Here is a 57303-nt window from a genome sequence, read left to right as displayed (position 1 = left end):
GGAAAAATGTAGAGGAGTTGTATGTTGATTGGTGTAGTTGGGCAGCACGCATTTGTGGGCTGGAAGAGTTTGTTACTGTGCTGTACATTTAATTTCAGACCCTCTTGGGATGGTTGTTGGAAATAGATGAGTTTCAAGGAGACCCAACGTGAACCTCCACTCCTCCTATCCTACATACAGAGAAAGGCTTCCTTCAATTGATCTGGCCGTTCATGCCCAGTCCATGTCATTAGGAGTTTAAACATTTTTAATATTAATCTTCTGATTATGGTTTAAGGATTTTAATTGCATTTTGAGCTTTGAGATGACACAGGCACAAAATTTGCCTTAATAAAGTCACTAGTCACTTACATATAGTCCTTGGGAGGAAATTAACCCTGAACACTCTGTAACGTTATTCTGTTGTAGATTTTAAACATTTTTATTAATTGTCAATTAAATTGATGATATTTAATGAACTGTAACTTTCAATCTGATTTAACAGGCCCAGTTATCAAATGTTTATTTGACACTTGAGTGTCCCACAATGGAATCTTTCAAGTTGCTTTGATACTTTTCAATTCTAATAACACTGTTACATTTCAGATCCTCAAATCTCATATAATTCATCACTATTATTAGAGCTTTAAAAAACTTAATTATTTCCTCAATCTACATTTTTGCACATTTAAATCTAATTTAGTTCCATTTAAATTCCAGTCATTTAAACTGGATTTTACAGTGATTGGATGTAGCTGTGGGGCCAAGATTGGAACATGGTGTGAAAGAAACAATTATGCTGATATTACAAAGGGTCAGACAGTTAATGTGGTTTGTAGACAGCTTGGCAATGTGTGACTGATTAATTGCCAATGAGAGACTATTAAGAAATAATTTATAACATGTAATGAACTGTGGATAGTTAGCTAAAATATACATTTAGGAACTTGTAGTCAAGGTTTTCACCAAAAGTTCTGGAAGATTAGAGAGTGAAAAAAATTTGGAGTTTTTGGAGAAATATCATTGTTTTAACCGAGAAGCACCTAATGAAATAACTATAAATTAGTTGCAGAGTTCATAATGTTTTTCGAGGGAACGTCTAATTTATGCTGGACTAACTAATGTTCGCACAGTGAGGATGAGATAGTGTTTCTCCAGGACCACAGAGCATATTTACATAAATATGTTAGAACAGTCCATGGTATCCTATCCAATGTTTGGGAATTCAGGTATCTGATTGGGGGAAAAAAAACTGTTGCCCAATCTGGATATAAGGGCCTAAATGCTGCAGTACCTCCTCCCAGATGGCAGAAGGGAGAACAGTTTACATGAGGGGTGTATGGAGTCCTTCACAATGTTTATTGCCTTTCATCTGCAACGAGTGTTGTAGAAATCCTTCATGGTAGGAAGGGAGCCCCCGATGATCTTTTCCACTGACCTCACTATCCTCTGCAGGATCTTGCAGTCTAAGGAGGTACATCTACCAAACCAGGTGGTGATACAGTTGCACAGGATGCTCTTGATACATCCTCTGTAGAATGTAGTGAGAATGGAGGGTGGGAGATGGACATTCCTCAGCCTTCGCAGGTAGTCGAGGCGCTGCTGGGCTTTCTTGACTATGAAGCTGGAGTTGAGGGACCAGGCGAGATTCTCCGACAGGAGCACTCCAAGGAACTTGATTCTCTTGACGACCTCAACAGTGAATCTGTCAATGGTCAGGGGAGCAAGGTCTCCCTGGGCCCTCCTGAAGTTGACATCCACCTCTTTTGTTTTTTTTAACATTCAGATACAGGTTGTTGACTCTGCGCTGTCCGTTAGCAACTGCACCTCATCTCTTTACGCTGACATTCTTACTGATCAGGCCCATCACAGTCGTGTCATCGGCATACTTGACGATGTGGTTCGAGCTGTGTTTAGCTGCACAGTTGTGTACAGAGTGAAGAGCAGTGGACTCGGCACATGGCCCATGCTCAGTGTGACGCTCTTGGAGGTGCTGTTAGCGATCTGGACTGCCTTAGTTCTCCCCAACAAGAAGTCGAAAATCTAATTGCAGAGGGAGGCTCAACTTCCTTATCAGGTCCTGTGGTACGATTGTGTTGAATGCTGAACTGAAGTCAATAAACAGCTTCAACTACGAGTCCTTGTTTTCCAGGTGGGTGAGGGCTGTATTTTTTACTCTCAACCCTCTTTCTCCTGCCTTCTCTGCCGAACCTTTGATGCCCTTACTAATAAAGAACTTTGCAGCCCTCTGCTTTAAATATACCCAATGACATGGGGTTCACAGCCATCTGTGGTAACACATTCCACAGATTCACATCCTCTGACTAGAGAAATTACTCATCTCTGTTCTAAAGCACAGTCTTTTTATTCTGAAGCTGCCCCTCTGATCCTAGAATCTCTCACCACTGGAAACCTCTTTTCCATATCCAATCTTCCTTTATGTTAACCTTCTTATCCTTCGGACCATTTTTCTTCTGTACCCTTTCCAGTGCCTTCCTTAGATATGGAGCTCAAAACTCCTCACAACACTTCAAATGCAGACTGGCAACACCTACTGGCCACCATTACGTCAACCACCTATAGGAGCTCTATCAAAAGCATCCTGGCCAGCTGCATCACGTCGACATGTTCTACCAGGTTCATTGTCTGAAAATGACGTGCAAAATCATTGAGGACCCCTTCCACTCTGCCCACAGCATCTTTCAGCTGCTTCCATCGGGGAAGAGATATTGGAGTATCAGAGCCAGCTCCTCCAGGCTGAGGAACAGCTTCATCGGGTTGTACTTGTACAATCAGATGAGAATAAGCTTGTCTCGATTCTCTCAACCTATCCAAGTTCCTCTGCAGACTCCCTACTTCCTGTCCCTCCACCTACCTGCACGTCATCTACAACCTTGACACAAAGCGATCCATTCCATCATCCAAATCATTTATATACAGGGTGAAAAGTAGTGGGCCCAACACTGGCCCCTGCGTAACATCACTCGTCATCAGCAGGCAGCCAGTATCTTCCCCATAACATGAACTGCTTTCAAAAGCCAAATTAGCCACATCCACTGACTTTCTTTTGTCTGTTCTGCTCATTACTTCCTCAAAGAGGACCCTCTCCTCAACCATAATACTAACTGTTCCCAAGACACTACCACTGACTGTTCAAGTTCCCTGGTCCTCATGTCTTTCTCCATAGTAAAAACAGGAGATATACTTGTTGAAGACCTTGCTCATCTCCTCTGGCTGCGTGGATAGTTGACTGCATTGATACCTGAGTGCTCCCATTTTTTTCTTTCCTGTTTTTAAACAAAGAACAAGAGAAAAATTGTCATTCTTCTGTGGGAGAAATGATTATTCTTGGTATGGAAACCAAGCCAGATATCCACACAGAAAATGGATTTCACAATTTTTGGTGTTCTAAAGTAGTGATTGTATAATTTCTTCAAGAATCTTGCTGATTATCAGTTATGTTAGCAGAATTTAAACTGTTTATATTCTCAGAGCAATTAAATTATTTGCATGAGAAGTGTTTTATGTTGTAAAGTGTATTTTCTTTATAAGGCCCTGGAGAGGCTTCACGTGGAGGATTGTGAGTAGTTTTGGGCTCCTCATTTAAGAAAGGATGTGCTGAAGTTAGAGAGGGTTCACAAGGATGATTCCAGGACTGAAAGTGTTATCGTATGAAAAACGTTTGACCGGTACTCATTGAAATTTAGGAAAATGAGGGGCGATCTCATTGAAACGTTTTGAATATTGAAAGCCACAAACAGAGTACGTAGAATGTGGTCACAAGAGGTTGAAGAACTGTTTCAGCTCATTCTCAAGTCAGCAGACTGGGTAATATTCAAGGACTCAGCTGAGGATATGAATGATTACTTTGGAGTGTCACAGACTTTATCAAAACAGCTGTGGATGAATATGTCCCCACCAAATCATTTCAGGGATTTTCCCAATCAGAAGCCCTGGATCAAGAATGAAATCCTGAGAGCTAGATCACAGGCATTTAAGTCTGGAGGTCCAGAAAGGAGCAGGCATGACCTTCCAAAAGCCTCCGGATTTGGTATTATATGCAGCTATAAGTTTTGTTTTTAAAACATTTTTATGGACAATCTGAAAGGACAGGGATTCATTGTAATTATTCCTATTGATTCTATTAACCACTTAACACAAATTTGTCTTGCGCAGGTAAAAATTGGGATGAATTAAACGCGTTTGCCTGTATACCAACTGACTGACACAAAATGGGGAGCTAAGCCAATAAAAGATTAGAGAATATTCAGGTAACATGTTGCTGATGGTTTCTAAATTTCAAATCTAAAACAGAAAGGATTGTCAACCACATCCTGTTGTGTTTTAAGAATTACAACTTTTCCATTTTTCTCTATTTTGCAGTTGGAACAAGTGCATGTAAAACATGTACATCATTCGGTAAGCATGTTCTATCATGACATGAAGTCTGGAAAACTCAGTAATTGCAAAGGAGATTGCAAGGCTACAAATAAGTGAAAGTAAGTTTTTTTTTAACTTCATTTTTAGATGTGGATATTAACACTAAGGTTAGCATTTATCTCCCATCCATAATGCCTTTGAGATGTGTTGGTAAGTGAGCTGCTTTGCTTTGATTTATAAAGGCCAGCATACCAAAAGCTTTCTTTACCACCCTATGTACATGAGAATCCATTTTCAAAGAATGATGAACCAAGATCTCTCTGTTCCTCTGCATTCCTCAATGCCCCCCTCCCCTTCACTGCATATGCCCTGTTTTGATTATTCTTCCCAAAATGAAGCACTTCACAATTATCAACATTAAACTCCATCTGCCTCCTTTCAGCCCACTCTTCTAAGCCATCCAAATCCTTCTGCAGTCCCCGAAAACCATCCGCACTATTCACAACTCCCCCTATTTTTGTATTGTCTACATATTAACTAACCCAATTTACCACTCTTATCATACAAATCATTAATGTTAATGATGAACGAGGGACCCAACACCGATCCCCAAGGTACACCGCTCGTCGCTGGCCTCCATCCTGACAACCACGGCTCTCTGGCACCTATCTTCTAGCCACCGTTGAACACATCTGACTATCTCAACATTAATCCCTAGCCAACCTTCCATGTGGAACCTTATCAAAGCCTTACTGAAATCCAAATAGACCACATCAACCTTTCTAGTCACTTCCTCAAAAAATTCTACAAGATTTGTCAAACATGATCTTCGTCTCACAAACCCATGTTGGGTGCCCCTTGAGATACTTATACATATTATCTCTAAGAATACTTTCCATTAATTTACCCACCACTGACATCAAACTTACTACAAATGCCATGTTAAATTCTTTGTTTAATTATGATCCCTATAGTTCTCCATAATGGCCTTTTATTCTGGTGACATCTCTTCAATCACATTCAATGATCAATCTTTTTATTTTATCGTATAATTTTCACTCTATTTCTTATTTCTATAGATTAATGATATGTCCATCTCTCCAATTATGTTTTGAATGCCCTGTGTATTCCTATACATACCACTCAATCCAGATTTCAATGTCTTTTTGGCTTTGATGCAGAATCTCCACTCAAAATGTCAATTGCCTCTTTTCCTTCACAGATTCTGCTAACTCCCACCAGTTGCATGTTTTTTGCTCAAGATTCCAGTTTTGCAGCCTCTTGTGTCTCCTGGTGAGTCTTGCTGCATTTCAAGTGTTTTGCATTCCACTACCTCAAGCTGTTGATATCCATTATACATTCTGCTTTTACCACTGTGGTCCAATATGATACTGTATATTAAGTCTTGGTGAGGGCAGCACAGTTAGTTAGCACAACACTGTTACAGCACCAGTGTCCAGACTTTGAACCTGGTGCTGCTATAAGGAGTTTGTACGTTCTCTCTCTGAATCAGTTTGCTTCTTCTGAGGGCTCCGGTTTCCTCCCACCCTTCAAAACCTATTGGGTTGTCGGTCAATTGGGTGTAACAGGCTTCATCCCTCTTACAATTATGTTTATTTCTTTGTCCAAGCTACATCTTGTTTGATTAGTTTATTATTTGATTTTTAGCCTCATTTAAATTCTTAGCTTCAATGGGGCACTATTTCATTTGTTGTTTTAGTTAAATTAATGGAGGCCAATGGTTTGAGAATTGATTACAGTCAATAAGGTCATTAATTTCAAGAACTGCAGAAAGGACAATTAAGTCAGCGGCAATGGAAGTGTGTAACAAGATTGAAGATGGAAATGAGGGCTCCAAATCTACATGTATTGTCAATGTGTTGAGGTTAGGAGCAGTGTAGGAAAAATATTATTGGACAAAATCTGCCAGAAGTTCCTATTTTTGACATACAACTCGGGGGTCTGGGCCTGCTCTCTGTGGAAATTTAAGATGAGAGTGCTGCTTCCATGTTATGGAAGGTATCCTGTTAGTGAAAATAAACAATTGAAGCATCACATGGAACCCAAATCAATTTTATGTACTAAAGATTTATCATACATTTTATGTTCAGCAGTAATAGAGCTTCCCAACTCCTGTATTCAATGACCTGAAAGATGACAGCAAACGTTCTTAATGCCCTTTTCGCCACCCTATCTGTAATGTCACTTTGAGGGAACTATGTACATCAGTGGTTCACAACCTTTTTCATTCCACTCATATTTTCTTTCTTTGGCTTGGCTTCGCAGACGAAGATTTATGGAGGGGGTAAAAGTCCACGTCAGCTGCAGGCTCGTTTGTGGCTGACAAGTCCGATGCGGGACAGGCAGACACGGTTGCAGCGGGTGCAGGGGAAAATTGGTTGGTTGGGGTTGGGTGTTGGGTTTTTCCTCCTTTGCCTTTTGTCAGTGAGGTGGGCTCTGCGGTCTTCATCAAAGGAGGTTGCTGCCCGCCAAACTGTGAGACGCCAAGATGCACGGTTTGAGGCGATATCAGCCCACTGGCGGTGGTCAATGTGGCAGGCACCAAGAGATTTCTTTAGGCAGTCCTTGTACCTTTTCTTTGGTGCACCTCTGTCACGGTGGCCAGTGGAGAGCTCGCCATATAACACGATCTTGGGAAGGCGATGGTCCTCCATTCTGGAGACGTGACCCATCCAGCGCAGCTGGATCTTCAGCAGCGTGGACTCGATGCTGTTGACCTCTGCCATCTCGAGTACTTCGACGTTAGGGATGAAAGCGCTCCAATAGATGTTGAGGATGGAGCGGAGACAACGCTGGTGGAAGCGTTCTAGGAGCCATAATAATCCCTATGCCGTTGGTGCTCTGTGATTAATAAGGGATTGCTTAACATGGAATGTGAGTAGGAAAGGAAGGTTGAGAACCACTGCTCTAGCCCCAATTGTTACTGAAATATTTTGCTTGAGAAAAATTGTCATTGGCCCATTTCCTATGAAACTGTCCACATAACGAGTCAATGAGGGATGATTAAAACAGTGGTTTTCAACCTTTTGCTTTCCACCCACATACCACCTTAAGAATCCCTTACTAATCACAGAGTACTTGTGGCATATGGAATACTTAAAAGTGGTATGTGAGTGGAAAGAAAAAGGTTGAGAACCACTGATGTACAGTACCTGTACCACCTATGTCTCTCCATGCATCAGTTATTCAGGACAAATTTGTGTATCTGTAATGGACTACATATTTGGGAGATAATTGGTAAAATTAGAGTAGGTTACATATATACACACATTTTAAAACAGATCTTAATTGAAATGCTGAAGAATTCATATTCAGTGAACTTTACAGAAACTATGAAAAATGCTAGACACATTCCACAAGTAAGTGGTAATTGAAATGATGTCATCAAATGAATCAACTGGAGACAGGTTGTCTGTGTTGAACAATTTACAAAGCTTCTGACCTTTCTGCAAAGGACTCACTCAAAAGTCAATGAGAAGTTTTACCTAAGACAACAGATGGGAGCAAAAGACTAACTCCTATTGATGGAGAAGGTGGGGGTTTGTGGCAAGTGAGAGAGTCACATGGGCTTTCTAGCAGTTGGAGGATGGAGAGAGAGAGAGAGAGAGAGACTGAACAGTCACAGCTGAAGCAAGCAGGAAAAGCTTGTTGGAACTGAAACAGAAAGCTCCCAAGCGGCGGATGGCTGGAAGTGGTATCTGTCTGATCTTTCTCTTGGAATAAGTAGAACAGAAAGGAACTCTGTACTAACCTGAAAGAAAGAGGTGATCATCTGGAGAACCGTGATGGGGCAAGTTTCATCAGCAAGATATTGAGGTGACTGAGGGAAGTACCTCAGTTGTGGAAATCCTGGAACAACAAATATCTCTCTGCAAACCTCCAAAGAACCTTCCTGAGCGGTAAACATTTACCTTTTGAGTACCAGAGCCTGGTGAACTTTATACATGTTTAATTCTGTGCACAGTCTAAGAATTGCCTACAACCAGTGAACTTGGAAGAATGAGAAGTGAGATTGAACAGTGAACCAAATAACTTTTCTTAAATTTACACACATCTTACATGAGCGCTTAGAATTTGAAGGGGATTAAGGTTAGTTAAGTTAATAGAGATAAATTAAAGTTTAATTCTGTTTTCATGTTTAAGGATAATTAAAAACAATTTTTGTTTAAGTAACTACTTGGTGAATGTCTATTGATGCTGGGTTTTGGGGTACTTTTGGCTCGTAACAGAATCATTTAAATTTGAGCATATTAATTCTAAACTGGTTTCTCGAGGAAGGGTTAATGTGAGGATATAACAATTCTTCTAATGCTCTTAATAACTGTTCATGATGTATTACCTCCCAGTTCCTTTGTTCATCCTTCTATGGTGGCAGTTCTAGTCATTACGTTTTTGGAAGAATGTCATTAACGTGAAGAGTGCAAAAAAGAGATTCATGAGCATGTTATAGGGACTGGGGAAGGGTAGAGAGACTGAGTTAGAAGAAGGGGGTTGATGAGCTAGATTTTTCTTTCTCCCTTGAGGATAGGAAGCTGAGGGGAGACTTAAGAGGTATAAAAATCATAAGACAAATGGATGAGGTGAACATTCAGGCTTTTCCCAGGGATGAAGAGTCTTAAACTGGAGTAGAAAGGTTTAAGGCAAGGTAAGATTTAAAAAGGTGCAGAGAGGCAACTTTTTCACATATGTGGAATAAGCTGCCAAGGGAAGTTATAGACAATTAGAACATTTCAAAGATATTTGGACAGGTACATGGATAGGAAAGCTTGGAGGTATATGGGCCAATTTTAGGCATTTGCACTGTTGGGCACCTTGGTTGGCAAGAACGAGATGATTCCAAGGGCCTGTTTCCATGTTGTATAACTTTGGGAACACAACTACACTACTGAGAATACAAAGAATTTTTTTTTTTCAAATTGTGTTTATAAAATTATTAAAAGAAACAGTAAATTTGAACTAATAAATGTTTTTGTATTCATATCAAAATAGCAACAATTAAATATTGAGCAAGTGGAATTAACTTGGAAACTAACATGTTGAATCAGCCACCTATTTTACAATGTTTCTTTCCCAGTTGCTACAACATGATAGATCAAAGAGTTCCCAGTTAAGATATACCAAATACATCACTCTTGATCCTACAATAACTATGTGCAATAAAAGAGGTTAATTAGTTGGATTACACTTGTGCATGGTCTTGCAGAATCAAGCCCATCCTTTTTATTCATGCTAAAACCTGCTTGGTCTTCATCATACTGGGTGATCATTCCCTGGGTGTGGTACAGATGAGTATACTTCAGTAGCAGACAACATAGTTTATTAAATTATTTGTGTCAACTTTATAAGGTTGTCTCACACATTCTGGAATAATTTCAAAAGATGAGAGCAGACCTCCACAATCTCACTAAGATAGAAAGACTCAGGCATCAGGAACATCACCCACCTTCATTGTATTTGCACTTCCCGTCAGGACATGGAGATTTACTCTACAATCATATTTAAAAACAAACTAGGGCCTTTCTGGTTTTAATATCACACACAATCCCATGTATTAACTGCAGCATTGCAATATATTCTAATAACTTTAAATTTCTTAACTCCATATATCATTTCAGATTGGATATTTAAAAAAACTTATAAAAGATGAAATTACATTTTAATGTTGCAATTTAATTAAGTTGCGTCTAAGTGTTCATAAGTTCAGAAATTGACATTTTCACGCACATAACATTGTTTTTAATGTAAAACTACATTTTATTACACCTATAAATGTTACATTATCTTTAGATTTTGTTTAATTATTTTCTTCTCTGATTTTGACCTCACTAAATTAGTGGGAATTCCAGGTAACCTAATGGTACTTAGCTCCAACTGATGCAAATAACAGTTATAAAAGAACCTCCAGTTAAAAGTCAAATTAATAGAGAATTGAGATAATGGAACTAAATTGAAAACTTTAATTGCAGTTTAACAGGTTCCTTTAAGCTAGTTATCCTGCTGTTTCACTGTGACAAAGTCATGTATGTTCATTGTAATTTCTACCAAATTGATTTTCCTGAGGTGCATAATGCTTTCCAGGGTTAGATCTTTATTACTCCATTGTCAGCTCTTCAAACATTTTAACTTTAGTCAACTTAAAATTTCAAATTAATATTAACACCCATATATTCTCTATTAGCCATAATGTATTAGGATATTACAGCTTCTATTCTCCATCAAGATTTCTTGGCTTTGTTTGTGAAAGAGGGGAAGTACTGACATTCTTGCTGGGTTTCAGCTTTCATCTTTGTTGGATCATTGCAGCTTTTGCGATTTCACATTTGCTCGGGGGGGGGGGCGAGTTAAACTAGATGGGCAGGGGGATGGGGCTAGAGTAGATAGTGAGGCACATGAGGACTGCATGTATAGACAGAAATCAAAGATTTGTACGTGATAGAAATGTTCTCAGCTGTATTTATTTCAAAGCAAGGAGTACGGTCAAAAAGGCAGATGATCTTAGGGCATGAATTAGCATGTGGGATTATGACATTATTGCTGTTGGTGAGACTTAGTTGGAGGGGCAGGACTGGTAGCTCAATGTTCTGGGGTTTTGTGTGATAGAGGGGGCGGTGTGGGATTGCTAGTCAGGGAAAATATAACAGCTGTGCTTGGACAGGTCAGCCCAGAGGGCTCGATGACAGAGGCTATATGGATGGAGCTGAGGAACGCGAAAGGTGTGACCACACTGATAGGGTTGTATAATAGACCACCCAATATTCAGAGAGAATTGGAGGAGCAAATCTGTCGAGAGATAGCAGACCGATGTAAGAAACAGAACGTTGTGATAGTAGATTTTAACTTTCCACATATTGACTGAGACTCCCACACTATAAAAAGGCTGGATGGCTTGGAGTTGGTCAAATGTGTTCAGGAAAACTTTCTAAATTCCAACTAGACAGGCCAAGTGACAGATTAATGTGGAAGCGAACATTTTGGGTCCAGTGACCATAGGATAAGGATAGGCCTGGTCCTTGAGTTGAGATTTTAAATTGGAGAAAGGACAATTTTGTGGAAACGAGGAAGGATCTGGGATGTTGTTTCTGGCAAGGATGTGTTCAGTAAGAATAAGGTCTTCAAAGGCAAAATGTTGAGAGAGCAGAGTTTGCATGCTCCTGCCAGGATTAAAGGAAAAGTTAACAGGCATAGGGAAGCTTGGTTTTCAAGGGATATTTGCAATCTGGTAAAGGGGAAGAGAGAGGAGTATAGCAGGTCTTGGCAACAAGGAGCAAATTAGGTATTAGAAGAGTATATAAAATGTAAGAAAATACTTAAGAAGCAAATCAGGAAGGCAAGAAGACATGAGGTTGCTTTGACACATAATGTGAAGGTAAATCCGAAGGGTTTCTACAAGTATGCTAAGAATAAAAGGATGGTAAGGGACAATTTGTCCCCTAGAAGATCAGAATGGTCGTCTATGTGTGGAGCCTAACAAGATGGGTAAGATCTTAAACAGTGATTTTTGCATCAGGAAACTGGCATGATGTACAAGGAAGGAAGGGAAACAAGCAGTATTGGCATGGAACATGGAGGGATTAAAGAGGAGGAGTTGCTTGCTGCCTTACAAAGAATAAAGGTAGATCAATCCTCTGGGTCTGACATGATATTCCCTCGGACCTTGAAGGAGACTAGTGTAGAAATTGCAGGGGCCCTGCAGAAATATTTAAAATGTCCTTAGCCACAGACGAGGTGCTGGAGGGAAGGGTAGCTCGTTGTTCCATTGTTTAAAAAACGGCTCCAAAAGTAAACCAGGAAATTACAAGTTGGTGAGCCTAATGTCAGTAGTGGGTAAATTATTGGAGGGTGTTCTGAGAGATAGAATATAGAAGTATTTGGACAGCCAAGGACTGATTAAGGATAGTCAGCAGCATGGTAGGTCATGTTTAATGCATCTTGTAGAGTTTTCTGAGGCAGTTACCAAGAAAGTAGATGAAGGAAAGGCTGTAGATGTTGTCTACGTGGACTTTAGTAAGGGCTTTGAAAGGTCCCACATGGGAGGTTAGTTCAGATGCTATCCATTGTAAGGTTGTAAAATGGATTTGAAATTGACTGAATGGGAGAAGACAGAGAGTGGTAGTGGATGATTGCTTCTCGGACTGGAGGCCTGTGACTAGTGGTGTGCCTCAGGGATTGGTGCTGGAACCATTGATGTTTGTTGAAAAAAATCAATGATCTGGATGATACTGTGGGAGATTACTGATGACACTAAGATTGGAGACATTGTGGATAGTGAGGAAGGCTTTCAAAGCTTGCAGAGGGATCTGGAGTAACTGGAAAAATGGGCCAGAAAATGGCAGATGGAATTTAATGCAGACAAGTGTGAGGTGCTGCATTTTGGTAGGACAAACCAAGGTAGAACGTACATAGTAGAGTACTGAGGAATGCGGAGGAATAGAGATCAGGGAATACACATATATAATTCCCTAAAGTTGGTGTCACAGATAGACAGGGTCGTGAAGAAAGCTATTGGCATTTTTGCCTTCATAAATCAAAGTATTGAGTACATGAGCTGCGATGTTATGGTGTGGTTGAATAAGACATTGGTGAGGCCAAATTTGGATTATTATGTGCAGTTCTGGTTGCCAAACTACAGAAAGGATATCCATAGATTGAAAGAATGCAGAGAAGATTTATTAGGATGTTGCCAGGTCTTCAGTTGAGTTACAGGGAAAGATTAAACAGATCAGGACTTTATTCCTTAGTGGGTATAAGAATTAGGGGAAATTTGATAGAGGTTTATAAAATTATAAGGGGAATAGACTGAGTAACTGTGAGTAGGCTCTTTTCACTTAGATTGGGAGGGATAAATGTGAGAGGACATGACTTTAGAATGAAAGGTTTAGGGGGAACTTCATTCAGAGAGTGGTGGGAGTTTGGAACGAGTTGCCATCTGAAGTGGTTAATGTGGGCTCAAGTTTTAAGAATTAATTGATAGATACACGGATGGGAGAGGTCTGGAGGGTTTTGGAATGGGTGCAGGCCAGTGGGACTAGCTGAACAATGGTCAGCACACACTAGAAGGGCTGATTGGATTGTTTTCTGTGCTGTAGTTTTCTATGGTTCAGAAGCTACAATTAGACAAATAAAAAGAACTTGCCTTTACATAAGATCTCATTACCTCAGGACGCTTGGAGTACTTTTCTATTCAAAAGCTCTTTAATGGCTTTGGTCAGTGATTTTATGGAGAAATGAATGAAACCAACTATGTCCATTCAATTATCCATAATTGGAAGGATCTGAAATCTTGATTAATTTGGTGTTTAAATTCACACTTTTCTCATTTTCTTTTACAGCAAACTCAACAGCTGTAGATTAAACTGTTAATCATCCAGTTACTGCCTGATAGATGTCTGTACGCGGAAGAAAATAAGTGTGGTGTAAGGCAGTAAGTTTGCATTGGATTGGATACAGGTTTGTTAGAATTGGCTTCTATAGTAATTTGAAGGTTTTTGCAGCCCAGCCACAGAATGAATGGTAAGAGTTGTCAGCCTAGCCTACAATGGACGTACAGTGGTGCTAAAGCAAGTCACAGAATCAACGCAAGTGTAATTCCAAAATTAGACTAAGGAGCTGAGTTCCAATATAGTCATTTTGATAACCATCACTGCTTCAATTAATGCTCAAATTCGTTCTATTCATTTCTCTAAATGGATTTTACTGAAATGTTCAATATCACTTCCATGGTTTAAAAACTCTGACTATTAGCTGTTCTTTAACCATTGTACGTTTGGTTAGCTGAAAAATTTCAAATTGATTATAAAGTCAAGACCAGTAAAGGTTCCACGACATATACAGTGCGGTATATATTAAGATATATTAAGATATTGCGCTCATTCCACTCTGAGGTTTTGGCTTTGTGAGGGGTGGGAGGCAAAATTAATTTAAATGTTCATTTAACAGGACAGACAAAGAAATGTTAAATGAACTTTTTTTTAATATATAAGAGTGGTGAGTGGATGGAATAGGCTGCCAGAGGTGGTGATTCAGACAGGTACTATTGCAACTTTTAAGAAAAGTTTGGATGGATATGATAGATTTGGAGAGCTATGGGCCAAATGGAGGCAGATGGGACAAGTGAAGGTAGGACCTGTTAGGCTGAAAGGTCTGTTTCCATGCTGATATGATAACTTAGCAGGTCAGACAGCATCCCTAGGTAGAAATGTTTTGAATGGAAACCCTTTATCAAGACTAAAGTAAAAAGGCTAAATTACACATATAAAGGAGGAAAGAAGCTGGATGTCCAGAGTTGATAGAACACAAGATGTAAGAGATGGAGAGACAGGTAGAGGGGTTTCTCTACATTAATTAACATTTTACTTCAATGATCTCAACAGTAAAACGCACAACTTCTGTTTGGTATTATTAATAGAATAAGTTACCTCTGTTATGCACCATGGGATGAAGACTGAATCCAGATTCTGCAGTCGTCAAGTAATGTTTAATTAAAAGTTCAGTCAATGTCTACTGGAAGAGTCATTAACATTCTAGAACCTATTTCATCAGAACAGCTGAGATACCCGTACAAAGTCAAGGTAATAAGCAATGAGGTTTCAACATTTTTTTTGGCTTGAGTAAATATTATAAATAATCTGATATAGTTACAGACTTTCATAAAAGATAGGACAATGCATTGGACAGCCTACATGTAGTACATAATTCCATGATTAAATAGAGTGATTATCAAATGTCATACTAGTTGTCACATGCAAAACATTGTAAATTTGAGGGCAAAAAGGAGTTGGTTTAACTTACAGAAAGAGACTACAGTACAACTGACTATTTGAAATCAGATAAATGAGGCTTTTGGACAATCTGAAGCAATCAGAAATCCTCATTTATCCAAAATTTTAAATCGGAGCCGAACTGACCGCATAGCTTGAAAAAAAAATTCACCCGACATGAAATTAGAACGCCGATTGTCCTAATTTCCCGTAACTCCTTCGCCTCTCTCTTTCCATTTCTTCTTTAGCTTCCCCTGTTAAACTTTTCTGTCCAACTCTCTCTCTGAAACTGCGCACCATGATCTACCAGCCACAAGCAGTTGGAAGAATCCCTTGTCCTGGAGGAGAGTAAGGGGGATCTCATAGATATTTTAGGTTTTGACAGAGTGGATGTTTCCCTTGGTGGGCAAGTCAAAGACATGAGATCATAGTCTTAAAATTAGAAGTTAGCCAATTAAAACAGAGAGGAGAAAGAACTTCTACAGTGGAGGCCAGATCACTGAGAGTATTTAAACAAGAAATGGATAGGTATCTCATTAGTAAGACAATCAAGGAATATGGTGATAATGGCTGGTAATGGGAACTAGGGTTGAGTTCAGTTTAGCTTGGTGCATAGCCATGGAACAGACGTGATGGGCCTAGTGTCCTGCCTCTTTTCCTTTATCTTATGATCAAGGAGAACAGCGAAGCTCCCGATTCCGAACCCTCCCCTCGGCTTGTGCAGTTAGCTCAGGGGAGAATTCGGAGACAGGACTTCAGGTGACCAGGGAGATAGGAGCCTGCCAACTTGCCAGTGAGTCTCCCCGGGGATCAACAGCAGGTGGCAGCATTGCGGCTGCTTTTTTTTGTAAGAATGAAATATTATTTTATTGCTTAAAAAGCCTTCCCTTGTTGTTTAAACACTTATACAAGTGATTTGCTGTTGCTACTGGGCTGTTTTTAAAAATGACCAGTTATCCAAAAAAAACATTTATCCGACATAGGCCCGGTCCTGACCATTTCAGATAATTGGAGTTGTACTAGATTTACCATGAGCACATTTAGAACTTGGAGAGTTAGTCGAGCTGGAACATAACTAAGTAAAAAAAAGGCAGAATAACCCTGGTGGGGTGATGAACAATTCTCTGTTACAATAACTTATAACAGCAGGCTGAGGTGCACTTTTTCCACTGGTGGGATACCAAGTGTCAAGTCATGTCACCTTATGCTTGCACGGTAAAGACGAGATAGCATTTCTCCAGGACCACATTTACATAATAAATATGTTAGAACAGAAGTTAAGCACATTAAAATATGAAAACATATACATTAAAAGCCCACAGTACACTATCCGCACATGTTTTGGGAATTCAGGAGTCTGATGGCTTGGTGAAAAAAAACTTTCCCAATCTGGATGTACAGGCCCGAATGCTACAGTACCAGATGGCAGAAGGGAGAACAGTTTATGTGTTGGATGTGTGGAGTCCTTCACAATGTTTATTGCCTTTCACCTGCATCAAGTCCTTCATGGTAAAAAGAGAGACCCCAATAACCTTTTCCACAGACTTCACTATCCTCTGCAGGGTCTTGCGATCCAAGGAGGTACAGTTTCCAAATCAGACAGTGATACAGTTGCACAAGATGCTCTCAATACAACCTCTGTAGAATGTAGTGAGGATGAGCTTTCTTGCCAATTGCCCTCCAAGGAACTTCGATGACATCAACAGTGGAGCGTGGTTCTCCCCCAGTCCCTCCTGAAGTCGACCACCATCTCTTTTGTTTTTTAACATTCAGATACAGGTTGTTAGCTCTGCAACTCTTCTCTGTACGCTGACTCTGTTAGCGACTGCCCCTCATCTCTGTGCGCTGACTCCATGCTATTATCATTACATTGTCCTGTTTAAACATCATCAGCTAAAAGTTTGCAGAATGATGAATGTCAACCAGTCAGCACTGAAAGCTTTCAAACTCTGTGATATATTACAACTCTAGATAAAATATCGCTACTTTACCCTCAAACGATCATGCTTTGAGGTTTTGCAAATTATTCCAGTTACTTATTGGGAATGTTGGATATTCTGACTAAACTGTATGACAAAAGCACTTTACAAATGAACATTACCTTCAGTCATGAAAATTGCTAATATAAACAAGAAAAAATCTTTCACGTGACCAAGTAACTACAATTTCAGTTGATGTACAAGTCAATAATAGATAAGATTCTAATTAAATATTTTGGCTCATCTTTGGATATATTAAATGGTGTGCAATCAAGAAGGCAGCAAACTAAAGTTCCCTACACCACAATGACTTTCTCACAATTAAATTTTTGTTGCAGTTTTTTATTGTCACTCTCTAATAAGCCCCATATCGAACTGATTCACTATATCCTGAAGAAAAGTATCTTGCCCTCTAAAGGTCACTATTTTTTTTAAATTGTGCTACAAGACTCAAAACCTGTTCAGATGCTTCAATATGTCCTGTCCCGAAGTACCGGACACTGTTATAATTGGTATTTTCTAGGAAATAGCGATAGTTTACCATAATACCACAGGATGATGAAATGCCACGAGGACTTGTGTCAGCCATCCAGTTTAATCGCCAAATCACAGCACCATTTTGAAAATGAAAGTTGGCTACTGGATTAAGTGCAGCTCCACGACGTTTTTCTCCATACAAGTACCAGGCACAAAGTCTAATCAGTGGTAACTCAAGAACTCGAACAAGTTTTTCAGACTTTACCCATTCATTGGTGATAAGCAGACTCTTAAGCTTTTCGAACACAGGAGCTCCCACGATTGCCTGAATTTCTGTGTATTCGGCTGGTGTAAAGATCCTGCTTGTAGTCTCTTCCTTCATTTGGTCATTGATAATTCCAACCAACCATTTTGTAAAGCCAGGTATTGGAGACAGACTGGAAAACTGCTCAATGTGAGGAAACTCACCCTGAAAATTAGAAATCAAAAATATATTTCAAATACAACTGGTAAAGTTATATTACTCCATCCTTGCAACACTATGCTTCTTCTGCTCCAACACATTTTGTCCCATTGTTACCCAATACTTAGAATACTAAAATTATGTCTGGGATATGAAACGAGCAATACCAACATAAAGGTTGTGCACTATAAGATATTTGATCTGGCACAAGATAAATAGGGACTCAAGTTACAGTATTTATAATGACATGAACCTGAAGCAGAAATAGAGTTCTTAAAGGCTGCTTCAACATTTAATAAGGAGATGATGATTAATCCACTTGTATTGGTTCCTTTGCTATCCAAAAATAGTGATCTTAGCTTTGAATATATTCATCGATAGGTATTCACAGCTCTGGAGGCTGAGAATATAGCAGAAGAAAGGCATTTCTACCTCCTTCTTATACAAAGTAATATCCCCTAGTTTTAGACCCTCCGGCCAGAAGATATTGCATTAACCTATTTTTGTCGTGTGAAGTGGATGCTGTGTTTTGCCCCAAAAGCAACTTATCTGAAAATTTGTGAAATTTTATAAACTTTGCCTTAAGGAATCATTATGTCATGTAATCCTCCCTTTAAGAAGCATTTAAATAAAATCTGACCTGCAAAATTAAGCAGGCAGCTACCAGGTCATTTAAAATTTATTTAAATGCAGAAAAATTGCACCTTGCTGTTACATAGAGATACCTTGGAGTTTATGTTCCTGAATTACAAAATGTTTCTTTGCAAATGCAGCAAGTAATCAAGAAGGCAAATGGGAAGTCATTTTTAGATGGGACTCTTCCAACATCTTGCCATTGATTTCTTCCTGAACTCGTTTTGCTTTGTGCTCACAGTTTCACTAAAACTTCCTTTTGTTCTTTATTTTGTGCACATCAGCCCTGGGTCCTTTCCCCTTCCTCCACATGCAACGAGGACAGGCTACCCTTGCCCCAATCTCTACCACCCAGGGAGATGCTGCTGTACCTGTACTGGTGAGCCTGCAGGTGGAGTTCTGTGAATTTCTGGTCTCCTTATTTGAGAAAGAATGTACTGGCTTTGGAAGTTGCGCAGAGGAGGTTAACGAGGGTTAACATAGGGAGAGATTAAATAGCTTGAGACAATACTCGCTGGAAGAGACAATCTTATTGAAACATAAAATTATGAAAAGAATATACAAAGTAGACATAGGAAAATTATTTCCACTGATAGGTGAGAACTAGGGGACATGCCCTCAAAATTCAGGGAAATAGATTTAAGACAGAGTTAAGGAGGAACTGCTTCTGTCAACATGCAAAGAATCTGTAATTCTCTGCCCTATGAAACAGTATATACAGCCTCATTAAATATATTTAGACAAAATCAGATTTTGAAATAATTAGGGAATTGAACACTTTGGGATAGATAAGGAAGTGGAGCTAAGTCCACAGCCATAATCTTATTCAATGGCAGGGTGAGATTGACGGGTTAAATACTCCTGCTTCTATTTCTCTTATGTTAACATGCTGATTCATGGCTAGCCTCAGGATAATACGGAGATGAATGAACAAAGAGTAGAGATTGCAAACTGTGATGGGAGTGCTGGAGTGACAATATAATTGGGTGGGTTGGTCAGCAGGACTGTGGATAGTGACAGGTTTATAGACTCACACTCCCTCCCCCAACACATGGAGCCAATCACATCACTAGTGTCTTGTAGGCACTATTGGATACAGAAGCCTTGGGGTTACAGATCAAGCCATCTTTGAACTGACGATTTCACAGCAGGGATACTTTCATCTTGCTGTCAAAGTACCTACAGTAAAACTCCTGATATCCAGAATTCAAATAAAGAGTAAAAAAAATGTAAGTTTAAAATTGGTGTGGCTATCTGTTAGTTCGCCAATCAAGCAACCAGAATATACACATATACAGCATCTGCCAATCCCCATAGGTGCCGGATACCAGAGGTTTTACTGTATTAATACACTCAAATAACTGCATTTACAAAATGTAAAAATGTTTCCATCATTTTGATTCATTACATTCAGCAGGATGTGTGCATCTTATTGAAAGTTGAATTATTTTTTAAACAAACAGCACGGTAACAGGCCTTTTCAGCCCATGAGCCTGTGTCGTCCAATTAACTGACAACTCCTTTAAGTTTTTGAAAGGCGGGAGGAAACTGGAGCACTTGGAGAACAGGGAGAACGTTCAAACTCCTTACAGACAACCTGGGTCACTCATGCTGAAAAATGAAGATCTTTTGATCCCGTCTCCATCTGTACATTATGAATGTGGGATGAACACACTAACAATGAACAAACAGGATGATAATTGACACTAGAGATGAGGGAATTACAAACGCTCCAATTTCCTAAAGAGCATGATCATAACACTTTTTCAATGATTTGTATAGTAAAAATCATTGGGGAGAAGGTGTTTAACATGGACAAGAAGGGCCTGTTTCTGTGCTGTAATTGTTATATGGGTAAAAGGAAGTGGGAAGGGGTGAGGCCGAGGGTAAGTGGATAAGGGAGTTGTGGATGGAACGATCCCTACGGAGAGTGGAGAAGGGATGGGAGGGATCTGTCTGGTGGTAGCTTTATGTTTTAGGTGGTTGAAATTGCAAAGAATGACATGCTGCTTGTGGAGACTGGTGGGGTGGTAGAGATTGGGGCAAGGGTAGCCTGTCCTTGTTGCATGTGGAGGAAGGGGAAAGGACCCAGGGCTGATGTGCACAAAATAAAGTACAAAAGGAAGTTTTAGTGAAACTGTGAGCACAAAGCAAAACGAGTTCAGGAAGAAACCAATGACAAGATGTTGGAAGAGGCCACATTGAACTCTTTATGTGAGAAATTAGGTCAATTTATCTTTACTCCCTCCTTCAAATCTCAATCTATAATCTGGTATTTTACAAAAAATCATCAGGTTAAATATTAAAAAAAAGGTGGTAGGTGAAAGTATGGAACATATAAATAATATACAATCTATCTTGGAGTTATGAAAAGAATTTCCCATGACATTTTCTGAAAGATAGATCATTATATATTCCAATAAGGTAGTAAATTTGGAAGAAAATTCTAGTCAGATGGGGAAATGATAGCTTTTCATGTATTGTTTGTTGAACTTTACTGTGAGCCAAGACCACTTATTGAAACTGGCCTCCAACGCTGCTGATCTCAGCATTGCGGGAGAACAGCCTTTACAGGTGGCCATACTTCCTTTGGCTAAGACATACCTGAAGCTTTTTTACGACTTGCTTGATGAGGTAATTTCCAAGTTCTACCCCTTGCAGTCCTGGCTGTGTCGAGCTGATGGAGTAGAAAATGGCTGTGGTGATTTTGTCAATGTCCTCTGTCATCTCGGGAGAATGATCTCGCCCAACAATAGCCTACCACAAAACACCAAAATTAAACTGTGACAGAGTATATAGGTATGTTTTTGGGAAAGGTTTGTTCGAATGGGTCACATACAGGCACTTGAGAACAGATCAGATTTGAAATACTGGAGCTCTGCTCCAAGCTAGACATGTCAGGGCCAACAGTCTTTGTAAGAGCTTTGGAGAGTGCCCAAGAGACTTCACTAATGGATTGTTGTTTACAACAAGGCAACAGATGAAAGATCTTTTTGGAGCCGCAGATTGTCTGGAGTTGTTCTAAGAGGGTCATGTGGTTTTGCAAGCAGAGAGAGTCAAACAGACTTTCTCTAAGAGAGACAGAGAGATCACTTCTACAGTGTTGCAACAGCAGTTGAAACTGGAACTGAAACAGGACAAGCTTGTGGAAAACCCCATGTAGAAGACAGGTTGTAAGTGCTTGATTCAGCCTGGTCAAAGCCCTTGTGGTTCATGCAAGAGGAGAGGACTGGCTGTCTAATGTTTCATTTGGAATAAGAGAAACAAAAAGGTACTCTGTGGTGACCTGAAAGAAAGAGGTTATCATCTGAAGAACCCTGAAGGGGGCAGGTTTTGGTGTGCATTGTACAACAAAACTCTCAGTGAAAACTGACAAGAACCTTCCAGAGCGGTAACCATTTATCTTTCAAGCACCAAAGGCTTTACAAATGTTAAATTCTGTGCACAGTACAAGAATTTCCAGCAACCAGTGAATTTGGAGGAATGAGAAGTGAGATTGGACTGTGAACCAAAGAATTTTTCTGAACTTGCACATACATTACATACACTTGTGCTTAGAATTAGAAGGGGGCTAAATTAGGTTAAGTAAATCAATAGTGATAAGTTAAAGTGTGATTCTGTTTTCATGTTTAAAGATAATTAAAAGCAACTTTTGTTGAAGTAACCATTTGTCTTGGTGAATATCTATTGCTGCTGGGTTTTGTGGTTCTCTGGGCTCGTAACAAAACTACTAAACCCTTGTACTTCTTCACACTTGTACATTTCTGAATTCCTAAGCTAAAGTATTGATGACCATTTGAAAGCAATTATGCAGATACAATTTGTCATATTTTATACGGACACATTAATAGTTCATCATGGTTATTTCATATAAAACGAAAGTTCTAAGATGTTAGGTTAGATAAATGCCAATGTCTGCGATCCAATGTTGGAACAGAACATTTTTCCTGCCAAACTTTCCGAGAGAACCTGGTCTGGTGCAGGGACTGTTTCACCATTGATTTCACCTCTTGCACCTTGATCACACTCCGCAGAATCAGACCCAGGGCTGACTTAATTACTCTCCTACACAGTAAAGCCCTAATGTCATGGCTCCATTGGATTAATTTGCCCTTGGCAGTTACAAATTTTAGTTTGTCCAGTGGTCCTTGATCCCTTACTTGATTAAACATTGCCTGATGTTGAAGGCAATCAGCCTCATTTCACTAATGGTCTTCTGGTCTTTGCTCAAACAAAGGCATTGTTGAGTAGGTTATTAGTGAGTAAGTGCTTCTCGATGCATTGTCAATGACCACTTTTTAATCACTCAGCTAATGAGCAAAAGTTATCTGATTAGACTGTAGTTAGTTTTGTTTGAATTGTCCACATTGTCAGTTACCACTGATGAGACTGTACGTGAGCAGCTTGGCCTCAAGGTTAAGCTATTTTTGGAGTATGTGTCCTCAGTTCTATTAGAGGATAGTTCAGTGGCAGACCAGAATCCATGACTTGATGTGGGAGGACAGCGGAATGGTGAAATAATCATGTAGATTTAGATTTATGTATTATTTGGTTGGAACTACTTAGCTCTGACTATAATACTGTGTTGCAGCTTCAGCAGATTGACATCTTGTGTTCAGTATGCTTGATGTTGCCTCTGGCATGGCTTCCACACTCAAACAAGGTCAGACTCTTGAATCGATTGCAACAGTTTAGATTGTGATTACATCAACGTCTGCTGATGGTTCAGAGCTTCATTGCATGTGCAGTTTTGAGTACCTTATTTAAGAAGACATGCTAGTGTTGCAGAGGAAGAATTACTACCAGGGTTAGCATATGAGGAGCATTTGTTGGCTCTTGGACTGTTCTTATTGGAGTACAGAAAGATGAGGGGGAACCTCAGAGACATTTCAAATGCTGAAAGGCCTGGACAGAGTAGATGTGGCAAGGATGTTTCCCATGAAAGAGGAGTCTAGAACAAGATGGCACAACTTCAGGATAAAAGGGTGACAACCTAAAACAGAAATACACCAAAATTTCTATAGTCTGTGGAACTTGCTGCCACAGGCGGCTGTTGAAGTGAGATTCTTGGGCGTATTTAAGGCACAGATTGACAAGTACTTGACTAGTCAGGGCATCAAAGGTTATAGGGAGAAAGCCAGGGAGTGGGGGTGAGTGGGGGAAGGGATAGATTAGTTCATGATCAGACCCAATGGGCCTACTTCTGCTCCTATATCTTGTGAACATTAATAACCAGTTTTGAATTACCATATCTGTTCTATTTAATGAATGCCACCTAGTGTCGCACAAAATAAAGGAGGGTATCCATGATATGAAGAAAGGAGTGACAACAAGGAACGTTGGGTGCTTACTTCTAACCATGATAATATGGACAGATGCAATTTCACCAAGTGAGATATAAAAAGGTTTATCATTTGTGCTGATTCATTCACTACCTGCTGTAAACTCATCAGGCGGCTACGAGCTTCAGGACACATTTCTGGACTTGGACTGAAATGAAGTAGGGCTCAAAGTTCATTAGCAGGATTGACAAGGAGCTTTGAAAAATGGCCACTGTTTAGAAATGACTTAGAAAAAGGGAATGATTCGTAGGATAATCCTGATTTGGAGTTAGGTATAATATTTACCATGATTGGTAAATACGTTAAATTTGGCCTCAAGTCCAATAGCAGAGGGAAATAACATGGATTAATTCTTTAGTGACTTTCAGGTGATCTTTTGCAGTCAATGTTTCTGGCCTGAATCCTTCATCAGGAATATGGATCTGACTGCCTTTTACTTCCTATGGATGCTATATGACCTGCTGAGTTTCTCCAGCAATTTTGTGCATGCACTTGACCTCAGCTTCTGCAGATTTTCTTGCTTAATCTCGTATTCTAATTACAGTTCTTTTAAACAGAGGAAAATAATTAATGCATCCATTTGTGTTTGATATTCTGTGAAATTAAAATTGTTTACATTTCTTGGCAAGCTATCATAGTCTTCAAAAAAAACCAAATGCAATAAAAAAGTAATAAAAGGTTCATGGAAATAATGACAGAGAGAAAGGCATTGAATCTGTGCCTGTCCATGAAAGCGAATGAACTTCAGCCCCTTTCACAGTCTGTTTGTTGTCCCTGCACATCTGGTGTGTACATCCCAATGTGATTTAAAACCAATGACAAAGTCCATCTCCACCACCACTTAAGTTGCAAGTTCCAGATTCACACACCACCTTTGGGTAAGAAAACTAGACAACTCTCTTCAACAAATTACTTTAAATCTTCGATCCTGGACAATGATGTCAATGAGGGTTCTTCTTACCTAAAGTGTTTATGCATAGAATTTTATGCTTCTAATTACATTTCCTCTTACATTCTTATGTTTCAAAGAAACCAATCCTGGCCTAACTAACCTTCCCTAAAGTCTGGTGACATTCTCAAATCTGTTCTGTTCAAAGAATCTGTTCAAAGGAAGCAATCCTGGCCTAACTAACCTTCCCTAAAGTCTGGTGACATTCTCAAATCTGTTCTGTTCAAAGAATCTGTTCAAAGGAAGCAATCCTGGCCTAACTAATCTTCCCTAAAGTCTGGTGACATTCTCAAATCTGTTCTGTTCAAAGAAAGCAATCCTGGCCTAACTAATCTTCCCTAAAGTCTGGTGACATTCTCAAATCTGTTCTGTTCAAAGAATCTGTTCAAAGGAAGCAATCCTGGCCTAACTAATCTTCCCTAAAGTCTGGTGACATTCTCAAATCTGTTCTGTTCAAAGAAAGCAATCCTGGCCTAACTAATCTTCCCTAAAGTCTGGTGACATTCTCAAATCTGTTCTGTTCAAAGAAACCAATCCTGGCCTAACTAACCTTCCCTAAAGTCTGGTGACATTCTCAAATCTGTTCTGTTCAAAGAATCTGTTCAAAGGAAGCAATCCTGGCCTAACTAATCTTCCCTAAAGTCTGGTGACATTCTCAAATCTGTTCTGTTCAAAGAATCTGTTCAAAGGAAGCAATCCTGGCCTAACTAATCTTCCCTAAAGTCTGGTGACATTCTCAAATCTGTTCTGTTCAAAGAATCTGTTCAAAGAAAGCAATCCTGGCCTAACTAACCTTCCCTAAAGTCTGGTGACATTCTCAAATCTGTTCTGTTCAAAGAATCTGTTCAAAGGAAGCAATCCTGGCCTAACTAACCTTCCCTAAAGTCTGGTGACATTCTCAAATCTGTTCTGTTCAAAGAATCTGTTCAAAGGAAGCAATCCTGGCCTAACTAACCTTCCCTAAAGTCTGGTGACATTCTCAAATCTGTTCTGTTCAAAGAATCTGTTCAAAGGAAGCAATCCTGGCCTAACTAACCTTCCCTAAAGTCTGGTGACATTCTCAAATCTGTTCTGCGCCCTTTCGAAAATCATCACATTCTTCCCGTAGTTTTGTAAGTGGATGGAATAAAGCTTTTGGCACACTTGTCTCTATTGGTCAAGGCACTGAGTACAGGGGTTGCGATGTCATGTTTCAGGTGTGTAAGACCACACTTGGGATCACTGTGTGCAGTTCTCCCTGCTCTGCGACAGAAAGGATGACATTAACCTAGAAAGAATGTAGAAAAGATTCACAAGGATGTTACTGTGACTGGAGGGCTTGAGTTATCAGGAGAAACTGGAAAAGATGTGGCATTGTTTCACTGTAGGGCAGGAGGCTGAGTAACGACTTTATACAGGTTTATAAAATCATGAGAAACATGAATAAGGTGAATGGTCACAGACTTTTTCCCAGGATATGGGAAGATTTACAAGGGAACAGAGCAGCAATATTTTCACTGAGAAGGTAGCAGGTATGTAGAAGAGGCAGCTACAATGACCAAATTTAAAAAAGACTTTTAGTCAGGTCCATGGAAAAGAAAGATTTAGAGGGATACTGACTGAACTTAGACAAATGGGACTACCTCAGAAAACAACTTGGCTGGCTATGGAGGGGTTGGACTGAAGGACCTGTTTCCATGCTGCATAGTTTATAAATCTAAGCATTCAAATTGCAGTCAATTAATATTTTACACAGTATGAACATAAACTCTCTCATCTTATATTCTATGCTTTGTCTAAGGCAGTGGTTCTCAACCTTTTTCCCCCACTCATATACCACCTTAAATAATTCCTTACCAACCACAGAACACCTATGGCAGAGGACGATGTTTCCTACACTTTCTTCTTAACCATCTTCCAAACTGTTGATTTTGGTCATCCTAAGGTTTGGGCGATGTCTTTTCCTGTTTTATTCTTGTTTTCCAGCCTCATAACGGCTTCTTTGACTTTCATTGGCGCCACTCTAGTCCTCGTGTTGGAAAATGGCAACTACAGACTCCAAAGGTGATCAAAAGCTTAGAAGCCCAGCTCTCTCTTACCTGCACCAATGAAGCAATTAAACATACCCCGAGTACTCACAGACGTGCAAAGCCAAATGTCCCAAACATTATGCTGCCCTAAAAATGAGGGGACTGTAAAAAAAAGTCCTGTAATTTTTACATGGTCAAACCAAAAATATTAACCTTGAATAAAATCTGGAGTGTGCACTTTAATTACATGTGTATTGTTTGATTATAAATTTAAAACTGTGGAGCACAGGGGTAAATAAAGAAAAAAAAAGTGTGTTTGTCTCAAATATTAATGAGGGCACTGTATATACTGACTGGTTCCACCCCAATCTGGTTTGATAATTTGAGTGCTCAGGAGTGCAGATTAACTGCTACCACTAAGCCATAACAAATTGAAATAGAACTGTCTTCAATAATTATTATGACATTTTTATTGTTGAGTATTTCATTGGTATTTATTTTCTGAATACTGGCGTCATGGTATTGTACACTATAGGCTAGTATTTAAAACAAGGAGCTTACCTGTATACTTTTAGAAATATTATCTGTCAGTGCCACATGTAGAACTACCAGAGGTTCTCCTGGCATCGCACTGTGTGTGAAAACATAGCATCTTCTATAAGGTCCAACCCGGCGTTTAATATCAGTCCAGCTTCTGACAGGATGCACTGCCTCGTATCTGAAAGAATGAAATAATGCTTTCATAGGTAATGAAAGGGCAGACAACCTAATATGTGAGTTTTGAGAGAAGGGAACCATTTAAAGAACAGAAGCTCACAAGGTTGTGATCTGTGGAACTACTCTGGATTACTTCCAGTGCCATTAGCTGTTGCGTAAAAGGAATAGAAGGATAAATCAGATGAATGTATGGCTGAAGAGGTGGTGCAGGATGAGCTTTAGCTTTCTATTCTATTGTGACCATTTCTGGGGAAATTGAACCTGTGCAGGCAGGACAGAGTTCATCCTAACTAGAGTTGGATCAATATCCTTGCTCAGATGTTTGTTAACACTGTTGGGGAAGCTTTGAACCAGTGGTTCTCGACCACCTTCTTTCCACCACATACCACTTTAAGTAATCCCTATGCCATAGGTACTCTGTGATTAGTAAGGGATTGCTTAAGTTGGAATGTGGGTGGAAAGAAAAAGTTTGAAAACCACTGTTTTAATTGTACTTAATTGACTTGTTATGTGCAGTTTCATAACTCCAAAGGAAATGGGCCAATGACATTTTTTTCTCAAACAAAATATTTCAGTAACAATTGGGTCGAGAGCAGTGATTCTCAACCTTCCCTTCCCACTCACATCCCACCTTAAGTAATCCCTCACTAATCACAGAGCACCGATGGAATAGGGATTACTTAAATTGGTATGCGAGTGAAAGAAAAAGGTTGAGAACCACTGGTTTAAACTGAGTTGGCAGAATAAAGGATCTCAGATTGTTTAAACAGATAGGTACATCTCCTAGTCTAAAGGAAAAGTAGTCACCCCAGTTGCACAAGAGAGGAAGGGCACATCAAGGGAATTCAAAGTAAACTGCATCTATTTTAAAGCAAGGACTACTTGTGAGGAAACTCAAAGGTTTAATTAACATTGGGTTCTGCATTAAGGAATAGAGGGACCTGGGAGTACATCCAAATATTTCTGAAGGCAACAACACGTGAATAACAAGAGTACAACACGAAAGTCTGCTTAAACCATGGTTTAAAAAAATACTGGAAACTCAGCAGGTCAAACAATGTACATATAGAGCAAAGAAAAACGTACATAACCAACATTCAAGGCTTGAGCACTACATCAAGGTATGAAAAGATTTCGGCAGGCACCCAAACAAAATGGGGGAGGGAGGGGCAGGAGGGAAGGCACAACAAGAAGCAGGGGGAGGGGATGGCTCTGTGAATGGAGAAAGGGTTGGAAAACTGGAGGAAAGAAGACAAATGGAAAGCGAAGGGAGGGGCAACAGAGAGTAGGCAAGCAGAAACCTGGGAAGTCACTGTTAATGTTTATTTATTTTTATAGATTAAAATACTTGTTCTGCATATGTATTGTTTATATGTGTGTTATGTCTGGTTGTGTGTCTGCATGTTTTGCACCGAGGACCAGAGAACACTGTTTCATCAGTCAGATTACAATAAACTTGACTTGACTAATGCCATCAGTTGGAGAATGCCCAGCCGGAAAATCAAACATTGCTCCTCCAATTTACAGGTGGTCTTGGTGGAGCTGTACATGAGGCCATGGTCAGACATGTCAACATGGGAGTGTGACATGGAAATGATTAGCTACTGGGAGATCCCTGCCATTGATGCAGTCAGAGCAAAGGTGCTCAGTGAAGTGATCTCCCAATCTGCCCCCAGTCTTCCAATGTAGAAGACCACAGCGGGAGCACCAGATGCAGTAGATAGCTCCTGCAATTTTACAAATGGTTTTCAAGGGAAGAGCTGTGGGCACAAGTGTGCCATTTTTGGCAGCTGTAGGGGAAGGTACCGAGGGACAATTGGTGGGAAGGGATGAGTGGACGAGGGAATCACAGAGGGAGTGGTCTCTACAGAAGGTGGAAAGGGGAGGAGAGAGGAAGATGTGTCTGGTGCAGGGTTGGAGTTGGCAGAAATTATGGAGGATAATGTGTTGGATGTGGAGACTAGTAGGGTGGTAGTTGACAACAAGGAGAATCCTATGTTTGTTAAGTCTGGCCTTTTCTACATCGGAGAGACTGGGAGATTGCTTCACTGAGTACCTTCGCTCTATCTACATCAGAGACAGGGTTCTCCAAGTGGCCAACTGTTTCAATTCCACACCATACTCCCATGCTGTCATGTCTCATGTCTGTCCACGCTCTCATGTACTGACCCACCAAGACCACCTATAAATTAGAGGAACAACACTTGATTTTCCAACTGAGCACTCTCCAACTGGAGGCATTAACATTAGCTTTTCCGTTTTCCCTCCCTCCCTTTCCCTTCTTTCCTCTAGCTCTCCACCCCCTTCCCTCTCTATTCACAGAGCCATCGCCCCCTCCCCCGTTGGTTGTTATGCCCTCCCTCCCATATCCACCTATTACTTCCTGCCTTTGGCACTATGCGCCTCCCCTGCCCCCTCCCCACCATTTTGTTCAGCCACCTGCCTACATTTTTTCACACCTGAAATGTTAGTTATGTATCTTCATCTTTGCTATATAAAGTACATTGTTTGACCTGCTGTGTTTTTTTCAAGCAGATAAGAAGTCAGGAAGGTGCATGTGTTAACAGCCTTCATTAGTCAGGGCATGCATGGAGAAGTAGCAAGGTTATGTTCCAACTTTAGAAAACCTTTGTTTGACGTCAAATTGAGTACTGTATGCAGTTCTGCTCAAGACCTTTCAGGAAGAATATGATGAAATTGGAGAGGGTGCAAGAGACTCACCAGGATGTTGCTGGGGTAGAGCAGTTCAATTATGAGAAAGAAAGAAAGCTACCTTCATTCTTCCTGTGCAGAGGAGGTTAAGAAAGGATGTGATTTGCATATTTAAAATGATGAGAGATGGAGAGCATAGACAGCATGAAACTTTTCCCCATTTCAGAAATTAAAAAAAGAACTAGAGGACACTAGGTTTTTTTTGGGGGGGCGCGGGAAAGAGATTTAACGGGGATACAAGGGAGGCCTTTTTCACACAAAGGGTGGAAAGAACCTAGAATTCATTGCCTGAGAGTGGTTGAAGGTGGGTCATTAAGAAATGTCTGGATGAGCACTTGAAATGCCAAGGTATAAAAAGAACAACTGGCTCTCAATGGACTGTTTCCATGGTGTACAATTTAATGACTTTAGGTAAAAGTTGAACTGAAGTCAAAATCATAAATTTCCAAAACTGAAATGCCAAAATAAATGAAATCTGACTAAAATTATGGGCAGATCATGCACAGTGATCGTCTACTTAAAGAAAATTTAAAATAATTCCCTCAGTTTTACTTTGGGTTGGTAAGCAAGGGAGTGGATTCAAATCCACCCACAACAAATCAAATTTAACTGTCCAGAGTCATTGTAATCTCAGTGGAAGATTTCCTATTCCACTCACTGATAAAATGGGTAATCCACCTATTTTCTCAGCACAGAGTCTACATTAAAATCTCATTTTTACTGGCTAGCCTGGAGTCAATATTTTAGTAGTGCAGGAAGTCAGAAGCATATTATGTTTTCAATTAACTTCTGCAGATACTTTTAGATAATTGTTAGCTGAAGCCTTTGAGGAATAGGTTCAATGGGTCAAAGAGGCCCCTTTTGTGCTTTAATGATCCATCAGAAACTAACTATTGATATCTAGCTTTGAGATCAAAGAGATCGATACTTGGACTTGATCTTATTAAAACATTCCTAATTTTGTTTGTAGCTTTGCTGGAATATTAGGGATTGTGTCAATCACATACTGATTTTAAAAAAACTTACTCACTAATTTTTTGCAGGAGTTCACAAGAGGATTGCCAGGTGACATGCTCTAACTTCAAGAATCCTATAGAAAACCAACTTGAAAGCAGTGTCTTCAATATCCCATTCATTTCCTGAAATACAAAGTTTGTCAGAAAATATAAACAAACTCTTGAGGCCTCGAAGTATATTCCTTTCTGCTCAAACAATTCAACAAGGGAATACCGATTATTTTAAGGGAGTTCTGTTAAAAATAAGATCCAGAATTCTGGTAACTGGTGATATGACTAATGGACCCCAAACATATACCATATCAATGTCACCTAATCTAGCATGGAATGGAAAAGAACTGCATTTTTCTTTGCAGGGAACAAATCACTATTGTTTTCTTTTAAATCATTTTTTTGTCCGAGTTGGATGGCTGCATTGGACAAAAGCTCTTGGCAAATGAAATTTGAATTTAAGATGAATTACACTCATGAACATGGCTTGCAATACAGGAGAATAGCCCGTGAATCTAGCCAAACACCTAATCTGTGCTTTAACTTTGCAGACACTTGTTTTGACACTAGAACATGGAAAAATGGCACAAAAAAAAATGTAAGCAGGACATGGAACCAGGTACAGAAACCTGCACAAAAGATCAGGAAAAAAAATGATGTTGCAATATTTGATATGATTTGCTATGACTTACATTTCAATCATTTACACACGCAATTACTTTAAAAAAATCTTTAATGAAAAAAATTTGCAACAAACCTAAGTGGGTTCATTTATAAAGAATATTCAAAACAAGGTTATAAGAATTGAAAACAGGTTGTTGCACTTTCTTCATTTGCATGATTAATTCTATGAATTTGATATTAACAACAAAGAAAATAAGCTGTGCATCATCACTTGGAGTGTTCTAATACATCACAATTTCCAACAAAGGACAATAAGTCCTCCCAACAAATTTGAATCATTTTACGATTATCAATAGCCTATTTTACGTTATAAATTTCTATGCCTTTTATTAACCAGTTCTGAAGCCTAGATGGATCTATGATTTCCCTTGTAAATTCCAGGTAGGCACTTAGCATGGATATAACAGTACAAAGGATATTTCTGATGATGCTCCTCATACGCAAAAGAATGACGAAATAGAAAGCAATGCTGTTATGTATTGTGCAATTTTAAAAACGATGTGCAGAGTAATTAATCAAAAGATTAACGTGGACCTAAAGCAGAGATAAACATTCATATTATTATTGCATGCCATGCGAGATACAAATTTTAAAATTAAAAAACATAATGTAAGAATTGTTTCATTATTAAAATAAATCACATCAGAACTCACAAAAATGTGTATTCGCATCTCACTCATGTCAAAAAGTCCTTTTTGATCATTGCAGTAGAAAGTTGATAGATGTAAAAACAATATGCATGTGGATGTGTGGATAAGCACTTTGTAATATAATCAGTAGATATAATCCTTGATATACATTTCCAAATTCGTACTTCAGTAGAGTGGCATACAATATTTACGAATAGATTCAGTATATTGAGCTATGCATATTTGAGGTTATTGGAGGGCAGTGTTATTGGGAACAATATGAATTTGTACATCTGGGTATCTTGGTAAAATATGATTTTTTAAAGTCCAAGCAATTGAAAAAAGACCAAATCCATCAGTACCTGGCATCTTCTGATCTATATTATGGATTTCAATATAACTATAGTACCCTTCAATTCACATTTCAAAGAAGGTGTTTCCATTGACAGATTATTCCAATTCGATATTATACTAACAATAATTTTGATCATTCAAGAGTGAACTCAACCAAAGAAATTTGGTTTTCAGGAGGATCTAAATTGGTTAACACCCAATAAACAATTTTGAGATGTAATTACTGCAGTTATTAGCCAACATGGAATTTTCACACATCACTATACCAAAGATAAAAATGAGAAAAGTTATTAATCCAAATGTACTGGTCCTCATAATTGAGGATATATGTTAGTAGAATGAAACTGCTCTTAGTGTTGTGGGATTTTTTACAACTACATGGCAGATTCTGTTCAAGGTGTCTTAAAAAAGGAAGATAAACAATGAATACCTCTTCAGTTATGAACTTTTAACAGTTTCTTAGAAAGGAGTAGAACCTTTAAGGTTCAGAGACAAGTATCCATCCAGAGATCTACAATGACTGAATATGTATTGTGCACATTGGAAGATCACAAGGTCATTAGTGACCGCACTGCACAAATGCTCTTGGATGTCAGAGTTTGGGGGAAAATTTATGAATGGCCAATTTAAATCCTTTTGAGCTATGAATATTCACAAGACAAATTTCACAAGTTTTAAAAACATTTGCAATGAACAATACGAACAATTTCAAAAGTATTTCTTAATCACCACTAGTGCTGTGAAGGTTGATAGAAAGCTTTGATATATATGCATAAAATGAATAAAGACACAATTAAATTACAGCTCTTCTGTGTCAAGTATTAACCTTTTTTTCATCAAATCTGCTGTTATCACTTTCAAACCCTCAACCACCCTTCCTTCCAAACCATCACTTGGTCAGTTTCGGATTTGTACCCATCTTTCTGGAACTCATTGTCTGACTGTTGAGAACAGTTTTTTTTTAAACCATTCAGCTTTTTCCATAGCGATCCTAACAGGTTATCTACCTTAACCTGTCAGTTCACCTCCAATACAATTAATGACACCATCCTTTTCCAGTGCACAAGCACAGATTTTGCCAGCTGAAAAGGGTTTGGTCTAAAACCACAATCCAGTTCCAAGCCCAAAGAATACAGGGTAGCATATATGCAGTGGATTAACAAGTGACCTGCACTAACACCTCAACACATTAAACCTTCATAACTCTGGTCTTCATAAAATTCTCCAAATCCAGTGATATGACAGGTGAAGTAATTCAAGTCAGCAAGTTCCTTCACACCCACATTCCTAATATAGGGGGTCTGACCATGATCCAACAAGGTCCAGCCCAAATGTCCACGTGCCCAATGTCTGATTAAAAAGCATTTTAATAAAGCTCTGCAGAGCATGCAGACATAGAAATGTGTTATTCAATATTCTTACTGATCCAAGGGCATCTCTGGCCTGCAATTATTCAAAATGGGAGTGGATCCAGGTGAAAAAGAGGCATCTCAAGTCTCCACATCTCAAATGCCACATGTGAACAGTGGAAGGAGGATACACCATGCTAAATAGTTCATCCACCTACTCTGTTAAGCTTCAGCTGCTCCATCTGTGCACAAATCTGCAGATTGCACATCAGATATTAGTTTCCTCAGTGCCAGAGTGAAAGCAAGTCATCCTCAATCCCAAGGGACTCCCCAAAAGGAAAGTCACTAAATCCAAAAGACACCAGGTGCAGGACAACTCAAGCGGAGATTCTGTAAATGCTGTCAAGCTCTTGGGAACACCCAACTTAATTTGGAGCTGTTCAAAAAGACAAACCTCACACTTTCCTCATTGTATAAATATGCTCATTCTTCACTTCATGTTTGTGGTCTTCCAGTGATTTGTGGAGCATGAATTATTTAGGATTGCAGTTTGATGATTCACACTTTTAATGCTATATCTTAATGCCTGAGTGATTGGACCCAGTTGCACCAAAAAAAACGGTTAAGCTCTCATTCCAGCTGGCAAAAATACTTCAGAATGTATCTTCTATATAACTGCTGTCAGAGCAAGAGAGAGCCTCAAAGGAATTACTACAACATTGTATCATCAACAGCTTTTTACCCCTTTTGAAAAAAAAACTAATGGAATAATAAATTAGTTTGGAGAAAAAAATAGAGAAAAATGACCATCACAATAGATTATCAATTTCATTTAAAGTGTAACTAACATTTTAAAAATTCATGATTTCACCAGCTAGTGGACATAAGGCCTCAATCAAAATTTAAAAATACTTGACAAACATTTGTTTAAGAAACGGGCCTTTTCAATGTGTTATTCATATATTATCTGATGTTTGTCTGTAATATGTGAGAGAAGTGCTAACTCGTCTATATTTTTAAAATTTATCTTAGCCTCATCAAAATGACAAATCAAAACAATATTCTAAAAAGCCAGTGGTTCTGTAATTTTTTCATAACATGCTTCACTGAATTCACTATCATTTTACTTTGGAAGGACCCACCACCAGAAGGACCATTTCTTCCATATTTTGAACTGCTACCTTCTGCCACATTTTCTCGTGCGTCCATTGGGAGAGTTATCACTGCATGACTGGTTACCAAATTCACACTCTGTCATTTGTCTGGGGTACACCCCAGAGGCTCGACACTGTCTTCTTTGGCTTGGCTTCGCGGACGAAGATTTATGGAGGGGGTAAAAAAGTCCACGTCAGCTGCAGGCTCGTTTGTGGCTGACAAGTCCGATGCGGGACAGGCAGACACGATTGCAGCGGTTGCAGGGGAAAATTGGTTGGTTGGGGTTGGGTGTTGGGTTTTTCCTCCTTTGCCTTTTGTCAGTGAGGTGGGCTCTGCGGTCTTCTTCAAAGGAGGTTGCTGCCCGCCAAACTGTGAGGCGCCAAGATGCACGGTTTGAGGCGTTATCAGCCCACTGGCGGTGGTCAATGTGGCAGGCACCAAGAGATTTCTTTAGGCAGTCCTTGTACCTTTTCTTTGGTGCACCTCTGTCACGGTGGCCAGTGGAGAGCTCGCCATATAACACGATCTTGGGAAGGCGATGGTCCTCCATTCTGGAGACGTGACCCATCCAGCGCAGCTGGATCTTCAGCAGCGTGGACTCGATGCTGTCGACCTCTGCCATCTCAAGTACTTCGACGTTAGGGATGTAAGCGCTCCAATGGATGTTGAGGATGGAGCGGAGACAACGCTGGTGGAAGCGCTCTAGGAGCCGTAGGTGGTGCCGGTAGAGGACCCATGATTCGGAGCCGAACAGGAGTGTGGGTATGACAACGGCTCTGTATACGCTTATCTTTGTGAGGTTTTTCAGTTGGTTGTTTTTCCAGACTCTTTTGTGTAGTCTTCCAAAGGCGCTATTTGCCTTGGCGAGTCTGTTGTCTATCTCATTGTCGATCCTTGCATCTGATGAAATGGTGCAGCCGAGATAGGTAAACTGGTTGACCGTTTTGAGTTTTGTGTGCCCGATGGAGATGTGGGGGGGCTGGTAATCATGGTGGGGAGCTGGCTGATGGAGGACCTCAGTTATCTTCAGGCTGACTTCCAGGCCAAACATTTTGGCAGTTTCCGCAAAGCAGGACGTCAAGCGCTGAAGAGCTGGCTCTGAATGGGCAACTAAAGCGGCATCGTCTGCAAAGAGTAGTTCACGGACAAGTTTCTCTTGTGTCTTGGTGTGAGCTTGCAGGCGCCTCAGATTGAAGAGACTGCCATCCGTGCGGTACCGGATGTAAACAGCGTCTTCATTGTTGGGGTCTTTCATGGCTTGGTTCAGCATCATGCTGAAGAAGATTGAAAAGAGGGTTGGTGCCAGAACACAGCCTTGCTTCACGCCATTGTTAATGGAGAAGGGTTCAGAGAGCTCATTGCTGTATCTGACCCGACCTTGTTGGTTTTCGTGCAGTTGGATAATCATGTTGAGGAACTTTGGGGGACATCCGATGCGCTCTAGTATTTGCCAAAGCCCTTTCCTGCTCACGGTGTCGAAGGCTTTGGTGAGGTCAACAAAGGTGATGTAGAGTCCTTTGTTTTGTTCTCTGCATTTTTCTTGGAGCTGTCTGAGGGCAAAGACCATGTCAGTAGTTCCTCTGTTTGCGCGAAAGCCGCACTGTGATTCTGGGAGAATATTCTCGGCGACACTAGGTATTATTCTATTTAGTAGAATCCTAGCGAAGATTTTGCCTGCAATGGAGAGCAACGTGATTCCCCTGTAGTTTGAGCAGTCTGATTTCTCGCCTTTGTTTTTGTACAGGGTGATGATGGTGGCATCACGAAGATCCTGAGGCAGTTTACCTTGGTCCCAACAAAGCTTGAAAAACTCATGCAGTTTGGCATGCAGAGTTTTGCCGCCAGCCTTCCAGACTTCTGGGGGGATTCCATCCATACCTGCGGCTTTGCCACTTTTCAGTTGTTCGATTGCCTTATATGTCTCATCCAGGGTGGGAACCTCATCCAGCTCTAGCCTTAGGGGCTGTTGAGGGAGCTGGAGCAGGGCGGAATCTTGGACTGAGCGGTTGGCACTGAAAAGAGATTGGAAGTGTTCTGACCATCGGTTGAGGATGGAGATCTTGTCGCTGAGGAGGACTTTGCCGTCTGAGCTGCGCAGCGGGCTTTGGACTTGGGGTGAGGGGCCGTACACAGCCTTTAGAGCCTCGTAGAAACCCCTGAAGTCGCCAATGTCCGCGCTGAGCTGGGTTCGTTTGGCGAGGCTAGTCCACCACTCATTTTGACACTGTAACTTCACATCATATCTAAAAGGAAGTTTCCATGCTAGTAAAGAACACCATCAGGGGATTTATTGTATGGTCAAGAAGAGAAAAACAGCTGTGAAAGGCTATAGTGGACTCTGGCAAAGCTTGACTGCAGTCTATCACATACTTTTATTCATTAACAGAGTGCACTATTTGGAGATATAATATTTTATAGCCTTAAAAAGATGTGCACACAGTGTGTTTGGTTTGCTTCTAGCCACAATTAGTCTTACTAGGAAATGAACTAAAGTTCAAAGTTTAAATTTATCGTCAGAATACATAAATAACATCATACCCAACCTTGAGACTCAGAATGTGTGACGTTACCTCACTAACAGTTCCAAACAATCAGCAATGTGGATCAGTCAAAGATGAACACGTGACAGCTGTTGAAAGGATTTGGCAAGTTTACAGCAAAGCATCAGAGCCTAGGATTACCTCTTGCCATATTGAAGTGTGTTAACTTCTGAAAATGAGGATCACAGAATTTTTAAATGTAGACATACAGCATGGTAACAGGTCAGTTCAGCCCAAGAGTCCGTGCCATTCAATTAACCGACAGCCCTGAGAAGTTTTGAACGGTGGGAGGAAACCGGAGTCTTCAGGGAAAACACACACAGACATGGAAAGAATGAACAAACTCTTTACAGACAGCGTGGGATTCGAACCCCGGTCCCAATCACTGGCGCTGTAAAGGTGTTGCATTAACTGCTACACCAACTGTGCTGCCCCAAAGGTAAAGAGATTAGGGACCAATTATATTCAAGTGTCTTGAAAAAAATAAGATTATTCGCAAGGTGAGATTTAAGAATGTTTAAAACTGAGAGGTTTTACGAAAGTAACTAAGAATAAACAATATTCTCACTGGTGGGTGCTTCAGTAAATAAACATAGAAAAGAGCCAGGAGATGAGTAATGATACTGTTTTTGGAGATCATATTGTTATTCACTGGTAACCAGTATTAGAGAGAAGGGTGAAAGCAAATTCAAATACAACTCTCTAAAGGAGACTGAATAAATCTCTTGCAAAGAGCAGTTTTCAAGGAGATGGAATCCAGACCTTCCTTAAAATTTGGCAACTGTACCCATGTTATTAAAGGTGCAAATATATAGTGCAGTTCCTTGTGCTTTGTCACTCTGTTCGTTCCTGCCTACCCTCTCCTTGTTGAGGGTGGGGGGGGGGGGGGGGGGGAATCCATCTTCATCAGGTGAGCCACAAAAATTCAAAGACTGGGAGTTGGCAGTGGGGGGTCCTCATGAATCCTACAATTATGGGCTTTTCTTAAATTTTTCTTTTATTTTTTCATAAGAATTTTTTAAGTGTAATTGTTTTGTTTTACTTTCTGGTCCTTAAATCCTTAACTTGTCAGGAAGATATAGGGATACTGATCAATGTTACAGGAATATGGGACGAGGGCTAATTTATTGCTGCCTTTTGTTTAGGGTGACTGTCCATTTAATTTTGTCTTTCTATATAGTATTTTTGGATTCGACGGTGAAGCTTATATACAAATGGAGAACGTAGTGTGATTTTTATTATGGATTATTATAGATTTGAAAAATTATAAACAAAATATTCAAAATACACATTCAAGTTCAAGATGGTTGACAGTACTTTGTGTGTACACACCACTTGTTTTATAAATCCAAACTACATCAGTGGGTCATTAAACTACAGCCTGATTTTCAACCAGCAAGTCTGATAGAATGCAAAATATCAGGAATTTGATCCCTTACATTTACAGTAACTTATTAAAACAGAATGAACAAAAAGGTTGAGTGGTAAAGTAACCCTCTCTTCAGGATCATGAACCCACAACACTTGTCATGAAACAGCAAACCTAAATCTAATCGGTTTTGGTGAAATGACTGCTTTGGGCTTTTTATAAACTAGCCTGACAAAAAGGAGGACTTCAGGCAAAAGCAACTGGAGGAACAGCCGCTCACATTCCATTTGGATACCTTGCAGCCTTCCAGAATCAATTTCAAACTCCACAACTTCACACAACTCGCTTTCTCAGTCTGTTTCAGTACTGGCCAGTCCTGCTGTAAGTTGTCGATCTATAGTAATAGATTCAGTTGTTCTATCCCGATTAGCTGATTGCTTGGAACTGTTAGTGAAGTAATGTCACACATTCTGAGTCTCAGAGTTGGATGCAATGTTATTTATGTACTCTGACAATAAATTTAAACTTTGACAACCTAAAATGCTGGGCATTCTGAATCTTTTTGTTTTCCTTTGTCTAAATTTGTCCTCTATAATTACTCACACCTCCTTGCTGTTTTTTTTCCTCTAACATCCCCCATTAATTCATTGACCAGATGACCTCTAGAACTTATCCCCAGGGATATTCCCATTCTCCTATATAGCGATCCTCATCTCCGCTGCAACTTCAAACTCAGTTTTCATTTTTCAGACAAAGGATTTATGAATTGAAATATTAACTGTTTCTCTTTCTACTGATGCTACCCGATCTGCTGAGTGTTTCCAGCATTTTTGTTTCGGACTTCAAATTTCTAACATCTCAAGATTTTTGTGCAGATTTCCAGAAGCAACTCAATGTATTTCTCCACAAATCAACCACTCAGCTCTCAAAAAATCAAAGTTCCTAACATGCTAAATGTATAGCAATGGTTTTCAAACTGACCCCCTAAACTTATATTCCTCCTTATGTTATCACTATATTATATGTAATCTGTGATGAGTAAGGGATTGCTTAAGGTGGGATGTGAGTGGGAAGGGAAGGTTGAGAATCACTGCTCTAGACCCAATTGTTACTGAAATATTTTGCTTGATAAAACCTGTCATTGGCCCATTTCCATTGGAGTTATGAAACCGTGCACATAATGAGTCAATGTGGGACAATTAGTTTTCAATTTTTTTCTTTCCACTCACATACCACCTTAAGCAATCCCTTAGTGATTACTTAAAGTGGAGTGTGAGTTTAGGGGGGCAGTTTGAAAACCACTGGTGTAGAAGAATAAGAGATTCCTTGTCCCCTGTCAGAGAACAGCATTAGTCGTCACGTCCTACATTGACCTCTCCGTCCTACATTGACCTCTCCGTCCTACATTGACCTCTCCGTCCTACATTGACCTCTCCGTCCTACATTGACCTCTCCGTCCTACATTGACCTCTCCATCAGGATAATGTGCATTCATGGCAAATTTTAAACTGCACAAAAACTTTTTACACACATTGGCCAAATATTGATAATCCTCATAGAATGGCAATGTTAACATGAATAAACCAAATGATCTTATAAACTAATTCAGAAATACTAAGTTTTAAGAAACCAAAGCTGCAAAATTGTTTTGAATTTTCAATACTATTGAATAACAGTGCCTTATCAAAAGTTACATTTACAACTGCAGTATATATCAGATGACTGAACAAAGAGCTATTAAAAGAGTATTTCAAATTTGGTGACATGTTGATTGAGAACGTGCATTATCTAGGCAGTGTTGCGTTCCACACCTCAACATCTGCAGCAATAGGCAATGTTTGAACAAATGTATCAAAACATCAAATAAAAACTTGAATTCTTCAACCTAAAAAAACATGACATTAAAAATACACCAAAGTTCATGAAGTAAAGTTTAGCTGAAGATTAATTATCTGTAATAGAATTCATCCGTCTTAGCCAGGTAAAATACTTCATAGTAATTCAGCGAATCAAATGAGAAAGTTAATAATTTTGTTCAGCATCTGTAGAGCTTGGGAAAAAAAAGTATTTCTACATAGTTTAGATAGAGAGTCAAGAGTCTCACACCTTGGTTGATATATATAAAACAAAAGATAAATGGGAGAAGCATCTATCTATTCCTATATCTTTGGAGGAGTGGTCTAACATGTGTGTTGACAGTGTTATGAAGTTTATTAATGTAAGCTATTTTTTGCATCAGTTGTATTTAACCCCTGAAAAGTATGTTCATCAGACTTGTGTTTTCGGTGTGGAGAACAGACAGGTACTTTTTTTTTACATTCAGTATGGGAATGTACAAAAGTCAGACCTTTTTGGGAAAAAATTTTTGTTTTTGCGAGATTTATTTGAGATAGATCTATAAATTGACCCATGAGTATGTTTATTGGGTTATATGAATACACTAACGACAGGTTTGCGACTGGAAAAATCTCAAATTGCATTCATATGTCTAGGGTTGGCAGTAGCTAGAAAATGTACAGCTGTCACTTGGAAAAACGATGTTGAATTGAGTATGCAAAGGTGACAATGAAATCCATTCAAGTATTTACTTGAAAAGATGACCTACAATTTGTGGAATAATTATTCATTTTTTCTCCACCCCCTCACCTTAAACCTGTGTCCTCTTGTTACTGAACAAAAGAATCCATGTTCATTCTATCTATTCCTCTCATACCTCGAATAGATCACCATTCATCCTCTTGCGCTCCACTGAATAAAGCTCCAGCCTGATCATCCCCTCTACAACTCAGTTCCCGAAGTCCTGGCAACATCCTCGTAAATCTTCTCCGTGCCCTTTCCAGCTTGACAACATTGTTCCTACACCCAAAACTGAATACAATAGTCCAACATCTTGTACCCAACTTCGATACACAGTTGATGAAGGCCAATGTGCCAAAAACCTTTTTGACTACCGTATCTACCTATGATGCCATGTTCAAGGTACCATATACCTATATTCCGACATACCTTTGCTCCACAATAGCCATTCTCAATGGGGGCTGTACGGCTTCCCTGGGAACAACAGGGGTTGGGGGGAGGGCACTGTCTGAAATCATATTTTTTATTTAATCAGAGAAGTACAGAAAATAACTAAACTTAATTGCCATAGCCAAAAAAAGTGGAGAATAGCTGCTCTACAACACTTCCCATATCCCCATCATTCACTGTGTCAATTAGACCCATATTAGATCTCACACATTACATTTATAACCATTACATCATAGAAAGAGGCCAACTTGGCCCTTCTAGTCCTTCCTTACACCTAACCTCACTGACCTACACTCAACCCGATCTAATCATATAACAATTACAGCCAAGACCATCAACTATTCCTCTACCCACCTACCCAACCAATCACGATCCTGCTGCAATCTTTGGCAAGTGTCTTCCTATCTACAATAGTAGATACTTTAGCGTCATCTGCAAACTTGCTCATCATGCCAGGTACATTTTTATCTCAATCATTGATATATGGGCTAGAAAGGAGTTGTCATTTTTATCTTTCTGTATTGAACAGATACATCAATAAGCCATTGTAAGGTGCAATTAGTTATCACTTCAGATGAACACCCAAGATCAAGAATGCAAAAGCCCAAGGATAGCTGTCCTTATCAGAATCAAGTACTGACACATTACACTTTTCATGAGTGAATACAATGCAGAAATCCCAAATTAATCACCAGTCATCAAGCTGGGATAATTCTAAATTTAGGTGAATAGGGTTCATTGAAAAGATGCTGAATCCATATAGAATTTTGTTATGACATAGACTGCTCATTAGCAAAAATCAAAGGATAAACCTCTGCAATCTTAGGAGCAAGAGAGAGAATACTTCAAAGGACTTCAAAAATTCATTCTGGAACATCCAAAAGGAATTCCCCATATTTTAATCAATTACACTTGTCCATTCTCACATTAACTGATCTAAAGCAGCAAACCAGATATTTGACATTTAAGAATGTTGTAGAAAAAGAAAGCTGCTTGTATCGTTGGATAATAATGGTACAGTAGATCCTGGTCTAGAATTAGAATCTGCTTGGGTGAAGCAAACTGCAACATCAGGCAGAAACATTGGTGGGATTTATCCTATCAAAGAGTTGTTCTGATGTAGGACATAGAATAAATGCATATAACAGAGTATCATTGAATTTTAATCAACATATATACTGGGAAAGTGAAGTGCATGAATTCATAGAAGGTCGACGTTGAATATCCAAATCAGCATGTTGAGGGAGTGAATATGGAAAAGGCTAATTTAGATCAAGTGCCATGGAATGAGAAGTATTTAATTAAGGGGCCTCTGGGAAAACCACAGTGCAATAGAATTTACAGAAAATATTAAAAATCTAGTTCAATCTGAACCAAATGAAGTGAAGCACTAAAGTCAACAGACACTCTGATTGTAAAAGGGCTCAGGCCTGAAATGTTGGAAATAAATCTTTACCTGAATTCCTCTAGCATTTTTGTGCTTTTAGTTCAATCTGAACAAAATAAACTATTAAGTGTGAAAGGGTATGGAAGTAGATAGGCAATGGCTGGCCAATAAAGATGCAACATATGACTCCAATAAATTCCTTGAAGACACAAACTCACTTCAGGAACAAGTAGTCCAATTAGAAGAGAAATTAAAGAAAGTGCAAAGACCAAAGGAAATATTTGCAAACTAGAACTGAGAGATTCCCAAAAAAATGATAAAGGGAAATAAATTCTCAGAATAGACTAGAAGATAAAAAAAAAGTTCCAGTTTGAAAAGATATGGGGCCCATAACCGGCAGTTTTAGATGATTTGGGTGCTCTAGGGCCTGATCCGTCTTCCTTTGGAGGTCGCGACCTGATCCATCTTAGTATTTTTCTTGTAACCTTGACTAGAGGGTTAGTTTTAAGGATTTTTTTTAGATAAATGGATTTATGGATTTTAATTATGATTATCTTGGATAATATCTTTTTTTCTAGATTTTATTAAGGTCCAATGCAATTTGTTATAATAACATTTCACTGATTTATGCCCATAATCATTTTAATGGACAATCACATTTAATAATAAGGGATGGAATTTAAAATTTGTCCTATTGTGTGTGTTTAATTTTATGCAATGTATGTTATTATGTTTGTAGGATTACCTTTTCAAAACTTTCTCTGAATACCGGTGTGGACTCGAAAGGCCAACATGGCCTGTTTCTGCTCCGTAAATGGTTATATGGTTATTAATATCTTGTATATGGATTGTTCTGTTAAACTCAATAAAATATTTTAAAGAGCAAGAAGAGACTATAGATTGGATAAGAAGAAAAAAAATAATGAAGGCCGAAAGTTGAATACGTGACAACCGTAAAGCAAGGAAATCGTGACGGTCTTTATAGAAAATACATAACACCCCCCCCATAAAGTCTGGAGCCAAGGATCCAAACACAAAAGGAAACAAAGAAATTCATGCAAGCTAGTTGGACTGAAAAGCCATGAATTCAGGTACCCTGATGATAGACATCCCAGTTTCGAAAGAAATGTCGACTTAACATCTTCCACAATTCACCCAAAAGGGCGTGGCGTTGGGTGCAGTGGGGGTCACAAGGGGGGTGGCGTTGGGGTCACGGAGGGGGTGGCGTTGGGGTCACGGAGGGGGTGGCGTTGGGGTCACGGAGGGGGTGGCGTTGGGGTCACGGAGGGGTTGGCGTTGGGGTCACGGAGGGGGTGGCGTTGGGGTCACGGAGGGGGTGGCGTTGGGGTCACGGAGGGGTTGCCGTTGGGGTCACGGAGGGGGTGGCGTTGGGGTCACGGAGGGGGTGGCGTTGGGGTCACGGAGGGGGTGGCGTTGGGGTCACGGAGGGGGTGGCGTTGGGGTCACGGAGGGGGTGGCGTTGGGGTCACGGAGGGGGTGGCGTTGGGGTCACGGAGGGGGTGGCGTTGGGGGTCAGACAGGCTGGGGTTGGGGCTGGCGGCCACTGGGGGCGCTGTTGCTCGGAGTCGGGCCCGGCCCGCCCCCCAAACCCACCCCGCCTCCTCACCCGAGCCTCGGGGAGGGGCTGCTCGGCCAGGCCGCTGTGCAACCACCGCAGGACGTCGGCCCTCAGCTCCACGACGAACTTGACGCCGTCGTCCAGGCGGCAGATGCGGCCGATGAGGGGGGCGTAGCGGGGGGACAACGACTCCCTGAGCCGCTCCTCGGCCTGGAGCAGCGTCGCCAGCCCGCGGTCCTGGGCCTCGAGCAGCCGGCCACACAGCTCGCCCACCCGGCCGTGCTCCACGCCGTACTCGGCCGTCAGCTTGGCCAGGAGCAGCGGCCTCTGCTCGACGCTCAGCCCGCGGTAGAAGCGGACGAACTCCCGAGTCTGCTGCTCCAGCGAGGCCGCCGGCGCCGGCTTGTCCCGGGTCTCCCCAGGCGCCACGGTCCGCCGGAGAACCTCGTCCATGGCGCCGCCTCGGGCCGCGCTGCCGAACCGGGCCTCAAGGCTGGCAACCGCCCGCCTCCAGCGGCTCCACAGCGGCGGAACCCAACGCATCCCGTCCGCCGGGCCTGGCCGCGCACTGGCCCCGCCCCGCGCCCAGACTCCGCCCCGCGCCCAGACTCCGCCCCGCGCCCAGACTCCGCCCCGCGCCCAGACTCCGCCCCGCGCCCAGACTCCGCCCCGCGCCCAGACTCCGCCCCGCGCCCAGACTCCGCCCCGCGCCCAGACTCCGCCCCGCGCCCAGACTCCGCCCCGCGCCCAGACTCCGCCCCGCGCCCAGACTCCGCCCCGCGCCCAGACTCCGCCCCGCGCCCAGACTCCGCCCCGCGCCCAGACTCCGCCCCGCGCCCAGACTCCGCCCCGCGCCCAGACTCCGCCCCGCGCCCAGACTCCGCCCCGCGCCCAGACTCCGCCCCGCGCCCAGACTCCGCCCCGCGCCCAGACTCCGCCCCGCGCCCAGACTCCGCCCCGCGCCCAGACTCCGCCCCGCGCCCAGACTCCGCCCCGCGCCCAGACTCCGCCCCGCGCCTCCCCAGGCCCCGCCCCGCGCCTCCCCAGACTCCGCCCCGCGCCTCCCCAGACTCCGCCCCGCGCCACCCCAGACTCCGCCCCGCGCCACCCCAGGCCCCGCCCCGCGCGCCCAGCCCAGGCCCCGCCCCGCGCCACCCCAGACTCCGCCCCGCGCGCCCAGCCCAGGCCCCGCCCCGCGCCTCCCCAGGCCCCGCCCCGCGCCTCCCCAGGCCCCGCCCCGCGCCTCCCCAGGCCCCGCCCCGCGCCACCCCAGACTCCGCCCCGCGCCTCCCCAGACTCCGCCCCGCGCCACTCCAGACTCCGCCCCGCGCTTCCCCAGACTCCGCCCCGCGCCTCCCCAGACTCCGCCCCGCGCGCCCAGCCCAGGCCCCGCCCCGCGCCACCCCAGACTCCGCCCCGCGCCTCCCCAGACTCCGCCCCGCGCCACCCCAGACTCCGCCCCGCGCCACCCCAGGACCCGCCCCGCGCCACCCCAGACTCCGCCCCGCGCCTCCCCAGACTCCGCCCGCGCGCCCAGCCCAGGCCCCGCCCCGCGCCTCCCCAGTCCCCGCCCCGCGCCTCCCCAGGCCCCGCCCCGCGCGCCCAGCCCAGGCCCCGCCCCGCGCCACCCCAGACTCCGCCCCGCGCCTCCCCAGACTCCGCCCCGCGCGCCCAGCCCAGGCCCCGCCCCGCGCCACCCCAGACTCCGCCCCGCGCGCCCAGCCCAGGCCCCGCCCCGCGCCACACCAGACTCCGCCCCGCGCCTCCCCAGACTCCGCCCCGCGCCACCCCAGACTCCGCCCCGCGCCTCCCCAGACTCCGCCCCGCCCCGCGCCACACCAGACTCCGCCCCGCGCCACACCAGACTCCGCCCCGCGCCTCCCCAGACTCCGACCCGCGCCACCCCAGACTCCGCCCCGCGCCTCCCCAGACTCCGCCCCGCGCGCCCAGGCCCCGCCCCGCGCCTCCCCAGGCCCCGCCCCGCGCCACCCCAGACTCCGCCCCGCGCCTCCCCAGACTCCGCCCCGCGCGCCCAGCCCAGGCCCCGCCCCGCGCCACCCCAGACTCCGCCCCGCGCCTCCCCAGACTCCGCCCGCGCGCCCAGCCCAGGCCCCGCCCCGCGCCACACCAGACTCCGCCCCGCGCCTCCCCAGACTCCGCCCCGCGCGCCCAGGCCCCGCCCCGCGCCTCCCCAGGCCCCGCCCCGCGCCACCCCAGACTCCGCCCCGCGCCTCCCCAGACTCCGCCCCGCGCGCCCAGCCCAGGCCCCGCCCCGCGCCACACCAGACTCCGCCCCGCGCCTCCCCAGACTCCGCCCCGCGCCACCCCAGACTCCGCCCCGCGCCTCCCCAGACTCCGCCCCGCGCGCCCAGCCCAGGCCCCGCCCCGCGCCTCCCCAGACTCCGCCCCGCGCGCCCAGGCCCCGCCCCGCGCTTCCCCAGACTCCGCCCCGCGCCTCCCCAGACTCCGCCCCGCGCCACCCCAGACTCCGCCCCGCGCCACCCCAGACTCCGCCCCTCGCGCCCAGGCCCCGCCCCGCGCCTCCCCAGTCTCCTCCCCAGACTCCGCCCCGCGCCACCCCAGACTCCGCCCCGCGCGCCCAGGCCCCGCCCCGCGCTTCCCCAGACTCCGCCCCGCGCCTCCCCAGACTCCGCCCCGCGCCACCCCAGACTCCGCCCCGCGCCTCCCCAGACTCCGCCCCGCGCCACCCCAGACTCCGCCCCGCGCCTCCCCAGACTCCGCCCCGCGCCTCCCCAGACTCCGCCCAGCCCAGGCCCCGCCCCGCGTCACACCAGACTCCGCCCCGCGCCTCCCCAGACTCCGCCCCGCCCCGCGCCACACCAGACTCCGCCCCGCGCCACACCAGACTCCGCCCCGCGCCTCCCCAGACTCCGCCCCGCGCCACCCCAGACTCCGCCCCGCGCCACCCAGGCCCCGCCCCGCGCCACCCCAGACTCCGCCCCGCGCCTCCCCAGACTCCGCCCCGCGCCTCCCCAGACTCCGCCCCGCGCGCCCAGCCCAGGCCCCGCCCCGCGCCACACCAGACTCCGCCCCGCGCCTCCCCAGACTCCGCCCCGCGCCTCCCCAGACTCCGCCCCGCGCCACCCCAGACTCCGCCCCGCGCGCCCAGGCCCCGCCCCGCGCCACCCCAGACTCCGCCCCGCGCGCCCAGCCCAGGCCCCGCCCCGCGTCACACCAGACTCCGCCCCGCGCCTCCCCAGACTCCGCCCCGCGCCACCCCAGACTCCGCCCCGCGCCTCCCCAGACTCCGCCCCGCGCGCCCAGCCCAGGCCCCGCCCCGCGCCACACCAGACTCCGCCCCGCGCCTCCCCAGACTCCGCCCCGCGCCAACCCAGACTCCGCCCCGCGCGCCCAGGCCCCGCCCCGCGCCACCCCAGACTCCGCCCCGCGCCTCCCCAGACTCCGCCCCGCGCGCCCAGCCCAGGCCCCGCCCCGCGCCACCCCAGACTCCGCCCCGCGCGCCCAGCCCAGGCCCCGCCCCGCGCCACACCAGACTCCGCCCCGCGCCTCCCCAGACTCCGCCCCGCGCCACCCAGGCCCCGCCCCGCGCCACCCCAGACTCCGCCCCGCGCCACCCCAGACTCCGCCCCGCGCCTCCCCAGACTCCGCCCCGCGCCACCCCAGACTCCGCCCCGCGCCTCCCCAGACTCCGCCCGCGCGCCCAGCCCAGGCCCCGCCCCGCGCCACACCAGACTCCGCCCCGCGCCTCCCCAGACTCCGCCCCGCGCGCCCAGGCCCCGCCCCGCGCCTCCCCAGGCCCCGCCCCGCGCCACCCCAGACTCCGCCCCGCGCCTCCCCAGACTCCGCCCCGCGCGCCCAGCCCAGGCCCCGCCCCGCGCCACACCAGACTCCGCCCCGCGCCTCCCCAGACTCCGCCCCGCGCCACCCCAGACTCCGCCCCGCGCCTCCCCAGACTCCGCCCCGCGCGCCCAGCCCAGGCCCCGCCCCGCGCCTCCCCAGACTCCGCCCCGCGCGCCCAGGCCCCGCCCCGCGCTTCCCCAGACTCCGCCCCGCGCCTCCCCAGACTCCGCCCCGCGCCACCCCAGACTCCGCCCCGCGCCACCCCAGACTCCGCCCCTCGCGCCCAGGCCCCGCCCCGCGCCTCCCCAGTCTCCTCCCCAGACTCCGCCCCGCGCCACCCCAGACTCCGCCCCGCGCGCCCAGGCCCCGCCCCGCGCTTCCCCAGACTCCGCCCCGCGCCTCCCCAGACTCCGCCCCGCGCCACCCCAGACTCCGCCCCGCGCCTCCCCAGACTCCGCCCCGCGCCACCCCAGACTCCGCCCCGCGCCTCCCCAGACTCCGCCCCGCGCCTCCCCAGACTCCGCCCAGCCCAGGCCCCGCCCCGCGTCACACCAGACTCCGCCCCGCGCCTCCCCAGACTCCGCCCCGCCCCGCGCCACACCAGACTCCGCCCCGCGCCACACCAGACTCCGCCCCGCGCCTCCCCAGACTCCGCCCCGCGCCACCCCAGACTCCGCCCCGCGCCACCCAGGCCCCGCCCCGCGCCACCCCAGACTCCGCCCCGCGCCTCCCCAGACTCCGCCCCGCGCCTCCCCAGACTCCGCCCCGCGCGCCCAGCCCAGGCCCCGCCCCGCGCCACACCAGACTCCGCCCCGCGCCTCCCCAGACTCCGCCCCGCGCCTCCCCAGACTCCGCCCCGCGCCACCCCAGACTCCGCCCCGCGCGCCCAGGCCCCGCCCCGCGCCACCCCAGACTCCGCCCCGCGCGCCCAGCCCAGGCCCCGCCCCGCGTCACACCAGACTCCGCCCCGCGCCTCCCCAGACTCCGCCCCGCGCCACCCCAGACTCCGCCCCGCGCCTCCCCAGACTCCGCCCCGCGCGCCCAGCCCAGGCCCCGCCCCGCGCCACACCAGACTCCGCCCCGCGCCTCCCCAGACTCCGCCCCGCGCCAACCCAGACTCCGCCCCGCGCGCCCAGGCCCCGCCCCGCGCCACCCCAGACTCCGCCCCGCGCCTCCCCAGACTCCGCCCCGCGCGCCCAGCCCAGGCCCCGCCCCGCGCCACCCCAGACTCCGCCCCGCGCGCCCAGCCCAGGCCCCGCCCCGCGCCACACCAGACTCCGCCCCGCGCCTCCCCAGACTCCGCCCCGCGCCACCCAGGCCCCGCCCCGCGCCACCCCAGACTCCGCCCCGCGCCACCCCAGACTCCGCCCCGCGCCTCCCCAGACTCCGCCCCGCGCCACCCCAGACTCCGCCCCGCGCCACCCCAGACTCCGCCCCGCGCCTCCCCAGGCCCCGCCCCGCGCCTCCCCAGGCCCCGCCCCGCGCCACCCCAGACTCCGCCCCGCGCCTCCCCAGACTCCGCCCCGCGCCACCCCAGACTCCGCCCCGCGCGCCCAGCCCAGGCCCCGCCCCGCGCCACCCCAGACTCCGCCCCGCGCCTCCCCAGGCCCCGCCCCGCGCGCCCAGCCCAGGCCCCGCCCCGCGCCACCCCAGACTCCGCCCCGCGCCTCCCCAGACTCCGCCCCGCGCGCCCAGCCCATGCCCCGCCCCGCGCCACCCCAGACTCCGCCCCGCGCGCCCAGCCCAGGCCCCGCCCCGCGCCACACCAGACTCCGCCCCGCGCCTCCCCAGACTCCGCCCCGCGCCACCCCAGACTCCGCCCCGCGCGCCCAGCCCAGGCCCCGCCCCGCGCCACACCAGACTCCGCCCCGCGCCTCCCCAGACTCCGCCCCGCGCCTCCCCAGTCTCCGCCCCGCGCCACCCCAGACTCCGCCCCGCGCGCCCAGCCCAGGCCCCGCCCCGCGCCACCCCAGACTCCGCCCCGCGCCTCCCCAGGCCCCGCCCCGCGCGCCCAGCCCAGGCCCCGCCCCGCGCCACCCCAGACTCCGCCCCGCGCCTCCCCAGACTCCGCCCCGCGCGCCCAGCCCATGCCCCGCCCCGCGCCACCCCAGACTCCGCCCCGCGCGCCCAGCCCAGGCCCCGCCCCGCGCCACACCAGACTCCGCCCCGCGCCTCCCCAGACTCCGCCCCGCGCCACCCCAGACTCCGCCCCGCGCGCCCAGCCCAGGCCCCGCCCCGCGCCACACCAGACTCCGCCCCGCGCCTCCCCAGACTCCGCCCCGCGCCTCCCCAGACTCCGCCCCGCGCCACCCCAGACTCCGCCCCGCGCGCCCAGCCCAGGCCCCGCCCCGCGCCACACCAGACTCCGCCCCGCGCCACCCCAGACACCGCCCCTCGCGCCCAGGCCCCGCCCCGCGCCACCCCAGACTCCGCCCCGCCCAACCTGACAGCCCAGCCCCTTCCCTCTACCCACCCCTCCAACCCAGCCCTGACCCAGTTTCCGCCCCTACCCTCCCACTGGACCTTGCCCTTGCCCCTCCCTCTGCCCACCCACCTCCAGCACTGACCCACCTCCCCACAGCCCAGCTTCAATTCTCCCTCCAGCCTACCCCATGCAACGCACTTACCCCACCCCTTCCTCTGTCCAACTGTCTCCCTCCAACCCAGCCCTGAACCTCCCTCCAGCCCTGCCTTCTTTTCTCCCCACCTCTTTCCAATCCTGCCTGACCCTCCTCCATCCCTGATCCACACCCCAGCCCAACCTTTCTCTGCCCTCCTCCCTCCAACCCTGACCCACCTCTCTCCCTCCTGCTCATCTCCCTCCAACCCTCTTGCCCCTCTCATCAACCCTGCCCCTCTCTCTTCCCCTGCCTTCCTCGCTGCACTGCCCTTCCTCGACCTCTGCCCTCCTCTCTCTTACCCTTGCCTTCTGATCCACCGAACAAACGTGGCAATGGACATTTATAATTTACTCTCACCCCTCACTCTTTCTGTCTCTTTCCTTCAATTCCAGGAAATAAGTGTGTGGGCAGAAAGGTTTTGCTCTATAGTTCTCAAATCTGTAAGTGTCCTCATTTTGCTTCAAGACTTTAGGTGAATGTATGTCTCCTGCTAGGTTTTATTGAAGAAGGTATATATTGTTCATTATTTTCCATAAAATGTAAGCCAATTTTTGGACTAACCCTTGCAAGAACTGCTTTTGTTTTGTAATAGTTCATTTTGTTACTTTCAGGAATAATTTTAACTAGATTACTTAGCAAAATAGGCACCATCAGTATTTATCGTTTGGTTCATTATTATCTCTGCAAAACCCTTCTCAGTCCATGGGTTTGATTTGTTTGAATACATTTTCAAATGGAAGCATGAGGTTAAGCAGGCTGAAACAACTTTCAGAAACCATTCATAAAGAGAAGAATGATAACTTGAATTACTTCAAAACCCTTTGAGATAATTTTGAGAGAAGGCCAACACTCAAACAGATGTTACTGAAATATCACAGAAATTAGAAAAGGGCCTTCTCACATCATACAATATAAGTGAATTGATTCCTAAAGGTGGAAATTCTCATCACGTCAATGAATCACTTATTTTGCCTTTAGTGTCCATAATAATATCTCATGAACTTAAATGCCAAAGAAACTATTCATGCCATTCCTTTGAGTAATCCCACTGCTTCTACAAGAATTGATGAGGTGGCAAGGGACATTGAAAAACAATTAGTCATTTCATTACGAATCCAAGAAATTCTCTACAATTAGACGAATCCATTCTGCCAGAGCACAACACTCTTCATGGTTTATGCCAGATTCTGGAATGGAAATAAGCTGAAGGCAAAGATGTTGTTTGCGAGAAGGATTAAAATAGATGCAAAGGGACTGACGCTTTCAAAGAAGTTAAGAATTTCATAAAGTAGAACAGTATTCCATTCAAGAACATAGTGCAACCAAAGGTGCCACTTAAATAGTTGAACAATATCGAGATTCATGATTCTTTTATTGTCATGCAATAAGACCGATGTAATATTGCACAAAATTGCTGTTAATCAGATGTAAGAAATTGCCTGGGGCCTCTTACGGTGCGAGAAAGAGAAGCAAAAGAGAGTCCATTTAGAGTCAGAGTGTATGTGGATTTGCTTCAGCCCTCCTGCAGCATCTGAAGCTGCACAGACTTCATTCCAAACCATCGGCGACCCAAGTTCCAGATCCAAACCACTGACACAATCTGGATCACACACCTGATAATGTTATACTTGCAGTCTTTACATCAATCAGTGGCTAAAAATGTAGGGGACATTTAAATGTTTCACTTTCAATTGTCATAATGACTGTATAAAATCACATCCCCTCCAAGACTATCTATTCCGGCAGTGTGCGAAACTGCTGAATATCTCCAGATGCTGCTGCGGCCGCCTACCAAGGTGAGGTGACTGTCCAAAGGAAATTCTCTTCATTGTTGAAGACTTGGTGTCTTCTCATAACGAAATGGAGAAAAAGCTCGTTTATGTAAAGGCAGGCAGATTTTACCTAGGAAACTCTATTTATTGAACAAGACCTTACAGGGTAAACGCAATAATTTAATTGATAATAAGGAAGCTAAAATTTATTTCTTTAAAATGCTCGAAGTCTATTGGAGCAAAATCATACATCAAGAATTTTTACAACTCCCAAATCTGAACATGAATGCAAGAAGCACTGAAGGACAATGACATCACTGTTCGTGTGAAACAATGGAAGCAAATTCGCACAGATCTGCAGGAGAGATTTAATGACCTGTTAGACCTCAATATCCTGTATTGGATAATAGATCTATTTGAGGAAGAACCCACCAATGTTGACACAGAAATTCAAGAGAGGTTGAATTCAATCAATTTAAAAATAAATTTTGGGTTAAGAATGATCTGCCAAGTAAATTTCCAGAGCTATGGGAACAGGTCAAAATATTTTTCATTACTTTTCCTTCAACCTACTAAGTTAAATATGTCCAGGAACTTGCTCAGGAAGATCAAGCTCAAGGATCTCACTAATTTTTTTAATGTTATAAGAATAATTTTTTTTAAGTTCTTTTTATGAAGTTTCTACATTCTCCAGTTTATGCTCAAGGTTGCCGAAAGACTCATTGTGGTCAAAACATTGCACTCTGAGAATCTTTTAAAAAATTATTATGTAGGTTCATCTTTTCTCCTTTCAATAAGAACAATTTCATATTTGTCTGTTTGTTCCAGAATCACAGGCCACAGTTGTTGCGCTCAGACTAAAAGATTTGTTTTCTTTCCACCTCACGTAATATAATTTTTAAAAATGTTTTTTATGTAGTCAGTAGGACAGAAGAAACCAACTAAATTACCTCAACACGGGGAAGGGGACCTGATGCACTATCGATAACTCAAAAGACTAGAGTTACGGAACTATAGGCTTTTATTTCCAATAAACTTGAGGGTCATCCTGTACTGTGACCCAGGCTTTCTGTGGAGGGGTAATGGTGTTGGAGCCTTTATGCAGGGTCAAGAGGGGGGAGCCACAGGTACAGTCACAGAACAGGGCAGAGCCACATTGAGTGTACAACAGTTCACCGCAGTACCCTTAAACTTGGAGCAGAATCCTGTGGGAGCCAAAGCCCAAAAAACATTTGAAAATGGCTGCTTCAGGGAAATAAAGGCTCAGCCTATCGAACCTATCCTCACTGCTTGTATCTTCTAGTCTCTGCTGCACCCTGGTTAATCTCCTGGAAGTTGCTTTCCAAATCGTTGATATTCTTCTTACATATGGGTGACCAGAACTGCACACAGTATATCATGTGGTCTTAATTAACCTTGTACAGCTGTGTCATGAGGTCCCAACATTTCTACTCCATATTCTGTCCAATGAAGGCAAGCATGCCAAATCCCTTCTTTACCACTCTTCCTTTTGAGTCACTACTTTCATGGAATTCAATTCTGGCCACCTCATTACAGGAAGGATGTGGAAGCTATGGAGAGGGTCCAGAGGAGATTTACCAGGATGTTGCCTGGATTAAAAAATATGGCTTATGAGGCAAGGTGAGCAGAGCTAAGGGTTAAGCCTAACAGCATGGACATTGATTTTTTTTTCAAATTTTAGGTAATCCCACCCCCATCTGATGTCACTGTTTCCATCTCTACTCATTGTACTTTTCATTCCCTCTCTTATTTTTCTTCCACGCCCTCGTCATCAAGTTATCTCCTTCTACCTGCCTCTCCATTGTCTCTCCACCTCTGTCCTATACCCTTCTCACCTCTGTGTCTCTACCCAGCCTTCTGTTCCCTATTTCAGGCCTAAAATATTGGCTGAGCATTTTTGGCCATGGATACTGCCTGACCTGCCGAGTTCCTCCTGCAATTCTTTGTCTGCTCAGGATTCCTGTGCCTGCACCTTTTGTGGTTTTCACGCTTTGCAAAATAAAGCAAGAGCTCCAAGTTTATCCACAAAGTGCCCTGATGAATCCATCCTTTTGCTGATGAGATTAACTTCTAAAAAGATCCTTTGCTAAATTGTACACTTCCTAGGACGAGCAGGTAGAAATCACACACAGCAATCATTTATTTTACCAATGATTTCACATCAACTGCAGAGATGAATTTATTTACTTTCCTGCAGCATCACACACTTCTTAAGATTTAAAAGTCTCTTCTAAACTGTGACTGATTTTGCGCATTTTCAACTGACTGCAAAAATTGGGCCAGAGTCAGGCTGTGGAAGGAGAGTGTGGACAATTCTTAAACGTCAAACAAAGATAAGTTAAATAAAGAAGCAATTAAAATTCTTCATTATATACCTCATGTCATATTAATCTGAGGCTGCAGCTGAGCAGAATTTGATTGTTTAAATGAAAATTTAGAAAAACCACAGATATTAGAAACCTGAAACAAAGCCAAACAACATATTTGAAGCAGGGTCAGATCAGGCAGCATGTGTGGGAAGAGTTAAGACTTTCCATCGAATTGGGAAAGAGAAAAACAAGGTAATTTTCTGTTGCAGAGAAGGTGGGGAGAAATGGATGAAACAAGAAATACTTCTCATGAGGTGAAACTTTACCTCTGTTATTTCTTGCTTGTAGCGAGGTTGTATGATATGAAGAGAGAGTAAAATAAAACAGTCAAAACCCCAGATGGTACATGATTAGGAAAGGTTTAGAAGGACATGAAAGCAGGATTAGTTTAGGTAGACAATTTAGAGTCACACAGTCATAGGATCCTAGAAATTTACAGCATTGAAACAGACCCTCCAGCCCATTTTAATGACATCTTTCATATGACTTGGAAACCAGGCCTGTTCACAATATTCCAATTGTGATCTCACCAATGATGTACAGCTGTGATGTAAATGACTTTCTCTGTTGTCTCAAGAGCTCTAGGTCACTGGCACCTGACTCCCCTTCCTGTTAGCAGCTAGAACATATGCTTATGCACCAGATTTTCCAATAAATCATTCATCCTTTAGTCTTCCAGGGCCTTTATGCTAAATACGTTTTGCAGAGAGTCACGAGGAAGCTTTCTCAGAGATTTCCATTCTTTTTAAGGGCAGACCACCGCTTGGTTTAGTGTCCTACTCAGACATCAGATGGGTCCAGGGAGACAATTAGTTGAGTTTCCATTTGGTCATATGCACCCCAGTGATAAAGCAAATAGTCACACACATCTTCGGGAGTGCTTAGCTGGTTACAGATAAAGCTTCTGTATAGGTATTGATAAACTGTGTCACTACATGTTCCATGATAGTAAGACATATCAAGGAATATGAGATACAGAAACAGAATTATACCATTTAATTGCTTAGGCACATTTCACACAAATCAACCTTCACTCCATTATCTGCATCTGTTCTTCCTGCTGTCTCCAGAGAGTTGGCAATATATTAAAGGGCCCATCCCACCCCGGTGATACTCGCTGTCACCATTTCTGCTCAGAAGGATACTTGACCATGAAAATACAAACCAAATTCACGGATAGTTTCTTCTTTGCTGTTATCA

General features: G+C 44.6%; 3 protein-coding genes and 2 long non-coding RNA genes across 7 annotated transcripts; 2 read left to right on the top strand and 3 right to left on the bottom strand.

The window, feature by feature from the left end:
* The first annotated feature begins 4159 nt into the window (after positions 1-4159).
* LOC138745093 (uncharacterized) lies at positions 4160-32686 on the top strand. Of its 2 annotated transcripts, XR_011346011.1 has the most exons (6): positions 4160-4250; positions 4363-4478; positions 5582-5652; positions 13710-13801; positions 14786-14948; positions 31462-32686. It is a non-coding gene; the product is annotated as an uncharacterized lncRNA (long non-coding RNA). The 2 variants fall into 2 exon arrangements; XR_011346012.1 differs by lacking the exon at positions 14786-14948.
* Positions 9681-46084, bottom strand: mlycd (malonyl-CoA decarboxylase). Of its 2 annotated transcripts, XM_069902198.1 has the most exons (5): positions 45547-46084; positions 31445-31557; positions 27551-27707; positions 21294-21446; positions 9681-18062 (listed from the first exon to the last, which is right to left on the bottom strand). In XM_069902198.1, exons 1-5 carry the CDS (start codon positions 46039-46041, stop codon positions 17529-17531), a joined length of 1452 nt encoding a protein of 483 aa, XP_069758299.1. In that variant the 5' UTR covers positions 46042-46084; the 3' UTR covers positions 9681-17528. The 2 variants fall into 2 exon arrangements, with proteins under 2 accessions (XP_069758299.1, XP_069758300.1); XM_069902199.1 differs by lacking the exon at positions 21294-21446.
* A 2604-nt stretch (positions 46085-48688) lies between these two features.
* Positions 48689-51020, bottom strand: LOC138743857 (uncharacterized). Its single transcript, XM_069899457.1, has 4 exons — positions 50809-51020; positions 50036-50660; positions 49124-49696; positions 48689-49078 (listed from the first exon to the last, which is right to left on the bottom strand). Exons 1-4 carry the CDS (start codon positions 51018-51020, stop codon positions 48689-48691), a joined length of 1800 nt encoding a protein of 599 aa, XP_069755558.1.
* Positions 51019-51767, top strand: LOC138743856 (uncharacterized). Its single transcript, XM_069899456.1, has 2 exons — positions 51019-51271; positions 51316-51767. The coding sequence occupies exons 1-2, from the start codon at positions 51019-51021 to the stop codon at positions 51765-51767; spliced, it is 705 nt and encodes a 234-aa protein (XP_069755557.1).
* A 4120-nt stretch (positions 51768-55887) lies between these two features.
* LOC138744048 (uncharacterized) lies at positions 55888-57025 on the bottom strand. Its single transcript, XR_011345231.1, has 3 exons — positions 56370-57025; positions 56110-56194; positions 55888-56024 (listed from the first exon to the last, which is right to left on the bottom strand). It is a non-coding gene; the product is annotated as an uncharacterized lncRNA (long non-coding RNA).
* Positions 57026-57303: the final 278 nt, after the last annotated feature.

Source organism: Narcine bancroftii, chromosome 10 (genome assembly GCF_036971445.1).
Source record: "Narcine bancroftii isolate sNarBan1 chromosome 10, sNarBan1.hap1, whole genome shotgun sequence".
Taxonomy (NCBI): domain Eukaryota; kingdom Metazoa; phylum Chordata; class Chondrichthyes; order Torpediniformes; family Narcinidae; genus Narcine; species Narcine bancroftii.
Note: the sequence above shows the minus strand (reverse complement) of the source record. Positions and strands in the feature narration are given on the sequence as shown.

What these genes read in the sequence shown, in the direction of transcription:
- LOC138743857 (XM_069899457.1), bottom strand. Translation starts at nt 51,020, where the DNA reads ATGGGCTGGGCGCGCGGGGCGGAGTCTGGGGAGGCGCGGGGCGGAGTC. An exon ending in CTGGGGAGGCGCGGGGCGGA is followed by an intron (nt 49,697 to 50,035) that starts GTCTGGGGTGGC and finishes AGTCTGGGGAAG; the next exon opens with CGCGGGGCGGGGCCTGGGCG. An exon ending in CTGGGGTGGCGCGGGGCGGA is followed by an intron (nt 49,079 to 49,123) that starts GTCTGGGGAGGC and finishes CGCGGGGCGGAG; the next exon opens with TCTGGGGTGGCGCGGGGCGG.
- mlycd (XM_069902198.1), bottom strand. Translation starts at nt 46,041, where the DNA reads ATGCGTTGGGTTCCGCCGCTGTGGAGCCGCTGGAGGCGGGCGGTTGCC. An exon ending in AGCCCCTCCCCGAGGCTCGG is followed by an intron (nt 31,558 to 45,546) that starts GTGAGGAGGCGG and finishes TTTGTATTTCAG; the next exon opens with GAAATGAATGGGATATTGAA. An exon ending in ATATTTCTAAAAGTATACAG is followed by an intron (nt 21,447 to 27,550) that starts GTAAGCTCCTTG and finishes GTTTTGTGGTAG; the next exon opens with GCTATTGTTGGGCGAGATCA.
- LOC138743856 (XM_069899456.1), top strand. Translation starts at nt 51,019, where the DNA reads ATGCCCCGCCCCGCGCCACCCCAGACTCCGCCCCGCGCGCCCAGCCCA. An exon ending in GCCCCGCGCGCCCAGCCCAG is followed by an intron (nt 51,272 to 51,315) that starts GCCCCGCCCCGC and finishes GCGCCTCCCCAG; the next exon opens with GCCCCGCCCCGCGCGCCCAG.